The sequence below is a fragment of the Orcinus orca genome, chromosome 3, assembly GCF_937001465.1.
Source record: "Orcinus orca chromosome 3, mOrcOrc1.1, whole genome shotgun sequence".
NCBI lineage: Eukaryota > Metazoa > Chordata > Mammalia > Artiodactyla > Delphinidae > Orcinus > Orcinus orca.
This window is the reverse complement of record NC_064561.1, coordinates 112,235,067-112,307,155: the sequence shown is the minus strand read 5'-3', so window position 1 is coordinate 112,307,155 and position 72,089 is coordinate 112,235,067. Positions and strand designations below refer to the sequence as shown.

General features: G+C 37.8%; 1 protein-coding gene and 1 long non-coding RNA gene across 4 annotated transcripts; one reads left to right on the top strand and one right to left on the bottom strand.

Moving 5' to 3' along the window:
• Positions 1-14,107: 14,107 nt before the first annotated feature.
• Positions 14,108-28,452, bottom strand: ARRDC3 (arrestin domain containing 3). Of its 3 annotated transcripts, none has more exons than XR_004475518.2 (8): positions 27,944-28,444; positions 23,940-24,021; positions 21,643-21,790; positions 20,472-20,574; positions 19,866-20,122; positions 19,376-19,538; positions 18,951-19,143; positions 14,108-16,850 (listed from the first exon to the last, which is right to left on the bottom strand). XR_004475518.2 is itself a non-coding variant. In XM_004263538.3 (8 exons), exons 1-8 carry the CDS (start codon positions 28,221-28,223, stop codon positions 16,794-16,796), a joined length of 1,245 nt encoding a protein of 414 aa, XP_004263586.1. In that variant the 5' UTR covers positions 28,224-28,452; the 3' UTR covers positions 14,108-16,793. The 3 variants fall into 3 exon arrangements, 2 of the variants coding, with proteins under 2 accessions (XP_004263586.1, XP_033257204.1); XM_004263538.3 differs by having other exon boundaries at positions 18,951-19,105; positions 27,944-28,452; XM_033401313.2 differs by lacking the exons at positions 21,643-21,790; positions 27,944-28,444 and adding an exon at positions 24,126-24,334 and having other exon boundaries at positions 18,951-19,105.
• LOC117195725 (uncharacterized) lies at positions 25,545-70,922 on the top strand. The gene is made up of 4 exons (XR_004475523.2): positions 25,545-26,025; positions 32,076-32,166; positions 41,062-41,197; positions 66,833-70,922. It is a non-coding gene; the product is annotated as an uncharacterized LOC117195725 (long non-coding RNA).
• The last annotated feature ends 1,167 nt before the right edge of the window (positions 70,923-72,089 follow it).

The following is a 72,089-nucleotide window of genomic DNA, read 5'->3' as shown; positions in this document are numbered from 1 at the left end:
TGTTGTCATTATACATCTTCCCCCCAAGCTTCTGACACCTGTTTACAAGTTTTCATGCTGTAGCTTTTTTCATCTTACCAAAAGATATCAACAGAAAGTTTTTAGACAATAAGCACAACTCAAGTGGGCCTAAAATGACATGAGTTTAGAACTTTTCCAGTCTTGCCATCAGAAATAACTAAAAGTCTGTGCACAGTCAATGGCAACCGCATCACAGTTCCTGCTTGGCCAACGAAAATTGCAAGATACTATCCAATTTCAAAGACTCTAAAATGTGAAATAAAAGTGTGTTTCTTTTTTTCTTTATTTTTTTTTATTTTTTAATTTTTTTTTTTTGAGGTACGCGGGCCTCTCACTGTTGTGGCCTCTCCCGTTGCGGAGCACAGGCTCCGGATGCGCAGGCTCAGCGGCCATGGCTCACAGGCCCAGCCTCTCCGCGGCATGTGGGATCTTCCAGGACCGGGGCACGAACCTGTGTCCCCTGCATCGGCAGGCAGACTCTCAACCACTGCGCCACCAGGGAAGCCCCTAATATTTTAAAAATAAATTTATTTATTTTATTATTTTATTTTATTTATTTATTGTTTCTGGCTGCGTTGAGTCTTCGTTGCTGCACGGGCTTTCTCTAGTTGCGGCGAACGGGGGCTACTCTTCATTGCGGTGCGTGGGCTTCTCATTGCGGTGGCTTCTCTTGTTGTGGAGCACAGGACCTAGAGCTCGCGGGCTTCAGTAGTTGTGGCACACGGGCTCAGTAGTTGTGGCTCACGGGCTCTAGAGCGCAGGCTCAGTAGTTGTGGCGCACGGGCTTAGTTGCTCCGTGGCATGTGGGATCTTCCAGGACCAGGGCTCAAACCCGTGTCCCCTGCATTTGCAGGCAGATTCTCAACCACTGCGCCACCAGGGAAGCCCAACAATGTGTTTCTTAAAATCAAAATATTGATTTAAAAACCTAAATGAAGTTGTGAGTCTGTAAAATGACTTAGTAAATGTTAAACATCCTGTCTCTGTAATGCTTTTTTATTTAGGTATGCCTGTGTTCACTGAAGTAATAAGAGAGTTTGCCATGAAGAATATTATGCCTGCTAGGTTTTGGAAGAGAAATGTAGGACTCAGAGTCCAAGGCAGCTCCTTGAGGGGTGCTATTTTTAGGGATCAAAGTGGTCACCTTGCCTGCTAAGTATCTCTCATATCCCCGATAGAGTCTCTGAAATTGCAGAGTATTTAAATTCTTTTAGGGAAGATGCATGTTAAGAACATAAACAGTCTGAAAATAGGGATATGTTAATCTATTATTAGTCAATAACACCTTGGATTAAGGTTGTTTATCAGAATAATTATGAAATCGACAGCCCAGTTAGAGAAAAACTAATCCATAGACGTGTAATAAGAAGAGAATAATTGCAAAGTAATAAACATGTACCAAGTGGCAGAGTGTGGCACAAAGTAAATATGTACATGCTGTGCATATTAACAAGATCACAACCTACCTACTCCCAACAAATGATCATCTTAACCCACCTTAATGGTCTTGAGATGGACAGCTGATTCTGGAAATGTTTTCCAAATGTATCAGTTCATAACTTCATGGTGTTTAAAGAAAATTATTATGTATTTTTTAAAGATGAGGCTATGGTAGCGTAGTGGATAAAGAATAAGTGGCTTCCTTAGTGTGACTTTTGGAAATTTCCTATACTTGCTTGATCCCACACCTTCCCCTTTCACAGTGGAGAGGGTAACCGTACCTACCTGCGTCCACGTGCATGCCTTTCACTTTGTTCTCTTTGGCTTCCCTCATGGTTGCCAAATGAATGCTGCAGTTTCTGACATCACATCTAGACATAACAACACACAGTGCAAGAAGATAGGATGTTTCTTTCTTCTGTTTTACTTTAAGGGAGAGGAAACATTTCCCAGATGCCTCTTGGTTCACTGGTCAGAGATGAATCACATGCTCTTCTTTAACCCATCACTGGCAAGGGAGGAGGGTTTATTGTGATCACCTTACCAACTAGAATTCACTCCTGAATCACTTGTAAGGAGTGGGTGCCCTGAGTAGATTGGAATTCTGTCAACAAAGAAGTAGGTGGGAACAGGTGTAAACTGGACCACCTAACAGTTCTGCTATACTATCCCATGGGATTATTAGAAAGCTAAGTGATACGACTCCTACAAAGTACTTAGTAATAATAATGACAATGACAAACACTTCTATGACACGTGTTGTGTGCAGTACATTGTCCTACACATATTCAGATTTATATATACAGCAATGCTCACAAGAGCCCCATGAGGCATTTGTATTACTGTTATATCTGTTTTACAGATGTGGAAACAGAGAAGTTAAGTAACTTGCCCAAGTTTCACAGGTTTTAAGTGGCTTTGCTGGGATTAGAATCCTGCAGTCTTGTCCGACAGCACATGTGCTTGACCATACTCCTAAAAAATAGAAATGCTCAACCCCTGTTAGCTATTACTATCATCTCTGCTGATCTACATTCCTCCAGCAACATTTACGGGGTTTTTTTGTCTTGTTTTGTTCTTTGAAGAGATGGAAAGATACATTTAAAAAAGTGTAATATAAGGGGTTTGAATACAAATTTAGTGGAAGTGTTTTTCAAGCTTTGTATCATCACTTATTAGTGGGTCAAAAAAACTCTTTAATGAGTAATGTTCAAAATTAAAAAAAATACAATAGGCTAAATAAAATAGTGGAACTGGATAAAAATATAAAGGTACACTCCATAAAATAACTTTTGTCTCTGTTTCAATTATATGTCTGTTTTGTATATGTTCTAGGTTGCCAAGTAAAATTTATTTCTTATTTTAGACTGTGGTCAAAAAAGTTGGAAAAACCTACTCTAAAGTGTGAACCAGCAGTTTTGCAACATCTGGGAACTCCTTAGAAATGCGACTCTCAGTCTCCGCCCTAGACCAGGCTCAAGTCAGAATCTACATTTTAACAGGATCCCCAGGTGACTCTCATTTGCACTTTGGAGGTCAAGAAGCCTTGTTCTGGGGCTGGCCATTTTCTGCCTAATGATACCTGGAGGGCTACTCTCAGGTGTGGGGGAGAGGAGATGTGAGAATAGTTTGAAAATCATGCTCAGATGATCTGCCCCTCAGGCTCCTTGAAGATGACCTCTCCAAAGGATAACTTAGAGAAATGGCTCACTGACTTTCTTTTTTCCCCTCTTTCTTTTTTCCCCCCTCTTTCCTTTCTTTGGAATGAACACTGATTTTCTTTTTCTGATTAGTTACTTTTACAGACACACACGCACACACTCCATATACACACATTTTCAGCTTCTCTTGAAAAAAAATGGAAAATCCGACAACACAAGGGTAACATTTCTATAGGGCAACAAAGTTCTAGAGCTAAGTAGCCCCTGTGCACTTTGAACAGAGCACTAATCCTCAGCCCTCTGCACTCCCCGCTGCTCACAATTCACTCATGTGCAATACCTGCCTGGTCACTGGTGGCATTTGATTTTTGTGATCTCTGAGCTACATTATTCCAGTTTTAAACTTTCCTTCGTAGATCTTAATCTGCAGTCGTTAGATCCTCTTTGGACTTTATTTTTTTTAATTATTATTATTTTTTTAAAAATTATTTTTTAAAAATTAGGCGTCTGACCCATGAATCAGCAACAGAGTTTAGTTAGAGTGTATTATTGCAACCATGACAAAAATATATGGCTCTGGACCTCTTGTGTTTGCAATTGGCTTCCACAGTTTTTACACTGCTGACTCCCATTCTGCTGCTAAGAAAGCGGGACCCAGGCTTTTCTCAGTGGTTTTACAATTATTTCTCAATTCTTCTTCATGGAGTTTCGGTTCTTCTAATATATGCCCCTGCTTTGCTTCTTCAGTTGTTCATTCTGTTGTTCTATTTATTTTATCAGAGACTTTAATTTGTTCTGAGAGGACAAATTTATGTAATTTCTATCTAGTGTACTCAGTAAAGTGCCTCAGGCTCTGGGATGGGCCAGCATTCACAGAGATACAGTATTGGAGGGTTAGGACAAATGTCCTTACAAAGCATTTGGGGGATGAATTGGGTCAGATTGAGATACAAAGTGAGGTCTGAATTTTCTCCTGTGAATAATAATTTCCCAATTGTAATGGGTTTAGCTCTCCTTTCTATAAGAAAGATATTTCTGGTTGCAAGTATTTGAAGGCCAAGCTCACACTGACAATGAAGGAAATTTATTAGCTCACAGAACTAAAAAGTACAGGGGGAGGTCAGGATTCAGGTGTCATCTGATCAAGGCTCCAGCTCTACTTCTCTCTCTCAGCTCTGCCCCTCTCTCTGGGTCTGCTTCATTTTTAGCCTACCTTCCCACACAGTAAATAAACAGTCAAAGTAATTCCACACACAACAACTTAATGTGAAGAAAGAATAGCTGTTCTGACAATTCTTTGTTGAGAGCAAGGAATTTTCCCAAAAATTCTCACAAAATTCTTGTTATATCCCTCTGGTTGGTATTGGATCATTTACTTATCCTTGAAGGATTCACTGTGGTCAATGTAACAAGACTAAGCTGACCAAGGCTTACTTTTTATTAGTTTATTCATACCGTGTGGCTAAAAGGTGTTGGGTAGCAAAATAAGAGAGACTGGGTGACTTAAACAACAGAAATTTTTTTTTCACAGTTCTGGATGTTGGGAAGTCTAAGATCAGGGTGCCAGCATGGCTGGGTTTTGGTGAGAGCTTTCTTCCGGGTTTGCAGAAGACTGCCTTTTTGCTGTGTCCTCACATGGTACAGAGAGAGAGAGAAAGGGGGCAGGAGGGAAAGAGAGAGAGAGAGAGAGAGAGAGAAGGAGAGAGAGAAAGGGAGAGACACAGGGAGAGATCTCTCATCCTTAAAAGACCAGAGACCCATCAGAACAGAGCCCGGCCCTTAGGACTTCATTTATCCTTAATTCCCTTCTGAAGACCCTATCTTCAGATAATGACATTGGGTGTTAGAGCTTCAACATATGAATTGGAGAGGGCGGGGCACATTCAATCCATAGCAGTGCCCAGACATTAACCATTGCCTTGTATTTTTTGAGCATCTGTCCTGGACCAGGATGGAATAGGCATTGAGAAAGCTGGGAGTGGGGTGGGGTGAAATACTCATTGGGGAGGTAAGAGCAGTAAATCACAAACTAGAATAAATGCTGAGGGAACTCCAGAGGAGCAGAGATCAATGAGTGTTTGGAACAGTCCGGAAAACTTTATGAAGGAGTTGAAGCATAAGCTGGGATTTTAAAATGGGTAGAAGGAAGAAAGAAGTGTGTGACAGGATGAAAACCTAGACCAGGAGGGTAGCAATGTGAGTGGAGGGACAGGGACAGGGACCTTACCGACGTCTCACCATGAAGACCTTCTTGGTCTTACCGAGAAGACCGAGGAAACTTCATAACTGACTGGCCTGCAGAAAACCTCAGTAATTGAAGCATGGAGTAAATGAGTGAGGAGAGTAGTTCTTTTAAGAGAGATCAGAAATTCCAGAAAAAGGGAGGGTAGGGGAGTGGTGGTGGTTAGCTACCTGGGGAAAGATGACTTCATTTTAGAAATATCAGGGTTTTTTGGTTTGTTTTCTTTTAAATTTTTTCATTTTATTTAATTTATTTTTTTATACAGCAGGTTCTTATTAGTCATCAATTTTATACACATCAGTGAGAAATATCAGTTTTTAGGAACTGAAGAATTTACTAAGTAAAATATCTTTAATGTCTTTGAGATTAAGAGCAAAGAGATAAGAAAAAGTAGATAATGGAGACCACAGATAATGGTTATTTGAATCATTATCATAGAGTTGATAATTGAAGCTAGGGAAATGAAAGGTTTCTTTGAGAAAATATGTAGAGAGATGTATGGAAAGCAAAGAGCTATTAGCCATCATCATTACCCTGAAAGATCTAGTAATAGCAAATGACGTAGTGGTGTAAAACTATAGAAAATTCAATGGACTTAGTTCTGATTTTTCTCAGGACCTACACAGCACTTAGTGCTACACAAAATGAATATTTGTTGGTTGGCTTGATGATTGAATGAGTGAATGTTAGAAGTTTAAAATCCAAAATGCCTAGTGGGCATCAGGGATGTTTTGAAGTCAAGCAGCTTTCCCACCTCCATTGAACTGAGTGTTCTGAGCACTATTTATTATTTATTACTCCTGCACTGAAGAAATGATTAGCTGAATGAAATGAAATTCATTTTCGAAATTAGCTGAAGAAATGATGAGTTCTGCCATCACATGAAGGGATTAATTAGTTCAGTTTTCAAAGGAGTCATCTGACTGTCAGACTAGTCCAGGTACATTCACTGAGGCACTCCCAGCGGGCAGGGAGCCTGGGACAGTGCGGCACTGCACTGTGACGTAGTTTTCCCCTTGGAATCAGGTCCTGTCTCCTGGGCCTACTGTGGTCTCTCCCCCTGGCAGTTCCGCTCTCACTGACTTTTCTCCTGTACTAGTAGCTGCTGCCGACAGTCAGGCTCTGGTTCCCTCCGTGAAGACAGTGTGTAGTAGTCTGCCCTTAAACTTCCTATTCCTCCCCTAGGAGCTCAGGGCTGCCTACACCTGCACCCAGCATTTAGATCCTCCAGCCACTTCTGCCTTCCTACATGCAACATTCACCCTTCTAATGTCTAGTTCTTCAGGGCTCCTGGTGAGGATAAATTCTAACTGGGAGCTTTCTGAAGACAAAGCCTTGGTTCAGATAAGGGGTTAATTAATTATATACGTAGTGTTATAGCAAAATGCCAGGGCTTTAAATCCAGACAATCCTGGATGTGAATCACTGGTCTTTAATGTGACAGGTGTGTGGCTTGAGACAGTTGCTCAAACTTTCTTTAAAATGGTTTCCCCAACTAAAAAATACTACATGTAATAATTATCTTTGAAAGTGGCTGGAAGGATGATTAAGAAAATATACATAAAGAGACCTTGAACAGTACCTGACACATTGTAGGAGCTTCATAGGATGGTATTTACAAGACAGGCCAAAGAAAAACACACATGTGCCATTTCTACACTTCACAAATCATTCTACACAGGCTTAGGAAAAAGAAGATTAAGGCAGACAGACATACAATCTTTCCCCTAATTTAGGAATATGTACTCCAGGCTCTACCTGGTCAGAGATTTTTGATTTCTATGATGTTCTTTTGTAAGCTAGTGCTTCGGCATACAGAAGAATAGTACCTTAGAGAATGAAAGGAGTTAATAGATTTTCCTTGAATTGGAGCAATTTTCTTCTCCTTTATTGAATCAAGAAAGCTAACTGTCAAAGAGACATAGAACGGTGTAGATAATGCTCTAAGGTAACAAAACTCTATTATGCTGTATTCCATTAGCACCGAGCCAAGGGTATTTTGGAAGGAAATTTCGCTGTGTAATAAGGGGGCATTGTAGCTCAAATTTTATACTGCATTTTTCCAGGTTTTTCTACTTTGTACCATAGTAACATTGTCCCAAATGGAAATGTCCCAGGTTAACTTTTTCCTCTTGAAAGAATCTCCTGTTAACACTCAATTGGAGATTATCTTTGAAGTAATCTACATTAAGGTGAACAGAGAAATATTCAGTTTCCCTTAGAAGGAATGTTTCGACTTATCATCTTCCTCCCTCCTTTTAGGGAAGCCAGGGTCACCAGTGTCTTCACCATAAATAAGCAGGCAGGTGGCCTTGAAGCTGCTCCTGAGTACTAGCCAAATCTTCTCGGGGAGTTTTACTCTCTTCTGACTCTTATACCAACGAAGACTCAATGGCTCTTTCTATGAATTAATGTTTGCTGTCATAAATCTTATAAAACCAAATATATTTCTTATTTAATAGTCATATCCTAAAATTTAAAAAATGATATCCCTATCTTAGCATTAGGAATACGTATTAAAATTGCTCAATGCAAAAAAAAAAATTGCTCAATGCTAGGTAAAAACACACATCGTTGTGCTGGAATTGGGAAGATTCTAGTTACCTAGAATCTAGGTAACTAGTAAGAAAGAGACTTTTGCCTTAATAATCGAACCCATCCCAAATCACACAGTTTGATTATGTGGTACTCTGAAAGCAGGGTCTCAGCTGCGTTTCATACCCACTGAATAAGAAAGAGGTATGTCTAGAAGAAATTGCAGAAGTCATGGAAAAGTTTCACTTTTACTGTTGGAGAATGAAGAAACTGAGGTCATGAGAGTTTACTGATGTGTGTACTATGATCAGCTAGCTAGTTAGAGGACTAGGATCTAGGATTCTCAATTCCTGATGCAGTCTGCTTTCTAAAACACAGTGGCTATTCGATGATATCCTGGGCTAGCTTTAAACGAAAATGGTGAGTTTTACTGTCTTGAAGTAAAGTATTGGCCTACATACTACTACAAATTATTTTTGAGAGTGAAATTCAATTGTATAAGTTTTAAGCTACAGTATTGGTTTAAGTATATGGAAATTATAAATTTTGTAATAATTATAAAATCTTGAACACCAGAGCCTGAACGCAAGGCTAGATATTTTCACTCCATTATATCAGGTAACCCAAGTAGAAAGGTATTGTTGGAAGGGCCCCAAAAGACTTTTGTTTCTTAAATGAGGAAACAGGAAATGGGGGCCCCAGAAAACTCAAATGACTTGTTCAAGTTCATTCAGCTACTTTGTGTCTCTGGACCAGAACTTAGGTTTCTTATCTCCCAGATGAGTGGTTGCCTACCACAGTATCTAATCAGGAAAAAAAAAAAAAAAAAAAAAAAGTGGTAGCTTTTCCTTATAAATACTGCATTGTTATTATGGTTTCATTTTTGAATGGAAGGAAGATGGTATGAGTTGAATTGCATCTCCCAAAAAGATATGTTGAAGCTCTGATCCCCAACATCTCAGAATGTGATCTTATTTGGAAAACCGTTCTTGTAGATGTAATAGTATAATAAGGTCATACTGGAGCAGGGTGGGTCCTTAATCCAATATGACTGTGTCCTAATGAGAAGAGAGAGTCAGAGAGAATGCCACATGAAGAGACGGAGATACACAGAGAGAAGATGGTCATTAGATTACAGTGGCAGAGATTCCAGGGATGCATCTACAAGCCAAGGAAGGCCAAAGACTGACACCCGCTACCAGGCAAGGAAAGATTTTCCTCTCCAGGCTTCAGATGGAACTTGGCCCTGCTGTGATTTTGTACTTCTAGCCTCCAGAACTGTGAGCAAATAAATTTCGGTTAAGTCTCCTGGTTTGCGGTACTTTGTTAAAGCAGCTGCAGGAAACGAATACACACGGCAATGTAACGAGGCAATTTATTTGGCTTTTTCAGATCAGTCTGCTCAAGGCACTCATAAAAACTCACCAGCCTGAGGCATTTGTCTACTGCTTCCCTACACAGCATGTACTCCTATGGCTGTTTCTTCGCAAGGGTTTTGTAGAATTGGCTTTCCAAATGGGAGGAGGAATAGTGAAGGGGAAGGAACATTTTCTCCTCTGCTTTTGTAATTTTGGAAGGCAGCTATGCTTACCACTATACCACCAGCGCTGCTTTTGTAATTTTGGAATTGACAGTTTGGAGAATGCCTGTGTGATTTTGTTGTAGGTTCTGGGTATGTTTTTATAGGCTGCCGGCATACTGTTTTGTTTGCAAGATCCATGTGCTGTATTTGAGTTTCCTATTATTTTCCTAATATTCTAAACATCTTGAGTACTACTTTTTGGGTTTCAGACCTGTCAAGATGTCTAGATTATCAAAGTGGGCCTTGTACTAGAAGATGGAAATATTGATTTTCTTTTTTTTTTAAAAAAGGCAGAAACTGACTGCTTATTCTAACATTTTTTTGCATTTCTATCATTGTTTAAGCTACTAATTCATGTGACAAAATTGACCTAATAAATCCAAATTCCTATACTTAGTAAGAATCAGATAGCTTTTGCTTCAGACAAAAATTCTTATCATCTAAAGTAATAACAGTGTAATACTTTGATTTTCACTAGTTGTATCATCACTGTTAGACCTACAAGTTGCCTACAAGGCAAAAGTAACATCATCTTATAAGGTTAAAAATTAGGGCAGTATATTTTAATTTTTCACAACCTTCTGTTCACTGTTAAAGACTGTTCTGTGTAACTGGTAAACAGACCTCTAAATTATACAAAGTGATGTTCTAACTCATTATTTTAACTTTATTAGTGTTCCCAGAGACTTACTAGTGCCAGAGGTAATAATTATTTTGTTTAGATTGGAAATTAATGTTGAAAGCATATGTAAGTCTTGAATTTAGAACTAGCAAAAATCCATTTCCAGTTAGAATTAGCTATGATGTATCAGAAGTTCTTAATATAGGTGTCATACATATTTGTTTTCTTGAATCACATTAGACTATACACTTTTTTTTTAAAGGGATGATTTTTTAAAACTAATTTTTTATAAATTTATTTATTTATTTAATTTATTTTTGGCTGCATTGGGTCTTCATTGCTGCGCGCAGTCTTTGTCTAGTTGTGGCGAGACGGGCTACTCTTCGTTATGGTGTGCGGGCTTCCCATTGCGGTGGCTTCTCTTGCTGTGGAGCACGGGCTCTGGAGCACGGGCCCTAGAGCACGCAGGCTTCAGTACTTGTGGCTCATGGGCTCTAGAGTGCAGGCTCAGTAGCTGTGGCGCGCGGGCTTAGCTGCTCCGTGGCATGTGGGATCTTCCCGGACCAGGGATTGAACCTGTGTCCCCTGCATTGGCAGGCGGATTCTTAACCACTGCGCCACCAGGGAAGTCCCTCTTTTTTTTTTTTAATAAATTTATTTATTTAAAAACTAATTTTAAAAAATATATTTTTAAATTTATTTATAAATATTTATTTATTTATTTATTTTCCTTGCGGTACGCGGGCCTCTCACTGCTGTGGCCTCTCCCGCTGCGGAGCACAGGCTCCGGACGCGCAGGCTCAGCGGCCACGGCTCACGGGCCCAGCCGCTCCGCAGCATACGGGATCCTCCCGGACCGGGGCATGAACCCGCGTCCCCTGCATCGGCAGGCGGACTCCCAACCACTGCGCCACCAGGGAAGCCCTATTAATATTTATTTAGGCTGTGTCGGGTGTTAGTGGTGGCACGCAGTATCTTTGTTGCGTTATGTGAACTTCTTAGTTGCGGCATGCGGATTTCTTAGTTGTGGCATGTGGACTCTTAGTCGCGGCATATGGACTCTTAGCTGTGGCATGCATGTGGGATCTAGTTCCCCGACCAGGGATTGAACACCAGCCCCCGGCATTGGGAGCGCAGAGTCTTACCCACTGGACCACCAGGGAAGTCCCTAGACTATGCACTTTTAACATATAAATGCTATAAACTATTGCTTTTTGGCTCTATATATTACCTTGACATTATTTGTCTAAGTTGGTTATTTGTGAAGCTAGTTTGAAAAAAAAAATCTTCTCCTTTTATGTTTACCTTTGTGCTGTTCAACAGTCAAAGACAGTGATACTGGTTCCATTTCCAGTTGGGCATGTGCTTTTGGATTTTTAAACTACTAGTTGTCTTAGATTTGAGGTGATCTTTCCACATTCATGTGTTTACCACATCTCTGGGTTATTTCCCTAAAATTTTTTTCTTCAGAATATTGCAGACTTACATTCCTCAAAAGTCAAAAAAAAAAAAGTAAAAATAAAATTTCTTATATCAATAATTCTTTTCTCATGAATTGAAAAATGTATTTCCTCTCTGTCTTGATTTGATATCAAGAAATGAAAAGGCAAATTTCGTTATTCAGTCATGGAAGTTTTGAGAAATGCCGATTGTTGACATGGGAGTTCCAAAGGTATAATAATTGCCACCAGGGACTTCCCTAGTGGTGCAGTGGTTAAGAATCTGCCTGCCAATGCAGGGGACATGGGTTCGATCCCTGGTCCAGGAAGATCCCACATGCCATGGAGCAACTAAGCCCATGAGCCACAACTACTGAGCCTGTGTGCCACAACTACTGAAGCCCGCATGCCACAACTATTGAAGCCTGTGTGCCTAGAGCCCGTGCTCTGCAATGAAGAGAATTCCCCGCGATGAGAAGCCCGCACACCACAACGAAGAGTAGCCCCCCGCTCGCTGCAACTAGAGAAAGCCCGGGCACAGCAGTGAAGACCCAATGCAGCCAAAAATAAATAAATTTTTAAAAATAAAGAAAAAAAAATTGCCACCATCTCAGTAGTTACAAAGTTCTATCTCAAAAATATCAAGCCGTAAATATGCCTTGGGATTTAAAATGGCATGGTTATTTTTCACATATTAAGTGGCCCAAATCCTCAGCTCTGTTAAACCTTGGGATTCATGAAAACAGCTGCCTATTGTTTTCGTCTCATAACGTTTGTTTGGTGTGCTGCAGTTTCTCAAACATTGCTGTACTTATTGTACAGATCACCTGGGAATCATGTAAACAGGTGTTTTGGGTCAATATTCTGTGATAGATCTTGATATTTTCCTCTTCTAATGAGCCATTGCTGCTGGTTTGGACAGCACTTGAATAGTAAGAATATAGTGATCTCTTTTCTTCCTTCTTCTGGAAACAGAACTCTTTCTATTGGGAAATCCATTCTAGGTAGCATGAAACATGACCCAGGTATTGGCCAACCAGGATTTTCCCTAACAAGTGATTTGGGGACTTGAGATAGTATTTCTTCTGTGAGCTATAAACGCTGAGGTCATCTTTTCTGACCCATCAAACATGAAAGAATAGGCTGATAGGAAAAAATAATGCTAATATGAAAAAGGGTAAGTGAATGGAGATGAGAGATGAGGGTGTCCCCAGAGGATTATTTGGATTTCTGGATCCAAATGTGCTTAATATAGTTCATCCCTGGAATTACTATTTAATACATTTTACTTAAGCTAGTCTGAGTTTCTCCCTCTGTTACAATCAAAAGTCCTGATAAATATACCAATGTTGGCCATTCAATAAATTATAATTAATGACAAAGGGAGTTTGATGAGTATAGGTGATATAAGGCAAAAATTAGACCCAGATAACTGTCTTTTATATGAGACATGTACTGAACTGTCTAAAAGTATTCAAATGCAAATTTAGAAGCAGCATGGTTAATTTCCAATGTTTTAATAATTGACAGAGCATTATTTCTTTACCTAAATATGTATTATAACCTCATATCTGCAGTCACGAAAAGGACTTTGGATAGCTACTTTTCCACTTTGCAGATGAAGAAATCAAAATTCACATATCTTGTTCAAGGCTACATCTAAAGCCATAAAACCCAGAACCTAGGTCTCCCCTTCTCATGCTATGATTCCTCTTCTTCTACTCATTTTTATTTTCTTATCATATTAAGATATTATGTAGATTGCTGTTAACAAGGATGATAGTATAGTATTTCTATAAAATACAATATAAATGTCTGTCTCTAAATGTCTCTTTGTAACACACTTTTTTCCACGTGTGTATACATTTGAGAAGAGTGGAGAATCATATACTAAGGCACATATACAACTTGATAGTTCATCCGTGAATGTATAAACACTGAAAGATAACTTCTAAATGTGATTCCAAACGTACTTCTTAATGTTACAAATCACTATAAAATTCAGACATTCTTTGAGAAAAAGGACATTTTAAAATTTAGAAAAATTGTTTTAAGATTAGATTAATACAACTTTTAAATTTATGTGCTCTTAAAATATTAGAAACTTGGACACATCACAGAGAGAAGGAATTAGTACCTGAAACTATACCTCGTTAAGTTTGGTTCATATATAAGATGGAAATTTATATATCTTTTTTCTAACTTTTAAATTTTATTAAAAAAATCCATAGCTTAATGAATCATTAAGGAAAACGATAATTTGTACTAAAAATTCCTGTAAGCCTTCAGTAATTTTCTTTAGCAGAGAGCTAGAAACAATTCTTACCCAGAATGGCTTAAGAGTTTAATTGTAGTCTTCATTTTATTTTTTAAAAATTTTTGGTCATGCTGTGTGGCTTGCGGGATCTCAGTTCCCTGACCAGGAATTGAACCCAGGCCATGGCAGTGAAAGCACTGAATCCTAACCACCAGACTACCAGGGAACTCCCTAATTGTAGTCTTAATTGTGTTTGCACGTATGATGAGTTACTGATATGATCAGATTCAAATAAATCTCCAAACAAGTTTACAAAAAGGAAAAAAACCGAAAACACTTTTATTTTCCACAAGGAAGAGCAATAGGAAAAATTAAATCATTTCCCACATATTGTTTTCTTAAAACAGCCTACAAGGACATATTCAGCACCAAATAAAAAAGAAAAAAAGAGAGAAATTACAAACAGCCACAGAATATAATCTATAAAGCAAACATTTAATATTGCACTTCGTTTTGCTAACGTTTTGGATTTTACTTTTCCTAATTGAAAAATCAGGAATCTATCTTGAATACTGGAATACACCTGTGAACCTCACATCTTATATCAAGAATTGACCAATATTTAGAAAGGAGTAATGCCTCTAAGTAAGAAAGTAAAGGAATACTTTAATGGGGAAAATAAAACTTTATTTGATAAAGTTTTATATATTTGAAACTTTATCACATTTTGTAACCCAGTGCCAATTATCAGAATATTGGTCATTCTTTCCTCATGTGTTATTTAAAAGAGCACATGGTGATAAGTATTCCAATGCTATGCATATCAATAATTGTTCCCTAGTCAGTTAGACGTAAGAAGAGAAAAGGGATTTTCTGACAATCCCCCCACCCCCCGCCCCAACAAAAATAAAACCACCAAATGCCCTTTATGCCAAATATTCCATTAGCTTCTTTTGAGGGGGACATTCACAAAATGATTTAACAACAATAAAAAAATATTTCACCCCCATTTCCTTATTATCTAGTATTAGTTTGCTATGGGAGCCCAAACCCTTTAACCGAATCACTTAAAACGCGATTCATTTTTACATGGGCTTTCTTCACCCTGTCAGCATTTTTCAAACATGAATTGTCTTCCATGTTTTCTTAAAGGCCACTTATGGAAAAGCCTATTTGTTTTGTATGAAGCTTTAAGACAGTATTTAACCAGGTCAAGCACCAAGCCAGAGTTACTATTATTTTCAGCCACTTTATTAACTGTGGGATTAAATGGCAGGATAGATGTTAAGACCCATTTCACGCATATGTTGCAACACCAGAGATGCTGATTTTCATTAAGATACATCAGAGCTGAATTCCTTCTAGAATAAGACAGTCAGTACAACTTGGTACCTTGGAAAATGCAGTTATAAGTGTCTTCATGAATGCTGGTATATTTATGAGCCAACTGTAAATTATCTTTAATATAAGCTATAATTTACTGATGTGATCGTTCTTCATAACTATATATACTCAAAGTGTATGATTTCTCATGCTTAGCAAAATCTTCTTTAGGTAATGGAAGAAAATACTTTCATTAAAAGAACCACAAAAATATAAAAGTTATTATTCCAGCACATATTCTAGTATTTGTAATTTTGAAGTTATACACTTTTAGAATAAACTTGGGTTTTCAAGCTCTGTCAAGCTTGAGCAGGATAGGAAATGTATAAATTGAGCTCTCTAATCATAATCTGAACATATATATTCCTGCTCATGAAAATACTCTGCACCAGCAAAAACGATTTCCAACATATGTGTTTTGGAGGTAATTATGTAACTCTGTATAAAAATAAATGCACTTTCTCCTCCTTTCCAGTGACTGGAAAACTTCCATACTTTTAAAATAATAATAAAAAATAATAATTTTAAAGAGCAACAGCCCTTAACTCTTTGCTGGTGCCTGCCATACTGCCTCTCTTTACTCCATTCTTAGCTCTGCTAGTTTCTTCTCATATGTAATGATAAAAAGGCAATGCGGGTGGGTTATCACTTTTGTGTATGTCCCTTTTCCAAATTTCCCTCTTCAAAAAGCCAACCAAACAAACAAACAAAAAACTCAACAGTGCAACAAAACACAAATAGCATTCCAACAGTTTGGCAAGTGATGCGTTCACCTGAGATTAAGTGATTTTAGGCAGTCAGTAACAAAATGCTGCTTTGCTGTAATAGTAGAAAGGCAACAAATTCTTAAAAGAAACCAAGAAGGTATACAATCTTGACAGTCTCTTATTAGCTTCCTCCTCTTATCTCTTTTCCCACATATCTGTTGCGTATCTACTACAGTAGGCTGCAAAACATACAGCAAGAAGGATTGGCTTGAAGGCATTTGATGTTTGTAAATAAATCCACAATAGGATCCAAGCTGAAGAGGTGATACATGGTCAGCCTAGTAGGACAATTCTGAGCATGTGCATACGCAGGTAAAGTCCAGGCTATATTAAATTAAAAAAAAAAAAATGTCAGTGCGTTTTTTTCATGTTAAAGTTTTTTTCAAAGCTTTCTTTTGTTCCTTGTTGTGCTCACTGCAAACAAGTTTTAAAAGAGTATCAAGAGTCTGGCATAAATGGAAAAAAAAAAAGCTGTAGTGACATGGAACCGCACAATGTAAGCATTGAGCATGTGCAAATTTTCAAATCAAAAGAAGGAAATCATCCCTCTTTACAACGTGGTGTCTTGACACGTATGACCATAGGCTAAGAAGACTGCTCTTAGTATGTGCCAGTTTTAAAGGAAAAAAGCTTAGATCTTCAAGCATGTTGGAGCAGTCCCAGAACGTTGCTGTAGGCTTCTAAAGCATGATCACTGGTTGTTTCATGTATTCGCCATTTTTCTGGGCAAAAGCAATTCCACTTCCTCTGAAAACGTGTCTCCAAGATACTTCTCTGTCCTCAGCCGGGAAGGGAAGAGATACAGTTCGGAACCCACATCAACTTGATTTAATCAAGTATTCCTTCAACGAGACGGGCAGGATGGTCTATCATCTGCTGACTGATCAGGATTTGGATCAATCTAGAAAGAAAAGAGAAAAAAAACCCAAACCAAAGTTAATTGATAAGGTTTAGTAAGAATGCAGCAAATACACTAATATTCTGAGTACTGGTTGAGAAATGTAATCAGAAAGTACAGAGTTTGTATGGGGAAGAAAGGGTATTAGTATCATCTATAAAGTACTTGCTATTCAATCACTAGATTAACAATTAAATTTAGAAAGGTATGCTGGAATAGTTTTATTTGACAAAAGCTAAAGGTAACATTCTATCAGAGAATGGAGTTTTACTCAGCACTTAGTCATACTTAAGACTCAAATACACAATTGGCCAACATTTTCATAGCAGTGATTTTCTTCTGTAAAGTATCCATTTCATCCTGTTACAAAAAAGTCAACTCATCTTTTCCCGAGCTTTGGGAAGAATGTAGTTGTGTAAACAAAGTTCTTGGTGCTTACGTGAGGTAATAACTCATGGGTGTAAAGCCCTAGGGAGGGCCTAGGAATACAGTGTATACAAGAAATAGGAATGGTGAACCCAAAATGCTCTAGAGGCTTCCCACCTTGCCTCTTTCTGTAGAGACTTTCATATGCACATACACTTAATAAAAGTGAACATATTTCAGTTGCTTCTCAGGTACAAAGAGAATGGGCACAGGAAGGCAAATTGTTGGGTTTAATACATTTCTTTTACTGAAAGATCTTTTGGACAAGACCCATTTACAATACTTTCCCCCCTCTATGTGGCTAGATGTAAAATAATTAAATCACACCGTGAACCAATATAGGGTTTTAGAAGTTTTGAATTCTCTTAATTATCTTTAGTTCATTTTAAAAGAAGGAGGTAGATTTTATGACAAATTGCTTAAAAGTGGATACTTAGATTGCCATTCTTTTAAAATGCCTGTCAGATCAAATCACAAATGAGGGACTTAATAAGCAAGACAGAAACGTCAGAATAAAAATGTAGTGACAATGTTTCTAAAAAGTGGGAGGACATTTTTAGCATCTAATAATTTTATGAATTGAAATAGTGGGATAGAAAAATTATGTCCAATCAAGAATCTGCAGAGAACAGAACAGATTCTGAACATCCTATAATAAATGAATAAAGTGGATTTCATATTAATCATATCCAAAGGAAAATTAACTCTTCTAGTCATGGTATTAAGGGGAAAAAAAATAAAAGCAATTCGTTGAAGAGTGAAACAATCCTTTTATGTCTTTCTTGGGAGTAATATTTCACTGTAAAATAGCTATCTAAACTACAGCAACCACAAAGAAAAAGCTGATGCTAGTGATTTACAAAATCATTTGGTATTAACATTGGTATCAAGGCCAACTCTAAAGTCCCTACAATGTGTTATTATGTATATATATATTCTTTAGTATCCCGACATTGCTGGATTGCTCCCTACCTCCTTTCCTTTGCACATATTTTTCTTCCTGCCTGGAACATTCTACATTTTGAGAATACTTACTCTTCAAGAATCAGTTTAACAATCACCTTCTTAGGGAAGCCCCTCCTGATTCTCAAGACCCAGCAAGCTGCTCCTCAAATGAACTATGCATTACTATTACATTGTTAGGTAATATTTTGCTTCTAAGTTTGTTTTTCTCACCAGTCTGTACGCTTCTCCCAAGGGCCATGTTTTATTCATGTAAGTGCTTAGTTACTTGAGATGAATAAAAATAATCTAAGAGTACAGGAATGCTGTTTAAGATGTTATTACATATGTTATTTTCCCTTATGACTGAGAATATTAAAATAAGAAAATTAAATTGGAAAAGGATGATAAGATAAATTCTAGCTATTTAATCAATGACTGTAAAATGCCAGTTCTATAGATGCTTTAAAAGATGATTTATTCCTTTACTGGCATTTTGGAAGTATGAGGTCAGATCATTATCTTTATTTCCCCAATAATATAAGAGACCAGTCCTACCTCTGGGTCAAACTTAGTAAATAGTGACAACTTTATGATCTAACTTTTAATCTGTTGTTCAAAATTATTTGTTTTTCTCTTATGATAATCAAAACCTAGCTGTGTTTTTAAAAAGTCTGCAATACTGTTTACTAAGAGAGTCACAGCCCATTTTGTACTTGAGGGTTTGATGCTTACCTCTGAATAAAGAGGTGGAGGCAAGAAACGAAACTCCTGAATATATGCAAACAGTGGTCCCTGAAGCGCTCTCTCAAAGTCATCACAAGCACTCACTGGTGCAAGATTATTCCGCCTTTGTTCCTCTGTTACCACTTCTGCATAGCTGGGTGGTGCTGAAGGAAAAAGATACACGCAATTCGAACAGCACGTTCTTATGCATGTCAAAATACACAGAATAGAAGGTATTAAAAAGGACTGTCAAGGTAACATAATAATAATCTGTCTTGTGATCAAAACTAGGGGGATATACATTTTAAACCTAACATTAGGGGCACATCTTCTCTTTTCAAGTATAGACAAACTTTAATCATAAAATATCGGAAGCAAAATTATGTTCTTGACAATAATAGATTAAGCTTAGATATGCATTATCAAATTATTACCTTCAGGTCTTTCAGGTAGGGATAAACCAAGCCAGTTCATATTCATGCTACACTGACTGCTTACACTTGAGGTTCTGCTACCAAATGGATGTAGAGGAATGGTACCAATGACAAGTGGCAAATTAAGAAATAAATCCATAGCTCCAGGAATATCCACGTATACCTAAACAATGAAAGGAGATGTTAGGTTTAGAATGCCAAGTACTATTTCCTCTAAAAAAATGAATAACCCAATCTAATGTTATTTGAGGCTCTCATTTACTTCATTTTTTAATTTATATACATATGATATACTTGAAAAGTTTCTCCATCGTGTACATTTACCTCAGGTAAAATTAGTAATTATATTCCAAACTATATAAAGAATTACATATAATTATATATATCACACATGGAATAAAAAAATCAAATCCTGGATAAGACAAAACGATACCCTTACGACTTTAAAACCTAAAAAAACCCCACCCCAATCCCTTAAATCTATACATACCATTAGTGAATATTCCACACGGATTATACTACAGTCGAGGATAGAGGGAGAAACTGGTGGAATTTTCAGCAACTTGCCATTCCACGTCTCTGTCTTTCCAGATGATAAGGATTCCCCACGCAAGTTAGCCACGAGCTGTTTGACTTCCTTCATTTTCCCTTTGGCATAGAAGGCCTGTGTTTGGTAAATGGCTGCCTTTGGCACCACCATTCGGGAGGAGCAGTTCTCAATCTCAGCAAATATCTGAATTGATTCACCTACAGGAAAAAAAAAATATATCTACTGTTAAAAACCAACCAACCAACCAACCCCAAAACAAATGTAGACTCTCAGGCTAAAGTCTGAAAGTTCAATGAACTACATGGATAAAAAGCTATCCTAAGAGTGGCAAATAACTTATAGTTATAAAAATAAACACATTTACAGTAGCAATTTAAAAAAGAAGACTACATTCCAATTTATAAAAGGAAACTGGATAAGCACAATTTATGATATTTTACCAAAGAATACTGTATCATGTCTTCATTTAGTAGAAATAATGTAAATTTATACACAAGAGCTAAGTGAAGAAAGATCATTTTTTGTGGGAATCCACCTCATACATACCTGGCGTATAGCCCTTCCTTTCAATTTTGGCACTTAAGGATATTGGGCCTGAGGTACAGAACCAGCAACAGAGAGTCTTTTCTTTTGTGCCTGCTTGGGGTGACTGTAAGAAATAAATTTATAGAAAATGATCAATGTATGAATTGAGACAGTAATAGAATGTTTTAAAATACAATCTTAAATTCTTGAAGAATTTAGCATTAAAAGTAGTGTTGTTTTCTTTTCAGTATCCAAATATACTTTTCTACTAACCAATGGGCTTCTGATTTATATTAGTACTTTTGTCTTTATACATATATTAGTATTTTTGTCTTTATACAAGTTTCCATTCAATTAAAGAAAAAAGGGTACAGGGTTTAACACCATATTTCATAAACATAGTTTTAGCCCAGGCTATTTACATACACAATAATTAAAAAACAACCAAAAAAACAGAAAAAAAAAAAAAAAACCCTTTCCACATTCCATTTAAACTGCCTTTAAAAAAAAAAAAAAAAAGCAGTTTGGAAAGCAACTTGGTTATAATCCCAAATGATAACATCTTTCTCTGAGACTGTAAAACTCAATACATAAAAAAAGAAAACTGCTCATTTTTAAGATTAATTTTACTTGCTTAAAGATGTTATTATTTGTTTAAACCAAGTAAAGTTTTTGAAATCAAATTTGAATCTTGTGAAAAAATACAATTAAAAAAGATTTCCTTTAAAATAGAATTTAAGTTTTTTCATGAAAATAATTATCTCCCCATCATTTGACAACTATCCCTATATTGGAATAATGCAATAAATAATACAAATTTTAGATTATGATATTTTCAAGTTAAGTGATATTGTTATAATAATAATTGATACTACTCTTCTTTTTCCACTAAAATTATTTAGGGAACAGATCTATTCTTTTGTTATTGCTGTTACCTTCTGAGGAAGATATTTCATACCAAATACTGGTCTTACTTTAAAAATTTACTTAAAGTTATTACAGTATCAGAAAATGTGAGCATATCCTGCATTAATTTCTGTGCTCTTAACTATTTTTTTGAAAGTGGTATTTATTTAATTCAAAAATGAAGTTACTATTTAAAAATTATAAAGAATGTGTATGTAGTTTAGGTGATTATTCTTTAATATTTATATGCCAAAAACAAAAAATGAAGAATTCAGTTAGTTCTTACCAGTAATGAAGGAGTGTTGATATCTATATGCTCAAAGACTGTAAATTCCTTCTTTAATTTTACTGGTAGAAGCCAAGGCCTGTGCAATTCGGCTTTCACCCAATAGCGCACACTGCCATGTCGGCCTTCGAATGAGGTAGCAAGTGGTCTGTGCAGAATATAAAGGTCAATATATTAATCTTACACCTCTTTTTAATATTTATACAGTAGCTCATCATAGAAGTGTTAATATATTGTAAGTTTATACATCAATGAGTTATCAAAGGCATAATTTACATTTCCAAAGGGATAAGTCACTGGGGAAAAAACCTTCTGTTTCCAAATAATAACACAAAGTTGTTAAATATTACAGAAATTTGGTTAAAAAAGCCAGAAGAATACAATCTCTTTAAACTAAGAAGAGGCTACTTTTAATGCTGGTGGCAAAATTACGAAAGTCTGGAAATGAACAATTCTTGAAAAGGTCAAGACTTTAGTTTAAAAATAAAGTTAAGAATGGTTTAACTATTTCTATTGAGATATTCTGGACACTGGTTAAACACTCAGACCAAATGACTCCCTATGGCGTTCCATTTTTCATTAACTAAGAATTATTATTATCTCTTATTATAGTAACTAACTAAGATTTAGAAAAGGCCTGGAATAGTCGTTATAGTTTCAGAAGTTTTTCACATTTCATTAAATCCACTGAAGCTCTAAAAAAATGCTTTTACATTTCCCAGTTTACTTATGTTCTAACTCTTTTTGGCCATGCTTTCTAACTATACTATAGACTTAAAAAGAAAAAGAATTTTTTCTGTTGACCTGTATCAAGAGAATCATAATTCTTTTTCAACTCTCCCAGATTTTATTACTTGTGGAAGATTTTATTTTAGTGAATTTAGTCTCTTTTTCATAATTTCATTAGAAAAATGCACAAGGTTCATTTATTTACAAGGTAGAGTGCTTTTTATGAGGAGTAGTGGTGTTTTTGTTTTGTATTTTAGACTTCTGCATTAACTTGTATAGCAGAGAAATAAAACGCAGGATCTATGCTAGTCTTCTAGAGTTTACTTTAAATGACTGGTTTATAGATAGAATTTTTAAAAAATATATTAAATTACTTCCATGCTTTGAAAATATTCAGGCCCAAATGTATTAGTCCTATTGTATTCAGACTTAAAATATTTCTCTCAGAAAGTAATTAGGGCATTATATTAAAAATCATGTTCTTAAGCAATATGATACACAGGATACTCTGAAAAATACCCTTTATGAACTCTATCCATATATGACAAGTACTAGAATTTAAAAAAATACAGAATTATGTACGTTTGGCACTTGACGTTCTTATGTAATGCAAGTTTACCTTTCAGAGCAAACAGTACAAGTGCCACTTTGCATGTTTTAATATCTGTTAAGGCATTTTTTTCAAAAATTACTCTTTGTATAATTTCCTCTAATGATTTATTATTACATTAACAATATACACAGGCTTCCCTGGTGGCGCAGTGGTTGAGAGTCCGCCTGCCGATGCAGGGGACACGGGTTCGTGCCCCGGTCCGGGAGGATCCCACATGCCGTGGAGCGGCTGGGCCCGTGAGCCATGGCCACTGAGCCTGCACGTCCGGAGCCTGTGCTCCGCAACGGGAGAGGCCACAACAGTGAGAGGCCCGCGTACCGCAAAAAAGAAAAAAAAAAGAATATACTACTTTCCTTCTTCCTTTCATACTAGATTCCAAGCCTTATATTAAGGTATCTCTGACGGATGTTTCCTTTTAAGTACAGGTCATAATATCTCGAGTGACCTTCTCAATAGCTCTTTGCACAGAAGCTAATGAATTCATAACAGAAAAAACACATCACTTCTAAAGTGAGGATATTCTTAATTATTTTGACTTTCTTAGCTTACTGCTGTTGGGTACCATCAGTAGAGAAAATGATCACTGAATTTTTATAAACTACTAAATGAGAGACTTGTTATGTTCTACCTTTTCTGCTAATGCTGATGATAAACTAAGTATTAAATGCTTACTATTTTACTGGCACCTTCCAATTCACTCACTTTAAATGAAATACTATTCAAGTTTTAAAAACCATATAAAACTTGAGACAGCATACTAAGAATTGAGCTTTGCTTTCTATAATATTGCCACTCTAGATTAAAAAAATAGCTTCTTTTCTGAGTATATGTTTTCCTCTAGCAAGTTTCAGTAATGAAAAGGGTTTTTTTTTTTAAACTAAAAATATTTAAATTTAGAATGTTTCATTTGAAAAGAATGGATGTTTATGAAAAATGCCTGTTACAAAATACTTACGTCTGTGGAAGCTCGAAGCTGAACGCATATTCATGCCTTCCTGAATGAATAGTGTTGAAGCCTTCTTCGGAATTATCATCATCTAAAACAAACAGAAAAAGAAAACAAAAAACTTGTTAAACCTTTACACTCTCTTCCTGGTGGCAGAACTTTAAAGATGCTCACATAGTAATTAAGGCCACAAACTTTAGAGTGTGAGAGATCTGAGTTCTAATTCCAACTTCATCACTTCCTCTGGGTAAAATAAAAGTCCTGTCTTCAGTTGCTTCATCTGTAGAATGGGGATAATTAATACTTATACCCCATAGTTGGTTTTTCAATGGAAAACAACCTAAACTGTAAAGCATCTATGTGTGACAATACAGGCTCAACAAAAGATCCAGATTTCAAATCTCATACTAAGATGTTACCTTTCTCTTCATCCACTTACTTAAATAGACTATATATAAAATGAAAACTGTTCATGTAAGCCTTTTAAAATATGTCAGTTTTGATGCAGAAGATGTGAATGTTAAAGCTCTAAAACCATTAGAAAACTCTGTCAAATAGATGTTGGAATTAAAAAAAAAAGGAACAGTGATTTTAATGTCAGTTTCATAGCTAAAAATAAAAATTCTTATTGAACCTAAAATTATGACAATCTCAGTCTGTCCTAGCAACAGCTAAAATTTCGCATATATATAAAATATACTTTAGATTTAAAAGGTGCCTGCTTAATGGGAAACAACTGTCACACATCCTTGAAAAATGAAGACTAGGTTTGTTTCCCATTGCTAGAAAAAACGGGATGACTTTATTTTACAACCAATTTCTTTTGCTCAAATAGGTTTATCTCCAAAACAAATATAACGAAATGTGGGAGGGTGTTCTGGATTCTTAAAATGATTTTCTAAAGCGTTCCGACCGGGTAATTTAATTACATAAACGTCTACTAGCGCAGTTTTCTCGGTGTAGAAACCTTTATCATTAACCAGGAGACTAAGAGAAACGGGTATTATCATTTAACTTTCCCTCACCAAAGTAATGAATTCACACAAAAACCGTGATGCTTCCCTTCCACCACAGGAGAAAAGGAAAAAAGCGCCTATATGTGGAAACTTGTATTCAAAAAAAATCACTAAGACTCCCTTCTATCTCAGTAGTATTTTCTGCTCCCCCCGTGCAAATCCTCTCTACGGTATTTCAGCACGGAAATCCCGCTGACGAGCTGGGGGCCATTTAAAATCGCTCCCCCCGACAGCGCCCAAAGTTTGTCTCTCTCTCCCTTTCTTCCCGTCTCGCTCCCTTTTTTGTGCCAGCTCAGCAGTCTCATCGAGGCGAGCGGCGGCGGCCGCGCCGTGGTAAACAAGTGCCGGGCTGTCAATCAAGAACTAGACCGGAGCAGGAGAGGACCGGCCTAAACCGGCGCGAGCAGATCCCAGCCGGCCCGCCCGCGCGCCGCCGCCGCCGCCCGCGCGCCCCGCTATACATACGGCATATGTCGCACGGCGCTCGCGCTCGCGGCCGCGCAGCCTAGCCTGCTGACGTGGGGCGGGGCGAGCACGCTGCGGCGCTTCCGCTTTACACGCCCCGGCCGGTGACCGGTTCGATCTGGCTCGGGCCACCCTGACACCTTTACAGTTGCGGTGACGGCGGCGGGGAATGGTGCGCGGGGTGCAAGAGCCCCAAAGAAACAATGACAAGTGGGCAAGGAATACTCGCCGAAGCCCCCACCTCACCCCGCTTTCAATGTTAGTGTCACTTTTCCTTCCCCGTCCCGGCCAGTCTTGGCGCTCTCTTCCCCACTCGGGTCACATCAAGGTAGCCAGTCTACTGACTGCATAGAAAGGGAAACACGCTGTTTCAGCTAAGAAGACAAGCGCTTACAGAAGCTGCCTGACAACTTCCACCCGAAAACGTGGAAAATGGGGTCCTGCTAACGCTGCCCACCCAATTTCTCCGTGAATAGAACTGGCAGCTAAAAAGTTGCGCCCAGGGCCATCCGGCACCTGTAAGGCCGGCGGAAGCTTCTCCTCTCCACTCTGTTGAAACCTATAGACGCTCCTTTCGGTGCTGCAAGCGGGCCCAGGTGAGGGGCAACAGAACGGTATGTGATATGAGCCCCGCGCGCCTCCAGAAGCCCGGGCAGGGATGCGAGTAGGGGCGGGGGCCGCAGCTCAGGAGGGACCTTTACCGGCGCACGCCGGTTCCAAGCCTCGCCCCAGCCGGCGAGCCCACTCTCCCCACCCGCTCGCGCCCAATCCAATCAGAGCCTGGCATCGCCTTAGCAACAGGCTAACAAACCCGGCTCCGCCTATCGCCGGCCGCCGGGGGCGGGGTCTCAGTTACCAGGCTAGTTTGAGAGGTCCCAGTTTTAAGTCATTGAAACTATTCCAAGCGAAGCTCGTTCTAGCTTGCAGGGGTTGAGGGGTGTCTCGTGGGGGTGCGGGGCACGTAGTGTTCTTTACTATGAAATCGTGGCGCAATTAATGAAATTGTCCCCATAAGTCGTTATTGTACTTTTACCCCACTGCAAACCTCAACTCCTTAAAAACCTTTGTTTCTTCTCACTCATCTTATAAAAAGCTGCCAGTCCAGGAAGGATCAAATACAGACTTGTGTGTCCTGTTCAACAAATACCAGGACTGTCATTAGGCAGTTGCATTTCTTATCACTGTCACTGCTTAGAGAGGTTAACTAAAAATTATTTCAGGATGCAAATTACCTATGTGTAACTGAAAATCCAATTAAAGATTGATTTCATCTTAATATTTTAAAAATAATGCATTCATGCTGTAACTCAAAGCACCCTACGTTTCTACATTTGCCTTAGTTCAATTAGCACTTCCTCGTGGATGTGTAGTTTTTAATTAAAAATGGAGGTAAAAATGTGCTCTACTCTGAAAAGTCATCAACATTCGAGTTAAATACTGCATTAAAAAGGAGAAGGACAAAATTACATAACCAGTTTTAACACTATATTCTTCTTGGGCTAGGAATTAAGTCATCGCCACCACCTGACGCGTGTAACCAATCTGCTGAGAGCAGAACAAGCGCCCCTCCTCACCACCCCCCAGAACTGGTCCGAAACAGGATTGAACCGCTTCTAACAAAGGGTGGAAACTTAGAAAAACAAGCTTAGAGTCTGCTATATTTGCACAATGTAACCATTTAAACAATAGATTTGAAATCTCAGGACCCCTTCTCCCTTTGACAACCCTTCATCTCCAGTTTCTAACCAAAAATCATATCCAACGAGCCGAATACTTTTCAATTCCATTTGACTGGCACGGGTTTCATTGAATGCACGTTCCAAAGTTAGGCATGATGCTTGGAAAAGAAAATTTCTGACCCTAAATGGCTCTAAAACTGACTTTAAACATATCATAATGATAGGTGCTGTCCTTTAAAATAGAGAATGCTTGATGTAAATTTCTAAAGGAACTGGAAAGAATAGGAAAAAACACGTGGGGTGTTGATACCATATGTCAAAATAAACCACAGAAACCCATTATCAAAGAACAACGATCAATTCTCTTAAGTCTTTTGCGTGTCAATATTAAAAATGAAATACACCTATTAACCCACTTAAAAATATTACTCCATTTCTTCACTGAAGCTTAGTTTTTAAGATCTAAGGTTGCAGAGTACAAGGGAAAAACCTAATATTGGATTGCAGCTTTTAGCAATTCATTTGAAAACATATTAGTAAAATTACTGAATCGCACATAAGCAGAATTTATACGTAAGGTGGAAATGGATTGCAAGTGTGTATGGCACAGACCAAGCCGGGTATAGAGGTAGTGGAATAAGTGCAGTTTGCAGTCACTTTGCAGATGCCTGCATGCATTACGGCTTAACACACGATGAATGTCAAGGAGAATTCAAATCTTCCACCTTTCCAACCTTTATCAAACAGCTATACGTTATGGTAGGAGTAGGATTATATTAATTCAGGAAAATTGAAAAGGTACTTTGCCAAAGAAAACAGGTCTAATAATTTCTGAATAATGTAAAAAACTTACCTCTTTCGTGTCCAATTAAGATGTCTTTATGGTTGAAATATTCTACTTCTTCAGTGTAATTCTGTGTATAGGCAGTATTGGAGCCGGCGTTTCTCGATTCGGTCCAGCGTACTTTCGCATGTCCTCTTGCATGAATTTTAAGAGATTTTACTCTGATTTCCCCAGTAACTTCTAAATTCACCCTTCCTGAGACTGTATCCCCACTAGAATACACAGGGACATTGCTGTCATTAAGACAGTCAAAGCTTATTGTCAAACTCTTTACCTTTCCCAGCACCATGTTTATAACAAAATCTATAAAAAATATAATGTAAGACAAAAAAGTCAAGATCACATATAAAATGTGATCTTCACTTAACACTGATCGATGTCTTTGCCGTGCAAAGAGCTTGCAGGCAGGATCAGTGATTCTTTACAAATAGTTCATTGAGATTTCTTAAAAACTCAGGGCAGCACACAGGCTGCTGCTCCGCGATCCTGCTAGTCTCAGTGGTCTCCTTACAAAGACGGGCGGCTGGAAGCTGCCAGCTCACTTTAAGAGCAGCTTTGTGAAAAACAACCCCAGTGCGCATGCGCTCGCCGCGGCTGCTGTCTGCCCTCCCTGCGCGCCCCCTCCCGCCCCGCGCCCGGCTCGCTCGCGGGTACAGTAGGTGTACAGCCAGGGGAAGAAGACACTGGGGCTGCCGGGAGGCTGAACCTGACTTCTCTTTATTGTAGGCTCCTATTGGTAGGCAGGCTACCGTAAACCCTCGACGTGCAAGCTGGAGTCCCTTACTGAGCACAGTCTAGTAGAAAGATAATGGCCGAGGGAGGGAACTGGGGGACAAGGTTGGGTGGGGAGCTGTTTGCAAAGACAAGTAAGAATAAACTGCTCAGTGACCGGCCCGAAACGTGCGTTCCCAGCACTGCAGTGTTTTGCCCACTGCCCTGATGGGAGGAGGAAAAAGTGATGTGTGTAGAGAGATGGGGGAAGGGGAGAAACCGGTTGGGCAAGGGCTGGTTGTTGAACATAATCTAACGAATTTCAAAAGAAAATGTAATAAAAACCAGAGAAGAGATAATGTTCATAGACAAGAGCATTCTTGGCTTGGAATTTTTTCTTTTTAAAACCAGTGCTTTGTAGGCAGGGTGGAAATGAGCCCAGTCGAGGTCAGGTCGAGACCTTAAAAGAGAATACTATAAGGAGCAAGGAAGAGAAGCAAGTATAGTTTAATCAGTATATTTTGCTTTCTCCTGAACTGCTTTCTCTTCCATCTCTTAATTCGATAGCAACGAAAAACAATCAAGTTGCGAGGGAAAAACAAGGTTTGACCACTTCCTAGAAGGAAGAAAACGTCCTTTTTTGAGACACCACCTACCGCTAGATTTGCAGGGTATGACATGATTACAACTCCTGTGTCCAGAGGATTAAGAATAGGATTCGGCCTAAAAAAGTATCACCTTATAAAAGGCAGCATGACATAGTGTTTTAGCTGACATAATGTTTACAACAGCGTTGAAAAATCTTTGTTAGAAGTTAGTGAAGTGCAGAATGTTTTTTTAAAAAGCATGGTTTGTTATATAAATAGGGCTTAATTCTGTAAAGCTTTAATTTTAATTTTCAGCTTTGGACTGTTCAACATAATTCTCATTATACATCTTTCTTAAGGACAGGTACATTTGTCTCTTTACTGTGAACGTTTTGGTAACAAATTTCAGTGCTTTTGTAAAATCACACCGGAATTCAAGGCATAACAGCATAATTATCTAGATTTTTTTGCAATCAATGAAATTGCTTATAGGAGAGAAATATAGGGAAAAAGAATATGAATCTGGAAGTATATATACATAACCAAATACACTTTGGAAGATTCTTGGCTGTCTGTGTCTAAGCCGTTTTAGGTTCTTTTGTGCAGTGTATTTGGATAGGTTGAAACTATGAGTCACAATACATTGAGCTCGTTCATTGGTCTTGCTGGTTTTTTTGTTGTTTTTTTTAAAGAAATTAAATTTTACTTAGTTGGGTTTTAGTTGAAAGGCAGTATCTTGGAGTCAAGAGCATTGTATAAATTATATAGTGTATAAATATGCAAACTATTTAGACAGTTAATGGACAGGGTATTTACCTCTGATAGAGCTTAGATGGTTGTGCTTAAAACTGAATTTTTGTATTTGAGTGGGGAGAATAGTCTTTTTTTTTTTTTTTTTTTTTTTCCTCTCTTGGATGACACCTGGTGGCTATTTTAGTTGTTCAAGTACTTGGGATCTTGTACTAGCTTTGTTAACAGATACTATTTGGGTTTTTTTCGCCACCTAGTGGTAAATTTATTAAAGTGTTAGCGTTAAGGTCAAATATACTAACCATTCAAACAACTTTGGGTGTGGATTTAAAAGCACAGTTCACAATGATGCCTTTATTACCAAAGCTGTTTTAAATTATTAAGGGCTAGTGAACAATTGCTGAATTCTTCAGAATTTTTAGTAAAATCTCTCCAGTCGGAATATAACTTATTTTTGAAAAAATAAGAATCAGCTGTTTAAATCAAACTAGAATTCCATTTAACCAAAAACTTGAGATTTACTCGTAGTTTGGAAAATTGTTTAAGCACATTAAATGATTCAACCCTGTCACTCTATTACATTATTCCTTCTGTTTGAACCCTTTAGGATATTATAAATCATTATCATTATTTATTTTTCTACTTCTCTTTATTTTTTTTTTTTACAATGTCTTCCTAAACACTTTAGTAACTGACAAGTTGCCAAGAAATTCTTATCCCCTATAATTTTTACTTAAGATCCTTCTCACTTACCCTAATTATCACCTTTCTTCTCTTTGGATTCAGTCATGTGACTATTTCTTAAACACCTAAACTTGAGTTTACTTGCTTCATTTTGTTTTCCTCCTCCTATTTATTCAAACTATGAAAACATCAGAAACAAACAACCAACTCTGGCACCTCTAAATCCCTGCTTGTGTTTTCATTTCCATGAAAACACTTGGACTAAGTTTTGAATGTTTTCTCTCATGACTTTTATAACCTCCCCTTTTCAAGACTCCTTATCTAAATATCTACCCTGTAAACAGCTTGAAATGCTGTACTGTAGCCATTATTTGCGGCTTCTGGACTTGCTTTACTGGGCCTTTATTGTATTTTGCGTGAAATTGAAGCTGTTCATCTTTACCACCAAGGCTCTTTCCTACCACACCCCAGCCTACGTCTCATATGCCATCTCCTCCTACTCATCTGCTAACCCTCTCTACTGTCAAGTACATCTTCTGTCCCCTTTGTTAGCCTGTCTCCCCCTTGCCAACATGCAGTTACAAGCTGCTTTCCGTGCCCAGAACAGTATCCCACGGCTGTGTTGTCTCCCTCCTTCTGGCACAACTGAATAAAACTCTGACTAGGCAGAGTAACCAGTTCCCTCCCCCTTTTTTTTTTTTTTTAAAATAAATTTATTTATTTATTTTTGGCTGTGTTGGGTCTTCGTTTCTGTGCGAGGGCTTTCTCTAGTTGCGGCAAGCGGGGGCCACTCTTCATCGCGGTGCACGGGCCTCTCCCATTGCGGAGCACAGGCTCCAGATGCGCAGGCTCAGTAGTTGTGGCTCACGGGCCCAGTTGCTCCGTGGCATGTGGGATCTTCCCAGACCAGGGCTCGAACCCGTGTCCCCTGCACTGGCAGGCAGATTCTCAACCACTGCACCACCAGGGAAGCCCTCCCTCCCCTTTTTATAGCTGCTTCAGAACTTATATGGGAAGCTCTTCTTATGGTATTTGTTTCTTGGATTTTAAACTCCATGGCTGTTCCACCTTACTGTATAAAGGTTTAAACTCAATCTCAAGAACTCTGTCAAAAACAGACAAATGATAATTGCTATCACGGTATATAATACTGAGGCAACATGTCAAAATTACTGCCAAGTCTGGAGTTTTTCACATTATATCAAAATGCTCAGTATCATTTAAAAAAACCCAACAATCCATCTCAACTGAAAGTTTTGCTTTGTGGTTGTAAGAAAAACTGTATCAGCAGTCGAAACCTATTTCTTAAGGAAAAATATGAAATCCATGCTTACTCCTTATTTTAACTAACACCTGACAGGCTTGAGTGCTGTAGAACTAAGGGAGGTTTTGTTTGTTTGTTTTTTAAGTCTTAACTCTGCCTTTCAAGATTTTGCAACTCTGGCTCAACTCTAACATCTTCAAGATGCAGCAAATTTGACTTTGATGTGGACATTAGAGGTAAGATTTGCTATACATAGTATTAGCAAAATGAGTAAGATTTGTTTTTTATGTTAATTTTATATATGTTTGTTACATTCTTTGTACTTAATACATGTTTTAATGTCTTGTGGATTTTGTGATAAAATTCAGTACCAAATTTGGTTTCTGTTTTCCATCGTTAAATAGTGTGGTATGTGTTACGTGAATGCCATTTAATCTTCTTATTTTTGATTTTCGATTTAATATATAATCATTCGTAATTCTACTATTCACCCGGAGATGCCACTGTTAACATTTTGTTACATTTCCATCTAGATGTACAACTAAGAAAGAAAAGCATTACCAGTTAAGCAATGATAGTGCTTCTTATCAAGTACACTTTTTAAACTTTAAAAAAATTACATAAGCTTTAGGTGTATAGCATTATAATTTGACACCTGTACACACGACAAAGTGATCACTACCACAAGTCTAATTGCCATTCACCACCATCCCCTTCCCCATTTTCACCCACCCTCCAAACCCCCTTTCCCTCTGGTAACCACTAAGCTGATCTCTGTATCTATGAGTTTATTTTTATTTTATTTTGTTTGTTCACTTGTTTTGTCTTTTTAGATTCCACATATGAGTGAAATCATAAGGTATTTGTCTTTCTCCATTTGACTTATTTCACTTAGCATAATGCTGTCCAGGTCCATTCATGTCGTTGCGGATGGCAGGATTTCCTTCTCTTTTTATAACCAAGTAATAATCCGCTTTGTATATATAACGCACCTTTATCCATTCATCCATCTATGGACACTTAAGTTGTATCCATATTTTGGCAATTATAAACAATTCTGCAGTGAATATGAGGGTGCACGTATCTTTTCAAATTAGTGGTTCCGTGTGCTTCGAGTAAATACACAGACATGGAATAGCTGGGTCATATGGTAGTTCTTAATTTTTTGAGGAATCTCCCTACTGGTTTCCACTGTGGCTGCACCAATTTACAGTTCCACCAACAATGTATGAGGGTTCCTTTTTCTTTGCATTCTCTCCAACATTTGTCATTTCTTGTCTCTTTGATAGTAGCCATGCTAACAGGCGTGAGGTGAGATCTCATTGTGGTTTTTGTTTGCGTTTCCTGATAATTAGGAAATTATCTGCCTGTTGGCCATCTGTATGTCTTCTTCGGAAAAATGTCTATTCAGACCCTCTGCCCATTTTTTAATCGGGTTGTTTGTTTTCTCGTTGTTGAGTCTAGTAGGCTATTTTGACAACAGATTTGATTAGTAGCTCCAAAGGTATAGTCTCTTTAATTAATTTGTAACACTTAGGCCCTGCTAAGTTAGATGAGTTGAAAAACTTTATTCATCCAGGCTCAAAGTGGCATCAGGCCTACAAGAAGGATCAGAAATGCTAAATTTCTTTTCTGAACTATTTTATGATTTTTGACCAGGCACAGCATTATGTAATGAGGGTAAAAGAATTCTAATTATAATAACTCATATTTTCTGATGGATATTGGGTTTTAGTGGCAAAGTATAATTGAAAGGAACGAGTTCTCAGTTTTTTACATAAAACTCATATTTGGCTAACTGGAATTTCATGTTCAATATCTTACTTGGAGAATTTTACCCTTCCAGTCATCTACATTTTTTCTTTTGATGTTGAGGATCATTATGAATGATTTAAAAAACCCAAAACTTGTTACTCACTGCCACTACCTTTTCAATACTGTTTAATGGAAGCATTTTACAAAGGTCTGCCATCTAAGGTTAGTTTTATTTATTGTGGTTAATTATTATTAATATCGTAATTTAAAAATTGTAAGAGAGAATTCTTGCTCCTCACCCATCTGTAATCAGCTCAGTTTTCATGTTACTTTCATTTCTGTTGTTGGGGAATTTTACTTGCTACCACACTGAAGAAGTAGCTATGATGAAGGAAGTGTTTCATGTGAAAAGCTGTAAGGAGGAGGGGCAATTTAAGTTTAAAAGTTTGCTGAGGACTCACTGTCTCCAGAATTTTACAAATTTCAAATGACCTTGTTTCAGGATTATGGAACAGGTTAGGTGATAGCTAAACCTTAAAATCACAGTTTCAGTCTATGACATAGTAAATTCATATGTGGATCATCAGCAATTAGCTTTATATTTGTCGTTTTTGTAACATAAACATCTTTGTAGTTCTTGTATAAACTTCTTAATACATTTCAGTGGAAACATGAGGCAACTAAAATTTTCTTCCTCAACTTGCTATAACATTTTGTGGTCATGTAAGAGTTTCAAATTATTTTGCTGCAGAGAATCTGATTGAAAGAAATTTAATGCTTTAATATTTTGGACTTTGAAACATATATGAAGGATTTTGTTGGCAGGGAGTTACACATGCTGTCGTGAAGATGTATAAAGCAAAGTATCCAAAGTGAAGAACAGAATTAAATCATGAATAATTTACAAATTAAAATAATACAGTGTGTCTTGGTTTTTAGAAAGTGGGAGTAGTGCTTAGATAAAGCCAAAACAATTTTGTAAGGTATGTGTTAAAAACAGAATTTGGAAGCTAGAGTAGATGCCCTTTTACCCAATACTTATAATGTCCAAATCATATCTTTTGCACTCTTAGAAATAAGGAACACTTAGTTCTACCAGTGAGCCACTTGAATAGGGAAACATCTTTTAACTTTAATTTGTCATTTATTATTATTATTATTTATTGCTATCATTTGAATCTGTTTTGGTGAAACTTGGTAAAAGCCCTCAGAAAGGTGAATGTGTAAGAAGAAATTGAGTTGAGCCCTGCCCCTCCCATAGGTCTTTCTGCAAATGAATAGGAGGGAGAAAACCTTTCAGAAAGGGTCACTTGATAGAAAACTAGCCAGTGGGAGATTATTGCAGGCAAACACTGGATTGTAAAATAGAGTCATGATCCTAAAGAGGATAAAGTAGGAAAGAACAAAAGACCCAAATGTTATTCTTTTTCTAGCACTAGCTTTTCTCAACCTCACAAAGCTTGATGATTTTGTTCTAATCATATATATATATATATATATATATATATATATATATATATATATATATATTTTTTTTTTTTTTTCTGTCTCTGCAATGATGGTAACTCCAAATGAAATGAAATGTTGGCCACTGGCTTGGAGACAGTGGTGGCCAATAGTTAGAGGGCAAAGCTGATTAAGTGAAATGCATAAAAATCACCAAAACACTGGTAAGAAAGACCCATCAGAGACTAGTGTGGGGCTGAAAGCCAAGAGATCTGTCTCCTGGTGGATATGGGGGACAGTGAAGGATGAGAGGAGAGTGGTGGTGGACAGGTAGTCCAGAGATGCCTCTGTGGTCAGACTCACGTTCAACGAATGGGCATGGCGCAGGCATGTCTGGTAATGACAGCAAGTCAAGCAGACTTTTCAGGGGACTGGGAAGCCTGGATGATAACAGAAGATGGGGGTGAGGATGGAGCAGTTTTTTCTTTTATAGCTGTGTGGCACATGCATACATTGGCCAAGAAGTCCAGAAACTACCAGGTTCACTGAGTGGGGTGTGTATGTGAGAAAGAGATCATCATTATAACAACCAGAATACTAGCATATCTTACAGCAGCCATTGTGCTTTCTACTCTTATTTGGTGTTTCTACTCTTATCTTATTTAGTCCTCTTAACAGCCCAATGAAGTGAATACTATTATATCCATTTTGTAAACAAGGAAACAAGCTTGGGATGATGAAGTAAGTTGTCCAAACGTATACAGTTGGTAAAAGGTGGTGCTAGGATTTGAACCTGTGCTCTTAAATCATTAGGCCATACTGCAAGCAAGTCAGTAGGCTTATTTGTTAATAACTCCTCCAAGAAGGCTCCTGTAACCATCCTTTCCTCCCCTAGTTTGGATTATATATTTCTCTTCTTTGTACACAGCACCTTTTAAGACCCTGTTCCTTAACAATCTTTTATATAGTTTGTGCATTAATTGCCTCTTGCATAATACTCTAAGCCTCTCAAGGGCAGTCTCCATATCTTATCTAGTGCTCAAGCGTTAATCATTTTTATATTTCCAGCACTTAGCGTAGTGCCTGGCAAATAATACACGCTCAATAAGTATTTATTGATATGTGATATATTGATAATGGAGTGTTACCTTTAAGCAATTTTCCATTGTAAGATTGTAGAATCTTTTTTTTTTAACATACACATAGTAAAGTGCACAAATTGTAAATTTACAGCTTGATTTTTACTTATTTATTTAAATTTATTTATTATATTTATTTATTTTTGGCTGTGTTGGGTCTTCGCCGCTGCGCACGGGCTTTTCTCCAGTTGCGGTGAGCGGGGGCCACTCCTCGTTGAGGTGCGCGGGCCTCTCATTGCCGTGGCTTCTCCCGTTGCGGAGCGCAGGCTCTGAGTGCGCGGGCCTCAAGTAGTCGTGGCACTCAGGCTCAGCAGTTATGGCTCACGGGCTTATTTGCTCCACGGCATGTGGGATCTTCCCAGACCAGGGCTCGAACCCGTGTCCCCTGCACTGGCAGGCGGACTCTCAACCACTGCGCCACCAGGGAAGCCCCTGTAAGATTGTAGAATCTTATGGGAAGTTTTCCCAGAGGACCACATGAGACTGAAGAATTAAAAATAAGATTTAAGTTTCAAACCATCATTTTATAAAAGTATGCCGATTGCCACAAGGTCACCATCATGATGTATTATCCAATACTAGTTAAAGCAAATAAGGATTACTATTTGCTAAAGTTTTATGGTTATAAAGTAATAATCATATTAAAATTCATATATCCTCTTTGGGCATTTTTCTACTTATATTACATTTGGTATATTGTTTACAATTGATGAACAAAGAGTCTTCCAGCCTGCTTTTGATTGCTTAGGAAAAATCCAGTTGTGTGCCACAGCAGAGAGCAAAATACAAGACTGTAAGAATTTGGGAAGTTAAATGAAACTTGTAATATTGTTTATCTGTATTTTAACAGTGTTTCACAGCTGACATTTAATAAAGTATTCTGAACAGATTTGCAAGTAGGTAATAGGTTTATTTCAAAGATTTCAATTATGTAATATTTTATTTGCTACATATATTTAGATTATGTATCGGTGATATCTCTCTTAGAAATAAAATCACTAAAAACATTTCTGAAGACAAACACTTCTTCATTCATACGTTTGGTAAATTCATCAGTCTGGTATGTGAAACCCTGGTCATTAAAAATATATATTATTTTAAAATGACTACATACATTGTTGACTCTTGACCAACTTGAGGGTTATAGGCACCAACCTTCCCCCTCCCCTGTGCATATAATCCGTGTATAACTTTATAGTCAGCCCTCCATTTCCCAGGTTCCTCCGAATCCAAGGTCCTGCAACCTCTGATTCAACCAACCCTAGGCAACCTTGGATAGCCTAGTACTCTAGTATGTATTTAGTGGAAAAAAATCCCCATATCCATGCAGTTCAAACCCATGTTGCTCAAGGGTCACCTATATTTTTAAGTATGTTTTTATTTTTAAAAATAATGAAACAATTAGGTGGAAAATAGTGCCATTTTTGCTGTGGAGAAGCAGATTTTTATGCATTTATGACTTGAGATGTAACATTCTAGATGCTTGCAAGATATCACAAAGCATGAGCAATGGTTAGTACTGTGGATTAAATTTGTTTGTATAAATTTAACTCTGAAAATATGAATTACTTTTTCTTTAATAATGAAGAGAAAAGCTTTAGGGATGTGGTTAGTGTATTTATATGCTTTACCAAGCAAAGGGGATCTATGATTAAATCATATAATTAACAAAGACAAAACAATGATAGTTAAATTTAGAGAAAGTGTAGTCAGTGAGTAGAAATATACAATCATGTAATTCTGAATTTTCACTTCTGGAAGACGAAACACAATATAAGGTAGAGAGCTTCAAAATACCCACATATTTTTCTTCACAATTATGAGACTCCAAAGAGCTTTAAATATATTATATTCAATGTCCAGTCTGTCAATGTAGGACTCATTAATTGTTACTGTTGAATTGTTATTCTTTTTTACAAGAGGACTTTCTTTCCCAAAACAATGTTTAGTTATTAATAAACAACTCTTTAAGTGATTGAAAACATTGTTTTCCACAAATTTATATATTTGGCACTCATTGTTTTGTAATATGTTAAAAGTGTATTTTCTTATATATATATATTTATATATTTGTGTGTATATATATATATATATACACACACACACACACACACACTATATTTGCTATACTATATATATGTAGAATTTGCTGTGGGGACTTACATGTGTTTATTCACTAGAAAGGAAGGAAAGAAATATCCCATTGCCTGAGCAGAGCTAATAGTTTCTGGTATTATTTCCCAGAAGATAACTTTCTGTAAGAACATGTGTTTTCTTTAAAAAAGTAAATAAAATTAAAAAGAACTCTAGCCTGCACGCAGCAAAGAAGACCCAACGCAGCCAAAATTAAAAAAAAAAAACAAAAAAAACTCTATCATAGAGACTTGTGATATTTGTGTTAAGAAGAAACAATCTTTACTTGCTTGATAAATAGGGTACATAAAAAGATTAGGTATGAAAAGAAGACAGCTAAGGAGCTCTAGAGAGAAAAAATACGTTTGACTATTTACATAATTCTTAAAACATAAAATGATGAAGGTGGTGGGCTAAGCTCTTCATGCGCTTTATATCATTTGATCTTAACAACAATACAGTTATCCTTGTTTTACAGATGAGGAAATTGAGGCTTAGAAAGGTTGAGTAACTTGTTCAAGGTCACACCCTGAGTGGCAGAGTTATCTGTACAGGAATGCAGTTTAAGAGGGAATATAAACAAATAGTTACAATAGAGATATGTATGCAATAGACAGAGTTACTAGTAGGATTAGTATAGCGTTAGGGAGCATCTAGCAAATATAGTGAAGCCTGATCCAGTGTTCAGGCAGAGCTTTCCCAAAAGAGTTGAGATTCACTAGCGAGGAGAGGGAAATTGGGGGAGTGCTTAATGATCAAGCTAGAGAAGTAAACAGAGGCCAGATTTTCAGAACCTTACAGTGAGAACATTTATGTTATGATTGTCCTGGTTGGGACACTTGAGAGTGAAAAGGAGGCCAATAATGTCTGTGTTGGTACAACAGAAATGAACAAAACCTGTTTGGGCAAACCAGGAATTCACTGAGATGAGGAACATGAGAAGGAGTGAGGATGATAGTGAATTTGTATTTGTTCAGTTTCATATTTGTTCATTTAAAATTTTTTTGATTTTTATAATTCTGAAACAATTAAAAATTGATAGAAAATTTCCAGGCATAAAAAAGTACAAAGACTTTTTTTCCTGAACCATTTGGAAGTAATTTGCCAGTATGCTGCTCCACTACCCCTGAATACTTTACTGTGTATTCCTATAAATAAGGACATTTGCCTACATAAACATAACACAACCGTGGAAATCAGGTCATTGACATTATACATGACTACCATCTACTCCACAAATCCCAATCAAGTTTGTTGTCTTAATACTATCCTTTAGAGCAAAAGGATACAGTTCAGAATCACCTGCTGCATATAGTTATCATGCCTCTTTAGTCTCCTTCAGTTGGGAGCAGCAAAACAATCTTTCCTGGTTTTTAATGACCTTGACATTTTGAAGATTACAGATCGGTTGTTTTATGGACTATACCTCTGGGCCTTTTCCAGCCTGGGTTCTGGAAGGGAATGAAACCCTAACATCCTAAAGCATCTATTGTATGAAAAAATTAACTTCTCTCAGTACACCTAAAACAGTATTAGTTATGAAGCATTCTTGAGAGAGTTGAGGAAATAGTCACTGTGTTCTCTGGCTCAGCTGAAGAAAGCTAAATTATTAGATTTTGACAGGAATACCTCGAAAGTGATGATGTTTTCTTCTCATTGAACCCTATTAGATGACATACAATTTTGATTTGTCCCATTACTAATGGTCACTTGATTAAGGATGTGTCTGTCAAGATTCTTAACAATGAAGTTTTTTTTTTTTTTTTGGTAACTAGTAAGTATTTTGCAGGGAAGTTCTTTGAGACTGCAAGTATATCATTCCTAATCAAACTTTCAGTATACTCATTTATTTATTTGTAGTACTATTGGGCCTTAATTCATTGCTATCATTATTTATCTTGATGTTCAAATTGTGCCCAATTTAGCTACAGGAAACCCCTTCCAGGTAGCTTGTGTGTCTCTTGACATGTTTCCATCACTTTCTGACTACTTTCTTTCTTTCTGGTACAAGATATTAACAAGTTTATCTTGTACTTTCCCTACCCTAGCCCTGGAATCAGCCATTTTAGACCTGAGTCTTTTTAGTGGCGAATAATATTTAGAAGACAGGATCTGGGCACTAGGTGTGCTCTTTGCTTTTGGAGTATGGTGCTTGAAGGCTCAGTGAAGAGAGCTAGGACATATATGCATGTATATATGAATGTATGTATACACCTTTGCATTATATCTATCTATCTGGCCATGAATGTACACTGATACCATTAGTTCTAATCTAGTACCTCAGAGTTTCTTCTAATTTTCTTCCTTTACATATATGTTACCCCCCCTTTTTTTTTTTTTTTTTGCGGTACGCGGGCCTCTCACTGTTGTGGCCCCTCCCGTTGCGGAGCACAAGCTCCAGACGCGCAGGCTCAGTGGCCATGGCTCATGGGCCCAGCCGCTCTGCGGCATGTGGGATCTTCCAGGACCGGGGCACGAACTCGTGTCCCCTGCATCAGCAGGTGGACTCTCAACCACTGCGCCCCCAGGGAAGCCCTACCCTCTTTTTTGATGCTGAGAAACCTGGCTCCCTTTGGCCTTATTAGATTTACTTGTTTAGCCAATCTCCCTGTATGTAATCAATCTCTCCTTTCCACTGCCATCCCTTCTCCCATATAGATGCACTTTTCTCCTGTGTGGGCTCTGTTATCCACATCAGACTGCCCCTCTACATGGATGTATCCTCACCCTACTCAGGCTGGGCCTCTCCACACTGGACTGACCTTTCTGTGATGCTGTCTTCACCCTGTACCAGGTGGGCTCTGACTCGCATGCTGCCATTGTTTCTTCTTCCTGGGCCCTTCCTTCCACAAGCAGGGCAGATATACAACTACTTTAATTTAGTTGTGAATGAGAAGAGAAAGGGCAGTAGCTAAAAGGTGACTCATTCAGGAAAGAATTGTTTTTTTATAAGATGCCCATCTGGAGGGTAAGTTTAAAGATATATCAATAGAAGAGACAGAGATAATTGATAAAGCTGCTTCTCTCAGAAGGTAGAAAAGAATGGGATCTAAGAGCATAATCCTAAGGATTAGTTTTAAGTATGAGAAAAGACCATGTTCCCACTCCAGCAGAGACCAGGAGGGAAGAATGGGTTTAATACAGGTTTGTTTGAGAGTTTCCTGCCTGGGAGAGGAGTAAATTTCCATCCTATGGCTTTTACTTTCTCTGTATGGACATTCTTGAGAAGGAGTCATTTACTTGGAGATTTGAGGAGAGTGGAGAAGGTTCTAAAATCACTGTGGAAAATGAGAAGTGAAATGAGCAAAAACACAGGAAGATTTCTGTGTGGCATGGAAAATCTAACTGAAAATAGAAACTGAAAATGAGTGAAGACACTAACCCAAACGGTTGCAGTATTTTCTCCAGCAGTCCCAGCACTAGGAGTGGAGAAGGCAGTTTTTATCAGGCAAACAGAAAGACATGGTGCAAGTAAGTTGAGGATATTGGCTAGAGAGAGGTTGACATGAAGGAAATGAATATTGAATGTTGAATAGTTCTTTTGTAAAGAAAAATTTATTGAAGTGTAGTTGATTTACAATGCTGTGTTAGTTTCAGGTGTACAGCAAAGTGATTCAATTATATATATAATTATGTATATTTAGATTCTTTTCCATTATATGTTATTACAAGATACTGAGTATAGTTCCCTGTGCAACAAGTATGTCCTTGTTGGTTATCTATTTTATATACAATAGTGTGTATATTTTAATCCAAAGCTCTTTTAATTTATCCCTCCCTCTCTTTTCCCTTTGGTAACCATAAGTGTATTTTCTGTGTCTGTGAGTCTATTTCTGTTTTGTAAATAAGTTCATTTGTATCATCATTTTAGATTCCACATACAAGCGATATCATATGATATTTGTCTTTCTCTGTTTGACTTACTTCACTTGGTATGATAATCTCTAGACCCATCCATGTTGCTGCAAATGGCATTATTTCATTCTTTTTTATGGCTGAGTAATAGTCCATTGTATATATATTACCACATCTTCTTTATCCTGAAATGAATAGTTCTTTAAACTGTTAGAAAAGTAAGGAAAGAAAGGAGGGTTCTGGAATAGGGACAGTAGATGGGTCATGCCTATCCCAAGGTCCTTGTGTGATTTGGTCCCAAACAGTAAGAAACCAACTCTGTCTAACTTAAAGGTATGTGTGTAGAGGTGGGAAGGGAAAGGATTTATTATATGTATATTGAGTAACTCACAGAATTTAAAATCAGGCTGAACAATCATGCCTCAAAGATACAGGAAGCATGCAGCTTTGGTGTTAGAGGTTTTAGGAAGCCTCTTCAGATGATCACTATGGGGATGAATCTGCTCTACCATCATTTATTCTTATGTTACTGCTCAGGATTCAAATACTGAGGGAAAGGTTAAAGTTTCATGGCTTTGCTTGGGTCAGCTAGGTGGTTGAGGGTTCTACCAAGACTGCCTGAAATGGGATAGGGGTAGTTCCTCAAAAGAAAACAAAGGTGCTGTTAAGAGAAGGAGGAGAATGGATGCTATGCCGGCAAAAACAAAAGATGTTCAGCACTAGTAGATTGCATGTGTGGTATTGAATTTACGCAGGATAAAGCATGATTTGATACAGAAGGGAAGATGATGAATAAAATACTAATCCTTGTTTTTTTTACTTTTATTTTTCTTAATCACAAAAATAATAAATGTACATAGTAAAAATAATTAAAGATATCTCCTTTTCCCCAAGTCTTTTGTGACTGTGTAACAATGACCAAGATATGACAGCAAAGGGGAGAACTGGGTAGAAGGTGATAGATTGATTTGAAAGTCATGGCTTGAACATTTTCTGTGGTTCAGGTCTGTCAGGTGTACTGTGGATAGGAAAGTGCATAATGAGAGTTTGGTCTCTTGCTCATAAGTTAAAGTACAAAGCAGTGCATTGAAAACTTTAAAGTCAATACAAATCCAAAGTTGGTTTTACTAAAAATGTCTCCTTTTGGAAAAGACATAAGTAAGTATGTGTCTTCAACTTATATGATAAAATAAATTTATATGATTTTTTATTCTTTTAAAATCTCCTTCCATAAACCCTACATTTAAGAATTGACTTTAAAAAAAAAAAAAAGAATTGACTTCTTTTTTATCTTTGTTCTTTTTATTCATTATTTTTGAGACAATGCGTAACCTCCTTTCCCCCCTAAAACAACCCCTCCCAGCTTGCTTTCAGAAGTCAACATTTTCATGCAAACAGTTTATTGAGTAGACTCTACATTGTGCATATTAACACAGTAATGTTTTTATTTTTCCCCAATCACAATTCCCGATAGTGCTATATAGAATCTCCCAAGACAATTTCTTGGGTACATTCCACAACTTTCTCATCACTTTCAGTTATTAAAAAAACAAAGCAGAACCAGACTAATTTCACTCCAGTGTAAAAATCCAATCTCAAATCTGATTCAAATGTAATCCTCTCAATTCCCTCTACTAGCATCTAACTCCTTTGTTGGGGAGGAGGAATATGAGAGATGGCAGGGGTTGCTTACTGGAGATGAAGAGTGCCCCTCCCCACAAGACTACATGATTCTGTTGCTGCTGGTATTCTTTGAGGATGTGGTGGTCTCCTCATAACTTTGTGCAATTTTTAGAGTTGTTTAGCTTCACCTTGGGTCACCTGCAGAGGGGGCACCCATGTCTTCCTGTAGTCTTGCCTTTGGTCCACATCCCAACCATTTCTCCTCTCTTCTTTATATTCCTTCATATGGTGTCAAATATGGTAGTTCTCGTCTGTACCCTCTGAAAGACGAGGAGACCTGGAATGGGTTGGAGGTTTTCTCACCTTCTTCTTAAGTTTCCTATAACATGGTCTCTTTTTGTTCCACTTTCCTGGGCTCAGACAGTAAGTCCTCTTCCTTCAAAATCTCCAGAAAAGAAGCAGGCACAATTCTTGGTGTTCACATATGTTCCCAAATTCCAAAGGACACAAGTCAAATTCTCCCCCAGACTCTCCCACGGGGCTCACTGCACTTTGAAGGCAGGCATCAGGTTGGTCTCTAGGTACCTGACTCTGCAAGTCTTCAGCCAGGTAGCAGGCTGTCAACCTTCCCTCTTTGCCAGTACTCACTTTCTGTTTTCCATTGAAACTCCATGCTCCCTTGGCTTCTGGAGGGTTGACGGGAAATACCTTTCGGCTGACCTAGGACTGAGATGTTGGTTGGGAGGAGCAAAGGTGGTTCTGAGTTAGTCCTTCAGGAGGTTTTTGGCCCCAGTGGTTGGAGAAGCCTTTTTTTTCTACTTTCAAATTTTATTTATTTCTACAGCAGACTCTTATTAGTTATCTATTTTATACATATTAGTGTCAATCATATGATATATGTCAATCCCAATTCATCCCACCCCCCCACTCCCCCCCTGCTTTCCCCACTCGGTGTCAATACATTTGTTCTCTACATCTGTGTCTCTATTTCTGCCTTGCAAACCGGTTCATCTATACCATTTTTCCAGATTCCACATATATCCACTAATAAAAGATATGTGTTTTTCACTTTCTGACTTACTTCACTCTGTATGACAGTCTCTGGGTCCATCCACATCTCCACAAATGACCCAATTTCGTGCCTTTTTATGGCTGAGTAATATTCCATTGTATATATGTACCACATCTTCTTTATCCATTCATCTGTCGATGGGCTTTAGGTTGCTTGCATGACCTGGCTATTGTAAATAGTGCTGCAGTGAACATTGCGGTGCATGTGTTTATTGAATTATGGTTTTCTCTGGGTATATAGTGGGATTGCTGGGTCATATGGTAATTATATTGTTAGTTTTTTAAGGACCCTCCATACTGTTCTCCATAGTGGCTGTATCAATTTATATTCCCACCAACAGTGCAAGAGGGTTCCCTTTTCTCCACATCTCCCCAGCAATTGTTGTTTGTAGATTTTCTGATGATACCCATTCTAACCAGTGTGAGGTGATTACCTCATTGTAGTTTTGATTTGCATTTCTCTAATAATTAGTGATGTTGAGGAGCTTTTCATGTGCCTCTTGGCCATCTGTAGGTCTTCTTTGGAGAGATGTCTATTTAGGTCTTCTGCCCATTTTGGGATTGGGTTGTTTGTTTTTTGACTATTGAGCTGCACGAGCTTTCTATCCTGTTCCATTGATCTATATGTCTGTTTTTGTGCCAGCACCGTACTGTCTTGATTATTGTAGCTTTCTGGTATAGTCTGAAGTCAGGGAGTCTGATTCCCCCAGCTCCGTTTTTTTTTTTTCCCCTCAAGATTACTTTGGATATGTGGGTTATTTTGTGTCTCCATACAAATTTTAAGATGTTTTGTTCTAGTTCTGTAAAAAATGCCATTGGTAATTTGCTAGGGATTGCATTGAATCTGTAGATTGCTTTGGGTAGTATAGTCATTTTCACAATACTGAGTCTTCCAATCCAAGAAGGTATCTCTCCAGGTATCTCTCCATCTGTTTGTGTCACCTTTGATTTCTTTCATCAGTGTCTTATAGTTTTCTGAGTACAGGTCTTTTACCTTCTTAGGTAGGTTTATTCCTAGGTATTTTATTCTTTTTGTTGCAGTGGTGAATGGGATTGTTTCCTTAATTTCACTTTCTGATCTTTCGTTGTTAGTGTATAGGAATGCAAGATATATCTGTGCATTAATTTTGTATCCTGCAAATTTACCAGATTCATTGATTAGCTCTAGTAGTTTTCTGGTGGCATCTTTAGGTTTTTCTAGGTAGTGTATCATGTCACCTGCAAACAGTGACAGTTTTACTTCTTCTTTTCCAATTTGTATTCTTTTCCTTTTTTTTCCTTCTCTGATTGCCATGGCTAGGACTTCCAAAACTATGTTGAATAATAGTGGCAAAAGTGGACATCCTTGTCTTGTTCCTGATTTTAGAGGAAATGCTTTCCATTTTTCACCATTGAGAATGATGTTTGCTGTGGGTTTGCCGTATATGGCCTTTATTATGTTGAGGTAGGTTCCCTGTATGCCCACTTTCTGGAGAGTTTTTATCATAAATGGGTGTTGAATTTTGTCAAAAGCTTTTTCTGCATCTATTGAGATGATCATATGGCTTTTATTCTTCAACTTGTTAATATGGTGTATCGCATTGATTGATTTGTGTATACTGAAGAATCCTTGCATCCCTGGGATAAATCCCACTTGATCACAGTATATGATCCTTTTAATGTGTTGTTGGATTCTGTTTGCTAGTATATTGTTGAGGATTTTTGCATCTATATTCATCAGTGATATTGGTCTGTAATTTTCTTTTTTTGTAGTATCTTTGTCTGGTTTTGGTATCAGGGTGATGGTGGCCTCGTAGAATGAGTTTGGGAGTGTTTCTTCCTCTGCAATTTTATGCAAGAGTTTGAGAAGGATGGGTGTTAGCTCTTCTCTAAATGTTTGATAGAATTCACCTGTGAAACCGTCTGGTCCTGGACTTCTGTTTGCTGGAAGGTTTTTTTTTTTTGGGGGGGGTACGTGGGCCTCTCACTGTTGCGGCCTCTCCCATTGTGGAGCACAGGCTCCGGACGCACAGGCTCAGCGGCCATGGCTCACGGGCCCAGCCGCTCCGCGGCATGTGGGATCTTCCCGGACCGGGGCACAAACCCGTGTCCCCTGCATCAGCAGGCGGACTCTCAACCACTGCACCACCAGTGAAGCCCCTGCTGGAAGGTTTTTAATCACAGTTTCAATTTCATTACTTGGGATTGGTCTGTTCACACTTTCTGTTTCTTCCTGGTTCAGTTTGGAAGGTTATACTTTTCTAAGAATTGGTACATTTCTTCCAGGTTGTCCATTTTATTGGCATAGAGTTGCTTGTAGTAGTCTCTTAGGATGATTTGTATTTCTGTGTTGTCTGTTGTAACTTCTCCTTTTTCATTTCTAATTTTTTTGATTTGAGTCCTCTCCCTCTTTTTCTTGATGAGTCTGGCTAAAGGTTTATCAATTTTATCTTCTCAAAGAACCAGCTTTTAGTTTTATTGATATTTTCTATTGTTTTCTTTGTTTCTATTTCATTTATTTCTGCACTGATCTTTATGATTTCTTTCCATCCACTAACTTTGGGTTTTGTTTGTTCTTCTTTCTCTAGTTCCTTTAGGTGTACGTTTAGATTGTTTATTTGAGATTTTTCTTATCTTGTGAAGTAGGATTGTATTGCTATAAACTTCCCTCTTAGAACTGCTTCTGCTGCATCTCATAGGTTTTGGATCGTCGTGTTTTTGTTGTCATTTGTCTTTAAGTATTTTTTGATTTCCTATTTGAATTTTTCAGTGATCTCTTGGTTATTTAGTAACGTATTATTTAGCCTCCATGTGTTTGTGTTTTTTCTTTTTTTTCCCCTGTAATTTATTTCTAATCTCATAGCATTGTGATCAGAAAAGATGCTTGATATGATTTCAATTTCATTAAATCTTTTTTTTTTTTTTTTGTGGTACGTGGGCTCTCACTGTTGTGGCCTCTCCCATTGCATAGCACAGGATCTGGACACGCAGGATCAGCGGCCATGGCTCATGGGCCCAGCCGCTCCGTGGCATGTGGGATGTTCCCGGACTGGGGCACGAACCCGTGTCCCCTGCATTGGCAGGTGGACTCTCAACCACTGCGCCACCAGGGAATTCCCAGTTTTCTTAAATTTACCAAGGCTTGATTTGTGACCCAAGATGTGTTCTATCCTGGAGAATGTTCCATGTGCACTTGAGAAGAAAGTGTAATCTGCTGTTTTCGGATGGGATGTCCTGTAAATATCAGTTAAATCTATCTGGTCTTTTGTGTCATTTAAAGCTTCTGTTTCCTTATTAATTTTCTGTCTGGATAATCTGTCCATTGGTGTAAGTGAGGTGTTAAAGTCCCCCACTATTATTGTGTTACTGTTGATTTCCTCTTTTATAGCTGTTAGCATTTGCCTTATGTGTTGAGGTGCTCCTGTGTTTGGTGCATATATATTTATAATTGTTATATCTTCTTCTTGGATTGATCCCTTGATCATTATGTAGTGTTCTTCCTTGTCTCTTGTAACATTCTTTATTTTAATATGTATTTTATCTGATTTGAGTATTGCTACTCCAGCTTTCTTTTGATTTCCATTTGCATGGAATAGCTTTTTCCGTCCCCTCACTTTCAGTCTGTATGTGTCCCTAGGTCTGAAGTGGGTCTCTTGTAGACAGCATATATATGGGTCTTGTTTTTGTGTCCATTCAACAAGCCTGTATCTTTTGGTTGGAGCATTTAATCCATTCACATTTAAGGTAATTTTTGATATGTATGTTCTTATTACCATTTTCTGAATTGTTTGGGGTTTGTTTTTGTAGGTCCTTTTCTTCTCTTGTGTTTTCCACTTAGAGACGTTCCTTTAGCATTTGTTGTAGAGGTGATTTGGTGGTGCTGAATTCTCTTAGCTTTTGCTTGTCTGTAAAGCTTTTGATTTCTCTGTCGAATCTGAATGAAATCCCTGCCGGGTAGAGTAATCTTGGTTGTAGGTTCTTCCTTTCATCACTTTACATGTATCGTGCCACTCCCCTCTGGCTTGTAGAGTTTCTGCTGAGAAATCAGCTGTTAACCTTATGGGTGTTCCCTTGTATGTTATTTGTCATTTTTCCCTTGTTGCTTTTAATAATTTTTCTTTGTCTTTAATTTTTGTCAATTTGATTACTATGTGCCTTGGTGTGTTTCTCCTTGGGTTTATCCTGCCTGGGACTCTCTGTGCTCCTTGGACTTGGGTGGCTATTTCCTTTCCCATGTTAGGGAAGTTTTCGACTATAATCTTTTAAAATATTTTCTTGGGTCCTTTCTCTCTCTCTTCTCCTTCTGGCACCCCTATACTGTGAATGTTGGTACATTAAATGTTGATCCGGAGGTCTCCTGGGTTTTTTTCTTTTCCTTTCATTCTTTTTTCTTTATTCTCTTCCATGGCAGTGAATTCCACCATTCTGTCTTCCAGGTCACTTATCCGTTCTTCTGCCTCAGTTATTCTGCTATTGATTCCTTCTAGTGTATTTTTCATTTCAGTTATTGTACTGTTCATCTCTGTTTGTTTGTTCTTTAATTCTTCTAGGTCTTTGTTAAACATTTCTTGCATCTTCTCTGTCTTTGTTTTGCCTCCATTCTTTTTCCGAGGTCCTGGATCATCTTCACTATCATTATTCTGAATTCTTTTTCTGAAGGTTGCCTATCTCCACTTCACTTAGTTGTTTTTCTGGGGTTTTATCTTGTTCCTTCATCTGGTACATAGTCCTCTGCCTTTTCATTTTGTCTGTCTATCTGTGAATGTGGTTTTTGTTCTACAGGCTGCAGAATTGTAGTTCTTCTTGCTTCTACTGTCTACCCTCTGGTGGATGAGGCTATCTGAGAGGCTTGTGCAAGCTTCCTGATGGGAGGGACTGGTGGGGGTAGAGCTGGCTGTTGCTCTGGTGGGCAGAGCTCAGTAAAACTTTAATCCACTTGTCTGCTGATTGGTGGGGCTGGGTTCCCTCCCTGTTGGTTGTTTGGCCTGAGGCGACCCATTACTGGAGCCTACAGGCTCTTTGGTGGGGCTAATCGTGGACTATGGGAGGATCACACCAAGGAGTACTTCCCAGAACTTATGATGCCAGTGTCCTTGTCCCCAAGGTGAGCCACAGCCAACCACTGCCTCTGCAGGAAACCCTCCAACACTAGCAGGTTGGTCTGGTTCAATCTGTGGGGTCACTGCTCCTTCCCCCTGGGTCCTGATGCACACGCTACTTTGTGTGTGCCCTCCAAGAGTGGAGTCTTGTTTCCCCCAGTCCTGTCAAAGTCCTGCAATCAAATTCTGAAAGTCTGATTCTCTGGGAATTCCTCCTCCTGTTGCCGGACCCCCAGGTTGAGAAGCCTGACATGGGGCTCAGAACCTTCACTCCACTGGGTGGACTTCTGTGGTATAATTGTTCTCCAGTTTGTGAGTCACCCACCCAGAGGTTTTGGGATTTGATTTTATTGTGATTGTGCCCCTCCTACCATCTCATTGTGGCTTCTCCTTTGTCTTTGGATGTGGGGTATCTTTTTCGGTGAATTCCAGTGTCTTCCTGTCAATTATTGTTCAGCAGTTAGTTATGATTCTGGTGCTCTCACAAGAGGGAGTCTGGAGAGGCCTTTAAAAGCATGAAATCCTTGTGCCTTTTTGTCATCATTTTTCAGCCAGAATAACTAATTTCAAGACAACAGAAAAAGTTCCATTCAACATTCTATTATTATAAAACTAAAGTAAATGATAACCTTTATTCTTATTTGATTCTGCAGTTTACAATGAAAAGAAAAAAAAACACACAAACTCTAGCCCATAGGATATGGCAAACCAGATCTTTTCAGTGCCTAAGATTTTTAGTTAGGCATGTTTAAAGTACCATTGATTTTCCACAGTCATCAGAAATATTATTAATGAATAATATTATAGTTGTTTTGTCTGACTTCCTATTGGAATATGGCAGGTATAAGAGGGGTCAATGAGGGAGAGAAGTTAGGCCTATTATTAATCACTGGTCAGTTAAGAATATAGATCAGAACAATGTTTAACTATTTTTATTAGAAGGGCTTTGAATATAATAAGTAGAATTGGCGTCAGTTAAAAAAAATAAATAGATCTTCGCTTAGACCTTTGAAAGACACTTTTTTATTTAAGTAGATGTTAAAATGTACTTGTTAATCTTACACCTCATAGTCCCCTTAAGAGAGGTTTGAATAAAGAAGTATTTTAGGTTCTGGCTTAAATATGAAGATGATTTTTAGTGTTCCCAGTGGCCAACAAATATAATGATTATCATTCCCAGAATGGTACTGTCTTCAGACTGTCTCAGCTGAATTCTTTCTGAGTGACATTTCTGTTATCCATATCGTTCTTGTTAAGGATTCAATAATGACTAGGTTAATTAGAGATAGGTAATCTTACCTTATATTAATCATCCTTTTGTCAGAATAAATTAACCTTTTTAGCTTCTATTTTGTGGAATTCCCAGCCTCTGCAGACTCTCTTCTTGAGGCATTAGTCTCATAAAATTTTAAACTCATTTGAATTTAGAAATACCCATTACTGATAGAGTTATTACACTTGATAATCAGAGCTTTACTCTGAGATCACTGAAGGTAAGCCTAGTTCATGCACCTCACAGCCTTGTTCCTTCCTAGATGTGTGATCTGGGGAAATTCAGTGATCATCTCTGAGTCTTCATTTCCTGACTCAGAGAATAGGGATAATTATAGCCACCTTAAGTTGTGGAGATCAAATGGGATAACACCTACAGTAGATTCTTAATGCCCTGCTGAAATGTTTGAGATTATTTTGAAATGTGATCAAGTCAGAGGACTTTACTTTTTCCAGTGTTGGTCTTAACTGACCCCTGATATCATGGAGTCTTTTTCACTGGATCCCCTGTATCATTGGCAGGGAGAAAAATCATGGTAAAATGTTGTGTGAGAGAGTATTCTGACCACTTGTGGCTCCCACAATTCTTTGGTATGTGTGTGGTCCAGGGAGCAAATGTGTCAGTCCATCAAAGATTAGAGCTTGGGCCATCTGTGGTAGAGGTCCATGGCACCCCGTGACAAACACACTGAAAACTAGCATGCATTGAAATAAATCTATTAACAATGTACATATAAGTTCATCTGCTTTTAAAAGACAGAATTTGCAGTGAATTTCATCAGAGGTAGTTTGGGATATATTGAAATATTTGGCTTTAATTAGAAAGCAGGAAAATATATCAGAACTAGATTCCGTTTGGAGAGGATTTGTTTATCCTTCTCATCTTGAGTTTGAGCCCCAAATCCTAAGTTTTGACTAGTTCTTAAATGTTTCTCCCAATTTGGGTAGAGACTTTGGCCTATTTAGATGTAGATGAAACTTAGTTCATGTTAGACAAGAGGGATGGTGGCCCATGCATATCAGGACCCACCAAAATGAAGAGCAGGGGCAAATAATGCTGTGTGTGTAGACAGAGGGTCACCACTAGTGGGTAAATGAGTACTTCATGAGGTGGAGGAAATCCCATTCGTTGGAGTTTCTCTTGGGCAAAGAATGTATGTATTTAGAAAAAAATGCTTTGATAAACTACTTGGGAGTAGTTGTCAGAACCCGCCTTCCTCCCCCTACCATTAAGGGAGCATCATTGCCTTCCACATAGGGCCCTTTGTTTTGGTCACTTCCCTAAAGAGTTGGTAAGTAGGTTTGGAGGTAGAATTTAGGAGAGGGCTGAGTTCTGGGGTATATTTGAGGAGAATGGAATATGAGTTTCTGAGGAATACTGGGAGGAGTGAAGAGCCAGCTTACCGGACCCTTTAGAGAAGGAGTAAAGGGAAGTAGCCACTAGGTTAAAAGAAAGACTTTGAAAAACAAAAATGTTTAATGAGGGATTTTTAAAATTAATTTTTTAAATAGAAGATAGAAACACATGTTTCAGCAGAAGTATAGAAACACAGACCATAAAGTTTCCCTAATATCCTGGTACCTCAGTGCTCACCCCTCTCTCCACCAGCTAACCACTGTTATTGTTTTTTTATGTAAGCTTTCAAATTTCTTTACACACATAAAAGCAAATATGAATATTGCTTTTTATTTTCCTTCTGTGCTTTTTTTAAACACCGAATTTAGCTTACTACATACATTGTTCTGTACCTTAATTTTTTCTCATTATACTGTATATTTTGGACATCTTTCCTATCACCACATAGAGAGCTTTTTAGTTCTTTTTATTGTCTCACTGTATTCCATTTTATTGATATATCATAATTAATTGAACCTATTTGTGGACATTGGGTTATTTCCAATGGTTTGAATTTACAATATTGAGTACACTTATATAGAGCTTATTTTGCATTAGCACATGCATACCCACAGAATAAATTTCCAGTGTTGGTATTGTTGGACAACATATATGATATATGCAGTTGGAATTTTGATTGACATTGCTACATTTCCCTCTTAAGGAGTTGTACCAATTTATACTCCCGACAGAAATAAATGAAAGTTCCTGTTTTCCCAAATCTTTGCCAGCACAATATATTGTCAGACTTTTACATTTCCACAAATCTGGTAGGTAACAAATGGCATCTTGGTGTCTAGGTTCAATTCTCAAGTTCAATTTTTCAAAAATTTCAAGCTATCTCAAACTTACAGAAAAGTTGCAAGTACAAAAAACTTTTTTTCCCTATTTAAGAGTAAGTTGCCAACATGATATCCCTGCACTCTGGAAAACTTTAGGGTATATATTTTACAAACAAATACATTCTTTTTGTAACCAAAATAAAGCCATCAATCTCAGGGCATTAGCTTTGATACATTACTACCATCTAACCCTCAGACTCCATTTATGTTTTGCTCATTATCTGTAATACGTTCTTTATGGCAAAAATATCCAGTGAGAATCATGTGTTGTGCTTAGCTGCTGGGAGTCTTTAACCTCTTTCAATCTGAAATGGTTCCTTCTGTTTTCTTTACCGTGATACTTTTAAAATTATAGGGTAGATATTTTGTAAAATTTCTCTTAATTTGGGTTTGCCTGATGTTTCCTTTTGACTCAATTCAGATTATACATCTTTGGCAGGGATATCACAGAAATGATGCTGTGTTCTCATTGTAACCTATCAGATGGTGTATAATTTTTTTTTAAATTAATTAATTAATTTTTGGCTGTGTTGGGTCTTCGTTTCTGTGCGAGGGCTTTCTCTAATTGTGGCAAGTGGGGGCCACTCTTCATCGCGGTGCGCGGGCCTCTCACTATCGCAGCCTCTCTTGGTGCGGAGCACAGGCTCCAAACGCGCAGGCTCAGTAGTTGTGGCTCACGGGCCTAGTTGCTCCACGGCATGTGGGATCCTCCCAGACCAGGGCTCGAACCCGTGTCCCCTGTATTAGCAGGCAGATTCTCAAACACTGTGCCACCAGGGAAGCCCAGATGGTGCATAATTTTGAATTATTGTATTAATGATGATGTTCATTCTGGCCATCTGATTGAAGTCATGGCTGCTAGGATTCTCCACTGTAAATTTAGTCTTTTCTTTTTGTAATAGGTAATGTTTTGTGGTAGGGTACTTTGAAATTATGTAACTATCTCTTTCAGTATTAAAATTTTGATTTATTAATTTGTTTCTTTTAGTTATATCACTATGGACTTATTAGTTTCTATTATGTTCAATGAATTATAATCTTTTATTATCATTATTTATTTTGTTGGTCAAATTATCCTAGATTTGGTCAGTGGGAGCTCCTTAAAGCTGGCTCCTCTGTCCTTTTGACTTATTTCCATCATTCTGTGAGCATTTCCTTATATTCTGATTCAGAGAGATGTCCCAAGGTCATCTTGTACTTTTTCTGACCCGGACTTGGAATTATTTATTTATTTATTTTTCTTTTTTTTTTTTTTTCGGACTTGGAATTATTAATTTCTTCAAGGAAGCTTTTAGTGGAGAATGGTGTTTGGAAGTCAAGATCTGGCGTTAGGTGTGCTCCTTCCTATTGGGGTGTCTCTGTTCCCAGGCCCTCTTAATAAACAGACACATATTTACATCTATATTTGTTTATTTACTTCTATATTAAAATTATGAGTCTATACCATACCTTCATATACCTATACCACACCACATGATTGATTTTAGTTTTCTCCCTTTCCATATTTTTAATTCCCTTCTCTGACAGTGAGAAAGCTAGCTCACGTTATCCTTACATATTTACTTACTTGATCGTTCCCCTGTGTGTAACGCATCTCACATCACTGCCTCTCTCCCACATAAAGACTTCCTACACTCCACGTGGGCTTTTTGTTTCCCCTTCCATATTCCCTCCCCCCATCTCCTGAGGAAGTTCTCTTCACTCCTCATTGGCTCCTCAAGCTTCTTGGTGTAGTTTTTTTTTTTTGTCCTATAAATTTATTTATTTATTTATTTATGGCTGCGTTGGGTCTTTGTTGCTACACGTGGGCTTTCTTTAGTTGTGGTGAGTGGGGGCTACTCTTCGTTGCGGGGCGCAGGCTTCTCATTGCAGTGGCTTCTCTTGTTGCGGAGCATGGGCTCTAGGTGTGTGGGCTTCAGTAGTTGTGGTGCATGGGCTCAGTAGTTGTGGCTCGCAGGCTCTAGAGTTCAGGCTTTGTAGTTGTGGTGTACGGGCTTAGTTGCTCCGTGGCCATGTGGGATCTTCCTGGACCAGGGCTTGAACCCATGTCCCCTGCATTGGCAGGCAGATTCTTAGCCACTGTGCCACCAGGGAAGTCCCTTGGTGCAGTTTTAATTTATATTCTTTTTGTTGTAGTTAGGCTGAGCAATTTTTAATGAAGAGTACCAATATAAACCCTATCTTCATTTCCCATACAAAATGTTCAGTAAAATCAACATTGCCCAATAGTATTTTTGTATGAGTGAATTATTTAGTAGTTCTTGAATCAGAGCTGAGTTTTATGTTCAGCTGCACAGAGTGAGTACAATTATTTAAATCATTTATTCATTTAACAAATTATCTGTTGAAATCACTGTACATTCCAGCCACTCTTCTAGACACTGAGGATCAAATGGTAAAAATGAGAGACAAATTGCCTTCCCTCATGGAATTTATATTTTTAATGGTGGAGTCAAATAATGAACAAGTTAACCTATCAGCTTAGAATGCAATTTCAAGTAGTAAAAAAGCTACAGAGAGAATAAAGCATAGTGACAGCATTTACAGTTACAGGTGCCAGAGCATCAGGGAAGCCTCAATGGGTACCCAGTGACAGAATGGAAAGAAATGTTTTGTGCATACATCCCCAAGGATCAGCATCTGGTGAATCACGTCTACCTGGAAAGAATAAGCCAATTTCTGGGTTTCAGAGCCTGGATCAGAGATCCAAACCACATAGGAGGAAAACTACTCAGTAGTCTGTGGACCTCTTGCTAATTAACCCTGGAGTCACTTCCCAGACCCAGGCCTGTGCAACACTGCCTGCTCAGCTTTAATTCTAATAAAAACATCAGAAACAGCAACTTCATAAGAAACCAAAAAAACTTTGTCTTAAAAACTTTTTAAACCTATTTCTCATCTTTAGGACATCATCCTTGCAAGTTAGAAGATATTACTTCCTTCTTACATATGAGGAAACTGAGACTTTTAAAGATTAATAACTTGCTCAGTATCATACAGCTGGTAAGACACTGAGCAGTGATTAATTCCAAAGCCCAGCTCTTTCAACTGTTGACAAGGGTCACACCCTTTCCTGTTCTTTTAGGGAAGTGCCTTGCAGAGGCAGCTCCACTATAAGGTAAACTAGGGCCTTAAAGGAGCCAGATTCTCTAGACTATGGGCCTCTTGCTAAAACTTAGTTAACATCCTCCTGTCATGTAGATCTGTTTCCATTTCAGTTACAATAGAATGTGAACAAATTTTTATTCACCTTTTTAGGCTGAACATTATCCTCTAGTGTCCAGAATCCAGGGTATATTAGATGGTTCGTTATATACTTGCAATAAACTAAAAGCATACATCCTTGTAAGATATAAAAATGCATAATATTATTTCACAGCAAGTGCAACTACCCCATCTGATACTCTTGTAAATGTGCATCTCTGAGCTGTATTGCACCAATGAGATCATAGATAAATTCAGCAAAGCCCTGATCACAGATCAGTTACTTAAATAGATTTATTTAGATTAGATATGAGAACTCAGTAATTAAACTGTAATGGTGGTTAATATTACACTTGAAAGCATCAGATAATTGAAAAAAAGCAAATTGTTCACAATTGGGGACTGAATAAAATAATAATATTATACCCATCAAAAATCAAGTTCAAAAAAACACCACCAGGAGAGGTAATAAGAATCACTTTGTGTATAATGAGAAAGACATGTCACTGTGGAAGAATGGAATTTGCCTCATCTGTGCTTTAGGTGAAACCTGGGAGAGTGTAATCTTCCTGGTCATTGGCAATCACTTGGGAGTGCCTGCCTAGAATGCTGTATTGAGAGACTGTGAATCCTAATCAGGTCTCAGCAGCATAGAGTGCAGGGATTGAATACCTGATGTCTACCTTGGGAAGGTGAATAAGGAGTGGTGGCTTTCCTTTTGCCTGGGGCTACACAGGCCCTGAAGCCACCGCCAAGCCTCTTTCTGGAGCTAACTCTGCAGCTCTTTCCTTGTGGTAACTGCAGAACACAATGAAAATAAGCTTGAGACCTAGAAATGCTGGCCACCCAAATTTACTTTAACTTATAGTCAAATAGCTTAGTCTAGCACCCACCACCCTATGAGAAGAGTTTGTCAGTATACTTGTCCTGTTAAAGGGAAAGAGCTGGAGGAGTCTCCGGTGCTGGGGAAAAGGAAATCAAGACTGTGTGAGGAAATGGCCTGAGAGATGGAAGTATTGCTAGGGTCTTCAACAGCTGTGCCCTCTACAGGCCAGTACCAGTGCACCGGTTACAGCCCCACAAGAGAGGCATGTGGAATTGGAAAGGAATTCTGCTTAGGAAAACAAAATCACGCCAGAAATAGTAGCAGTTGGTGAAATGAAAAGAATCACTTGGCAGTATCTTTTTCAACACAGAAGCATAATGATTAAATTAAGTACATTTCTGAAGCATAAAACTGAAAATTAAGATAGGATATTGCAATATTTCAAATCTTTTCTGAATTCTGACTCTCCTGTCTATGAAACCTCGAACCCCAGTTCCTTATCAGTAAAGTGGAGATAATAATTACCCTTGTGGGTGATCAGGGAAACCCACTGAATGATTTCATAGAAATGGAACACTACACAGCCATTGAAAAAAAGGAATGATCTCCAAGATATGTTGCTGCTTGGAAAAAAGCAAGGTGCAGGACAGTATTACTGTATGCTTGCATTTTTAAAAAGGAAGTATAAGCACATGTATACTTGTATACTTTGGCTTCCAGTGTGGTAAGAGAGAACTCTGTTATCAGTCTGAGATTTTCCTCCTTGTAGAACCTGCTCTTTCTGCCTGAAGTCATGTACCATTTTCTATTAATGATTGGAGTTCAGAGATTTCATCATGATATACTAAGTGTTTTCCCTCATCGCTCCAGCCTAGAACCTGGTGAGATATGTACATTTTTTGGAGTGATACTCAAGAAACTGTTAGTACTTGGTGAGGGGCAAAATGAGTGGTCCATAAGCCTCATTTTCACTATGTACCTTTTTCTTTCTTTTTTTTTTTTTTTTGTGGTACACGGGCCTCTCACTGTTGTGGCTTCTCCTGTTGCGGAGCCCAGGCTCCGTACGTGCAGGCTCAGCGGCCATGTGGCTCACGGGCCCAGCCGCTCCGCGGCATATGGGATCTTCCCGGACCAGGGCACGAACCTGTGTCCCCTGCTTCGGCAGGCGGACTCTCAACCACTAGGCCACCAGGGAAGCCCTCACTATGTACCTTTTTGTACTGTTTGAAATTTTAAATCATGCATGTGTACTTTTTAATTGCAAAGAAAAAGTTCAAAATTAAGAATATATAGAGGTAAATATTCACTCAGGGCAGACATTTTTCCAAAATATTGTTTCACCTATTGAAATAGAAAATTTTCATTGGTAAATTATGAAAGTGAGCTACTGCTAACAGAATGATCCTTAGGAATTCCAATAGATATGCTTGAATACTGAAATCTATATAAAATTATCTGTAGTCAATCATGATCTATAACAATTTATGGTATGTTATGGTGAAATATTTGTTGGATCTCATTTTAATCCTCATCTTTAATTCAGTAATTTGGATTAGAAGTGTATTCTAATTAATTGAAACTAAATCTTAATAGTAACTTATTTATCATTTATAAAGCCTGTGACACATTTCAGCCAATAATAAGCATAGACTTTTAAAATAGCATACGAGCAGCCAACAGCTGGCTTTAAAATGAATAACAACATGTAACTTTCTTGTTTATTAAAATCATGTGTATTCATTTTAGAATATTTGGAAATTGTAGAAATAACAAACATGTCCCCACCCATAAAATTTCTATGTGGTACACCTACTTCTGTGAGTGTGTTTTCTTCCAGCCTTTTTCCTCTTAGTTTTTATAAATTGCATAAGAAGTTGCTGGGAAGGTAGTATATGGGAAAGTTTTTGCTTCATTTTCACTCCCAATTCCACTCTTTGTGCTTCTCCTGGATGTAACTGAGAAAGCTGAGTGCAGGTAGGGTGTGAGGCCAGTGGCTGAGTGGGCAGAGGAGAGCCAGAAAGCAGTGGTTTCAGGGGAGACTTCGGACCCTGGGGTACAGGGTCAGTCCAGGCTTAGCATGAGTAAACCCAGTCTCCTTGGTTTCTAAAGTCAAGAAGGAGTTGGGGCTCAGAAGCCAGAGGGAAAATCAGGCAGAATATTCAGTGAAATAGAGCTTTTGGATGGAGAAAAAGGAAATCCTGAATTCAAAAATAAGAAGAGCACCCAAGGAAATAAACATGCAGCACAAAAGAGGCTTTCTGGAGCCAAAAACAAAACAAAACAAGCAAACCAACCAAATAAATAATTTATTAGAAGAACTTGGGGAGAGGGTGCTCATTGTTGAAATCTGAAATTGTCTGAAAATCGCACCAAGACATTTCTCCAAGTGCAGAGTAAACAAAGAGCTGGGAATCTGAGAAAAGCAATTAGATACCTAGAAAATGTGTCCAAAAGGTCTAACAAGTGAATAATGGTAGTTCCAGAAGAGGAAAAAGGAAGTCAGACAGTAATTAAACAAACGAAGTCAGTTTCCATAAAATGAAAGAAATGAGTGTGCAGATTATAATATCTCACCAGGTTCTAGGCTGGAGCAATGAGGGAAAACACTTAGTATATCATGATGAAATCTCTGAACTCCAATCATTAATAGAAAATGGTACATGACTTCAGGCAGAAAGAGCAGGTTCTACAAGGAGGAAAATCTCAGAGTGATAACAGAGTTCTTTCTTACCACACTGGAAGCCAAAACACAGTGGAATAGCATCTATTGGCACTTGTACTTCTTAAATGCCTTAGAAATATTACTTATGCTAATTCATTTATTCTTCACAACAGCCCTGTGAGGTAGGTATCATTTTAATCTACATTTCACCAGTGAGGAAACTGGGGCACAGAGAGGTTAAGTAATAGGACCAAGGTCTTACAGTTAGAAAGTGACAGGCAGGACTCAACAAAAGCGGTCTGGCTCCAGTGGCGCCTTGCTTTTTCATCACAAGTTGGGTCTCAAATGGGATATCAGATTTAAGGAAGATGCATGGGAAAGAGTCTAAGCAAACAGCCGATGAACTAGAAGAGAAAAGAAAGCAATGAGCCATGGTGTGTGTGTGTGTGTGTGTATATGTATGTGCGTGCACCTGCACTTCTCCCCCAACCCCGGCTTCTCTCTCATTCTCTTTCTCAGCAAATTCTCCCTTTGTGGACAATGGTTCATCTCACTGCCACCGCAGGTGGAAGGGAAAAAGGGAAAACTTGGAATTGATTGTTCTGACTTGAAATGATCATAAGAATGTGAAGTATTTCTCAGGGAATCAGGGTTTTGTGTTAAAATTTATGCTGCTAAGTGATAAAGTATACACCTATTTTATTAAGTTCATTCCTCAGTCTTTTTGAAGATGGAGTTGTAAATGTTCTTGTAATTTACACTTCACCTATAGAAAAAAAATTCAGATAATGAGTGATAAAAGTTAGATAAGGCTTTGTTCTTTGAAAATTTCCTAATGCTGGGAAAGAATACAAGCTCAGAATCAGATCCTCACACATATAGAAAATTGATAAATGACAGAGATATTATAAAAATCAAGGAGAAAAGGATGCACTGTTTCATAAATGATGCCACAACAATTCTTGGCCCATATGGAAAAAAAATTAGATTTTTATCTAACATCATACTCAAAAATATATTTTTGGTCCATTAAAGTCTTCAATGTGAATGAAAAACTTAAAAAATTTTAGAATAAAATATAAAGAAGTATCTTTATGCCCTCAGAATAGTGATTATTATTTTAAACAAGACACAAGATATAAAAAGTACAAACCATAAAACAAAGAGATGAAGCTGCCTGGTAGGTATTCCTCCTCATATTACTTTATGTACATTAAAAAAGCATTAAAAAGGAAGAAAATGAAAATGAGCCACAGATGGAAAGATATTTGCAGTGCTTATTACTGACTTTCAAAGGAATGATATTCCAGATGTACAAAGAATCCTACAGAATCAATAATAAAGACATCAGCAACTTGATAGAGAAATAGGTGAAGATATGAAGAGGCATTTCACAGAAGAGAAAAACTTAATGGGCATTAACACAAGAAAAGATGCTTAACCTCACTTGTAATCATGAAAAAGGAAATTCAAACCTCATTGCAACACTATTTCACTCTCATCAAACTGGCATAAAATTTAAAAATTTCATTTAAAAAAAGTTTTGGTGAGGAGGAGAAACAGAAAGAATTCACACTGCTAATGAGAGGCTGTGTCAGGTCAGCGATGTACCTTGAAATGTGGAATTCAGACAAAGTCTTGCATATGTGTATGAGAAGACTGGGGCAAGAAGGCTGATTACAGCATTGTTCGTAAAATAAGTATGGAAAAATATCAAATTCCAACAATAGAAGAGTGGGTAAGTAAATAGTATGTGGTAGAAAATCTGAATGACCTATAGTGTCATATGTGTCAATTTGTAGCTAAATACCAACATTATATTGGATGAAAAAGCAAAATGGGGAAGCATCTGTACATTAGAATACTATGTGTATAAAGTTTAATAATATGCCAAATAATATTGTACATTGTAGGTGCTTATATAAGTAGTAAAGATATAGCAACATGCAGGATCATAATGATAAACATCAAATTAAGATAGAGTTTATCTCTGGGATGGGATTAGGGTGTGTGTGGAGGTACACAGGAAATTTAATTTTCTGTTTCATGTTTTAAACTCGGGTGGGGGTGCTTAGCTATTTCTGCTGTTACTGTCTGTATGTTTTGATAGGCCTGACAATTTTTACGTTTAAAATACTCTTGGTATTTTTTAAAAACATATGGCAGCAGGCATTTTCCAAAATGATGCATAACATTATAATGAACTTGATTGGATGTTGGATTTTTATTCATCTTTTAAAAATTAAGGCATCTGTCAATTTATTTGCAGTGGAGAAGAATGCCCTGTATAAAGAAATATGATTTTAAAGTTAATGCAACAAAGCTTTTATTTTTTTAGAAAAATAAAGCATTATTTTACCTCAAAGGAAAACACTGTGATTTAGAGTTAGGTTAAAACTACTTGAAGATAAAAAATATACTCATGGTTTCAATAACTCCTGATAAATACTTGTAGTCTAATCTAAGTAATGCCTTCTTTCTCCAGAGTTACACACCTATAAATAACTAACCATTTAGTGCTTAAGTAGTATTGTTTTCATAGACGTTGTGGTTGAATGGGTCACAATGAAAGTAAAAACACAAGTGAGATTAGCATTATGTAAACATGATTAGTTTGCTGCATTCCCCTGGGGTCAAGTCTACTAGATGAAGGTTTAAGTGATAGCCCCAGAACAGTGGAGGATGTTGAAATACTTTCTAATTGCCTAGTTATAACTTTGTTTATATAGCATTTTTTTCAAGATCTATGGAACATTTTGATGTGTCAGACATTTAAGAACTCTGTTTTTTTCTGGTTTTTTTTTTTGTTTTTTTTTGTGGCACGTGGGCCTCTCACTGTTGTGGCCTCTCCCGTTGCGGAGCACAGGCTCTGGACCACAGGCTCTGGACCACAGGCTCTGGACGCGCAGGCTCAGTGGCCATGGCTCACGGGCCCAGCCGCTCCGCAGCATGTGGGATCTTCCCAGACCGGGGCATGAACCCATGTCCCCTGCATCGACAGGCGGACTCTAAACCACTGCGCCACCAGGGAAGCCCAAGAACTCTTTATTTTACAAACCATTAGAAGAAAACCTTCCTGGATAGGGAGGTGGGAGGTATCAACGGGGGGAGAATAGGTTTATTTATTTATTTTAAATTAAAAAAATATTTTTTGTTGGAGTATAGTTGCTTTACAATGTTGTGTTAGTTTCTACTGTACAGCAAAGTGAGTCAGCTATACATATACATATATCCCCTCTTTTTTGGATTTCCTTCCCATTTAGATCACCTCAGAGCATTGAGTAAAGTTCCCTGTGCTATACAGTAGAGGTGTATTTTTATTTATTTAAACAAATAAATTTATTTATTTATTTTTGACTGCGTTGGGTCTTTGTTGCTGCACGCGGGCTATCTCTAGTTGCATCGAGCGGAGGCTACTCTTCGTGTGGTACGCGGATTTCTTATTGCACTGGCTTCTCTTGTTGCAGAGCACAGGCTCTAGGCGCGTGGGCTTCAGTAGTTGTGGCACGTGGACTCAGTAGTTGTGGCTCACGGGCTCTAGAGCACAGGCTCCGTAGTCATGGCACACAGGCTTAGTTGCTCTGCAGCATGTGGGATCTTCCCGGACCAGGGCTCAAACCTGTGTCCCCTGCATTGGCAGGTGGGTTCTTAACCACTGCGCCACCAGGGAAGCCCAACAGTAGAGATTTATTTTTAAGGTTCTCTTTTTGGTTTCTTTCCACCATGCCTCTCCTTTTCCTCTGTCTGCATCCTAATCCAGGCCCCCGTATCTTTCTGAGTTACTGCAGGTCATTCTGGATGTTCTTTCTTCTAGGCTCCCCTTCCACCTCCACACCCCAATTCTAGTTGGCCCTCTACTCAAAGATGTACAGTAGTTACTGGTTGCCAACCAGGTGAAATTACTCAGCTTTGTTTTGAAGATGTGCTCACTTTCTCATTCATCTCAATTTGGACTCTCTGTATTCAGGTCAGTTACTCACAGAAGCTGGCTTGTGACAAAGTTTTCACTGGCCCATAGTAAAATGATAAAAATATGGAAAATGTGGTTAGAGTAGTATACTCAAAAAATTTGAGATTATTTGTCCTGCTTTTTGTGATAAAATGTTCATTTTTCATAAAATGCTGGTAGTTGATGGCAGAATTTTAAAAAACATCTTCCTTGGGAAAAGTACAAGTTGGCAACTTTGATGGTTGCCTTCTTCCCACCTCCCTACTCCTCTACTTCTCCCCACCATAAAAACACAACACAGATACACACACACACACACACTCTCTCTCTCTCATTCTCACTCACACACAACATACTTATTCTGTTAAATTTTTTTTGTTTTTGCAAGTCAGGGAAACAATGATCTTAGTCGTTTTACATAATTCATAGTCAACAGTTGTTTATTCCCACTTCTGTGTCCTTTCTCATGGTCATTCCCATTGTCTCAAATGTCCTCCTGATACATCAATACAAATTCTACACTTCCTGTAATACTCAGATAAATCTCCTCTCCTTCAGCTAGTTTTCTTTATCACTTTGTGACAGTTTTATTTTATCACTTTATTTATTGGCATGGATATTGGTTGTCATAAGAATTTTGTTTTTTAAATATGTCTTTTCTATCCAACCAGTTTTAATGCCTGTGAAAGAAAGACCTTTTGCATTTCTTTAACACTAGGAAGATTTGGTAAGGCCATAAAAATTCATATAAGATGTTTTATATTATAGAGTGATGTAATAGTTATGATTTGCATATAGTGTCTCTTCACCATGTATTTCCAGCTTTCGGCTTTATAGGTCTCCTGGTGTTAGTTGTATCCATGTGACTGGTTTTGGCCAATGAGATGTGAATGAAAGTAGAGTGTTACTTCCGGATGGAAGCTTTTGAGCAACTGTAGGAATATGCCAATTGGCAATTGATCCCTAGCTTGGGTCCTAGAACGAGTTTGATGCGAAAGAGAGCCCCAAACAGCCTGCAATGGGCTTGTAGTGTGAGCAAGAAATAAACCTTTGTTTCTTAATGCACTGAGATTTTGGAGGTTGTAGGTAATAGCACAACTTAAGCTATCAATACCGATACAAACTTTAGTTAAAAAAAAAGATAAAATTTCTAATTTTCTTTACTAATAATTTAAAAATTCATTTATAATGTTAAATATCTACAGTTTCAATATATTCTATTTCTTATATTTAAAAATAAAGAAGAGAATATTGAAACCTGAATTATGGTAATGAGATCAATACCAAAGTCTCAAAATCTCATAGTATCATCCAGAAACATGTAGATTGGATTTTAAAATATACAATGGAACATTGAAAGTGTCAAGTTGAAAACTAAGATACATATGAGGAAGAAGATTCATCTGTAGATTAAAATATTAACAGCAAAGCGAGAATCTGGTAAGATTGCATAAAGGAGTCTTGACCCTTAGGAAATAATTTCCCCTGACTCTTCAAGGTGGTGGTGTATGTAACCACAAAAGTCAGTAAGCACAATAGCCCAGAGATGGAAACAACCTAAGTGTCCATCATCGGATGAATGTATAAAGAAGATGTGGCACATATATACAATGGAATATTACTCAGCCATAAAAAGAAACAAAATTGAGCTATTTGTAATGAGGTGGATAGACCTAGAGTCTGTCATACAGAGTGAAGTAAGTCAGAAAGAGAAAGACAAATACCATATGCTAACACATATATATGGAATTTAAGAAAAAAAATGTCATGAAGAACCTAGGGGTAAGACAGGAATAAAGACACAGACCTACTAGAGAATGGACTTGAGGATATGGGGAGGGGGAAGGGTAAGCTGTGACAAAGCGCCAGAGAGGCATGGACATATATACACTGCCAAACGTAAGGTAGCTAGCTAGTGGGAAGCAGCCGCATAGCACAGGGAGATAGATCAGCTCGGTGCTTTGTGACCACCTAGAGGGGTGGGATAGGGAGGGTGGGAGGGAGGGAGAGGCAAGAGGGAAGAGATATGGGAACATATGTATATGTATAACTGATTCACTTTGTTATGAAGCAGAAACTAACACACCATTGTAAAGCAATTATACTCCAATAAAGATGTTAAAAAAAAAAAAAAATAGAACTCAGGCCCACCGGACCTACTGAATCAGAATCTGCACTTTTACAATCTCCCCAGTGTACCCATGAATAATTGAAAGGTACATTCCTACCTCGACGTGTCTTTTCTGTCTGAGAAATACACACATTTTATCCAATTTGATATAAATAGAACACTCAAAAATGCAAAAAAAAAAAAAAGTCAGTAAGCAAATGGCTCACCTTCTAGACCTAAATTAACTTTTGAATGCTGTTTTGTTTGCCTGCTACAAAGATTTTTGGGACCTTGGCGCCATCTTCTGGTCAAATACCAACTTTTTGGACTTCCTTTTGTGACTTTTCAAGAACTACTGTGATTATACTTTCTAATAAGTACCATTAAGTAAATAAGTAAAAGTCTTTCAAATATAAATTTCAAGAACTTATGCACATAAAACAAAGACATATTTCTGTACGATATAAGCTACCTATATTTATATGACCGAGTTTCAATCATGAGTGAGTTTTTTAATATTTGTATTTGATTTATTTTTCAGAACCTTACACAGAAAACTGCCACCTTTTTCTTAATATAAAGAAGACTCTTTTCCAAAAAGAATTCAAATTTGTCTGTGTTCGATAAGATTTAAGTTTATTTTATGACATTTCTGTAAAAGCTTGAGCTAGGGGTGGGGTGGGTGTGTGTGTGTGTGTGTGTGTGTGTGTGTGTGTGTGTTTTATTTCAGAAATTATTTTTAAAATACAAGAAAGAGAAGGGGCGGGGGCTGCAAATAACTTTGTTAATTGTCTGCATTGTATTCAGCCTTGTGCTAGATGCTTTCAGGAGATGGTCTCATTTACTTCCCACCCTTACCCCTCAGGTTAGGCAGTGTTGCCTCAGTTTTATTGCTCAAGAAGTAAGTCTAAAAGGTTAAGGACATAAATGCTAATGTTTTGGGAGAAAGCAACTTTATTTTAATAGAATGATTACAATTGCTCATTTATTAAGCTGTGCCAGAAAAACTGAATTGACAGATTTTTTTTGGTCTTTTTTCTTTTGTAGGACTGATTTTTGTCATTGTTAATTAGATTAGGTAGATATTTGGTTTAATTCTATTTTCAGGATAATGAAAGGCACAGGGTTGTTTGTGTTCTTCCCTATTACACTTTTGTTCACTGCTGTCTCCAGTATCTAAAGGGAGTGGCAACATTAAGTGTAAAGTAGGCATTCAATTTCTATTTCAAAAGAAAGAGAAAAAGAATGTGAGACATATATATAATAATATTATTATTTTATATATTGCTATCAATATTTTATATATATATATATATCAATAGAAAGAGAGAGAGAAAGAGAAAGGAAAAGAAGGGAAGGCAGGAAGAGAGAGGAGATAATCCTCTACTTGGCATATAAAAGGCTTCAGTAAAAAAATAAAAAAAGATACAGTAAGAAGTTTCACCCATGGCATTGGGGTGTTGTGGACTTGGGGTGGTGGAAGGTTAGCACTTATTGGAATTTGCTATATGCCATGCACTGTTAAGCACATTATACCCATAATTTCATTAGTCCTAAAACCAACCAAGTGAGCTATTTATTATTATTTCCATTTTTACAAATGAGAAAATTGTACTTAGTGTGGTTAAGTAATTTACCCAAGGTCACACAGCTCACAAGTGGCACAGTCAAGATGTAAATCTATATCTGTCTGACTTATAGACATATTTTTTAATGGGCTGTTTACCTATTCATTTAGCAAACATTTACTGAATCTATATCACTATATCTATATTACTATATCACTCTTGTCAGATAATCTCATTTCTTCTCATACCTTGCAATATCACATGTAAGGTAAATACTCCCGAAGTATTTCTTCATATACCCAGATGCCTTTTTGACATTCCTTACTCTGCCATCTGTACATACTTTCACCTAATATGTAAGATCAAATTCTAGATTTTAGCCCCCAATTTGTCTTTTCCTGGGTCTCCATTTCCTCTGCAGATTATACAACTATCGATATAGTTAATAAAATCATAAAATTGGGAGTCATCCTTAACTCTTTTCTTTTTTAAAAACTCTCAAATCCTAATCTCATGTTTTACAAGACTTTATAAGGCCTGTCCACTACCCCCATCTCTACCTTTATTTCTCTCCTGCTGCTTATCTGCTAGTCATATGGGCATTCTGGAAGTTTTGAGAACAAATCAAGCTCTTTCTTTTTTTTTATTACATTAAAAATTTTTTTTAATTTTATTTATTTATTTTTTGCCTGTGTTGGGTCTTTGTTGCTGTGCATGGACTTTCTCTAGTTGCGTCGAGCGGGGGCTACTCTTCATTGTGGTGCGCGAGCTTCTCATTGCAGTGGCTTCTCTTGTTGCAGAGCATGGGCTTTAGGCTCACGGGCTTCAGTAGTTGTGGCACGCGGGCTCAGTTGTTGTGGTGCACGGGCTTAGTTGCTCCACAGCATGTGGGATCCTCCCAGACCAGGGATCGAACCTGTGTCCCCTGAGTTGGTGGGCGGATTCTTAACCACTGCACCACCAGGGAAGTCCCAAGCTCTTTCTTACAAAAGGATTTTGCATTTGCTATCATCTTCCTGGAATGCTTCCTTCATCTTTTCTCTCAGGTCTCAGCTTAAATGAAACCTCCTCAGAGAAATTTGGTCCTGACAAACCATAATTAAAAAAAAAAATTTTCTAACTAGGTCCTTGGTTATTCTATCATAGCACTCTACTCATTTTCTTCCTAGTACTTGGAATGGTGTAGAGTTAATTTACTTTGTTTACTTGTTAAATGTGTCTCCACAATAGACTGTAAACTCTTTGATACATTAAATCTGGTTCTTTGCTGCAAACCTGTGACCTAGCACTGGGCTTGGTACCTAGAAGGTATTCGATGAATATTCGCTTAGTCAACAAATAAATAATTTTTGGTAGAACTTCTTGAATCCTGTCTGTGCATTCAGAATGTTTCTTTAAGACCCATAATGATATCCATTTTATGAACAGGAACACTTTTGTGTCTACCAGGATTTTGTCTTCAGCCTCTTCTATTTTCTCTCACAGCTCTCCATGGATTAGAGTCTCCTAACCTAACCCATTATCCCAGACATTTCTTTTAATTTTAGGCTGCTATTACTGTGAGTCTTCTGAATACAATACAGGTAACTTAAACATACTTTTTTCAAAGCCAAACTGTTATTTTCTCCCCAAACTTCGTTCTTTCTGTATACCAAGATCAGAGTCCACACAATTCACCCAGTCCACCAAGCTAGCAATGTGAGTCCTCTGGACTACTGCTCTACTTCATCCCACATCTGATCAAGGAAGTCCAGCCCACTTTAGCTCAGATATGTCTCTCAGTCTGATTGCTTATTTCACCTTTGCTGCCTGTGCTTTAGCACATGTCACACTCCATCTCAGAGACCTTTTATCTCTTTATTGTCTGCAGGATAAATTCTAAACATCTTCCCATAGCGTGCCATGCCATGCTTACCCTTTAAGAATTAGCTCACATATTATCTGTGTGAAGCTCCTTAGTGAATTTCCCTTCTGATATCCTATACTGCATTGTGCACACATTTAATTGAGCACTTATCATGTTGAATTGTTGTGATCTGTCCATTAAATTTTGGACTTTTAAAAGACAGTGTCTGATCATCTCCAGCATCTAGCAAGGTGCTTTTTGCATAGTTTCAGTTGGTGTTTAATGTCTGTTTTCAAAATGAATGATGATCAGTGAGGTCAGATGGGTTCCCCAAGGTAACATGCCTCTCTGTGGAAGATTGAGTTTAGGTTCTCTGATGCTTTTGCCTGCTGTAGTGTTGGCATAAAGAGGCACTTTGAGGAGAAGACTTTACACCCTTCTGTAATCTACAGCCTTTCTTCCATATTTATCAATCCCACATAAATTTACAGTGTAAAGGAAAATAACATGGTTATCTTGCAAACATAGGCCAAGACTAGCCCCACCTTCCAACCAGTTCACCTAAGTCCCCTTCTATAAAAATCACATTCCATACTTGCTTATTTAGATTGCATTACGTAGACTTCATAGCTGATTTAAATATGCAGATTAGCACAATGCACTTATGACTGATGAAAAACTGTCTGTGATTTACTAATTCATGTATTTTTTTAGTAGTCATCAGACATGAGATTACTCTGACAAAAGAACAGGTTAATGACAAGTCTGAGGTCAATTTGTATCACTTGGATATTCATGTACATGTTCACTACATTTAATAACTCATTAGTAACTCCAGCATAGATCAGTAGACTAAAATGGAAATACACTGTTTTTCAAAACACTAGGGCAGTTTTTGTGTTAGATTGGTTATTAAATACTATCACATGAAATTCTTGCAAATTGAATGTTATCTCCCATGGGATTTTATAAATGTTTGTTAAATAACTTCATAGTCTGAAACAGGGGCTGGCAAACTGGCCACTGGGCCAAATACAACCCACCTCCTGTTTTTGTATGGTTGCACACTAAGAATAGTTTTTGCGTTTTTTGTGGCCTCTGTTGTGGCCTCTCCCGTTGCGGAGCACAGGCTCCAGACGCGCAGGCTCAGCGGCCATGGCTCACGGGCCCAGCCGCTCTGCGGCATGTGGGATCCTCCCGGACCGGGGCATGAACCCATGTCCCCTGCATTGGCAGGCGGGCTCTCAACCACTGTGCCACCAGGAAAGCCCAGTTTTTGCATTTTTAAGTGGTTGAAAAAAATTGCAAGAAGAATGATATTTTTTAACACTTGAAAATTACATGAAATTCACATTTCAGTGTTCCTAAAGTTTTATTGAGACTCAGCCATGCTCATTTGTCTATGTATTGTCTATGGCTACTTTTGTGCTACAACTGCCCAGTTGAGCAGCTACAACAGGGATTGTAATGGCCCACAAAGCCTAGAAGTTTACTCTTTGGACCTTTACAGAAAACCTTTGCCTACCCTTGGTCTGAAATATAGCAGAGACTGTCCAAATCCCATCAGGTCCCACCCACCCCTGTAGTACAAAGTCCTTGTCACTGTTTGAGGGCTTTCTCTGGGCCTGAGCCCCCTTGCCTGGGTTCTCAGCAGGTTGGAAACAGCCACAAATCAACACCTTTGGGGAGTAGCTTTGCATCAGTGACTATTAATGGATAGATACCCAGGCTCCCTTGTCCCTCGACTGGGCATGTTCAATACTGACTGTCAGAGTCCTCTTTGGTTGCCCACAGTGTTAACTGCCTCAGTAAAACACCCTTCACTGACTTCTGCTCCACCACACTGTTTCCTGTGTTCTCCTTCCAGATCAACTAGTTGTACTAGAATCCTTGTTGTAGAGTGTGCTTCTGGGGGGAATCCAAACTAAGACAAATGTGAATTATTTGTGTATATATATTATTTAGGGTGTCACTTTGATATGTAAGCTACTCAGGTGTGATGAAAAATTTCTAAGCAAACATTTGGGCCATTTTTTTTTCTTACTACTAAAGGAAATGCAGGTTTTATTAATTGATAGTTTTATTCTGTATGACATATATCGGCCAAATTTATCCTGAAAGATGCAGTTTGATAATTTTCTCATATTTTTGAACATAATGCCTGTTCCAGGAGAGTGATTCTTGAAGTATTGAATTAATCTTTCATATTACAAAATCTTCCTTTTATCTTTTGTAAAATTTATATTTTCTCCTTTTATACTAATAAAACTTTTCTGCTTCCTCTTCAGAGAACTTCAGTCCAATTTTATTTTGCATCAATAATAGATGGAAGCAAACTCAGTATAAGAGGTGGCCAAGATAATTTTTTTCCATATGATAATTAG

Bases quoted from the DNA above. Each gene is read 5' to 3' on its own strand.
- ARRDC3 (XM_004263538.3), bottom strand. From the start codon at position 28,223: ATGGTGCTGGGAAAGGTAAAGAGTTTGACAATAAGCTTTGACTGTCTT. The intron at 19,539-19,865 runs GTATGTATAGAT...TTCATTGTTTAG, and splicing joins GTGTGGAATATTCACTAATG to GTATACGTGGATATTCCTGG. The intron at 19,106-19,375 runs GTAATAATTTGA...TTTTTCCTTCAG, and splicing joins CCTACCTGAAAGACCTGAAG to CACCACCCAGCTATGCAGAA.